The sequence below is a fragment of the Sciurus vulgaris genome (assembly GCF_902686455.1).
Source record: "Sciurus vulgaris genome assembly, chromosome: 16".
Classification (NCBI taxonomy): domain Eukaryota; kingdom Metazoa; phylum Chordata; class Mammalia; order Rodentia; family Sciuridae; genus Sciurus; species Sciurus vulgaris.
The window spans coordinates 240,185-308,546 of NC_136477.1; the positions used below are offsets into that span (position 1 = coordinate 240,185).

The 68,362-nt window shown below is 59.9% G+C and overlaps 5 protein-coding genes across 7 annotated transcripts in view; 3 read left to right on the forward strand and 2 right to left on the reverse strand.

The window, feature by feature from the left end:
* SHC2 (SHC adaptor protein 2) overlaps nucleotides 1–17,184 on the reverse strand; it is an 18,024-nt gene extending 840 nt beyond the window's left edge. Inside the window, exons 1-13 of one of the 3 annotated variants that reach the window (XM_079116521.1) lie at nucleotides 16,389–17,184; nucleotides 12,152–12,222; nucleotides 10,794–10,854; nucleotides 10,583–10,702; nucleotides 8,193–8,246; nucleotides 7,976–8,027; nucleotides 7,778–7,904; nucleotides 6,732–6,888; nucleotides 6,100–6,160; nucleotides 4,848–5,006; nucleotides 3,453–3,763; nucleotides 1,636–1,769; nucleotides 1–728 (exon numbers count right to left, since the gene is read on the reverse strand). The exon at nucleotides 1–728 is cut by the window's left edge and continues 840 nt beyond it. In XM_079116521.1, coding sequence (XP_078972647.1) covers nucleotides 1,641–1,769; nucleotides 3,453–3,763; nucleotides 4,848–5,006; nucleotides 6,100–6,160; nucleotides 6,732–6,888; nucleotides 7,778–7,904; nucleotides 7,976–8,027; nucleotides 8,193–8,246; nucleotides 10,583–10,702; nucleotides 10,794–10,854; nucleotides 12,152–12,222; nucleotides 16,389–17,081 — 1,995 coding nt within the window. In that variant the 5' untranslated portion in view covers nucleotides 17,082–17,184 and the 3' untranslated portion in view covers nucleotides 1–728; nucleotides 1,636–1,640. The other 2 variants (XM_079116523.1, XM_079116522.1) reach the window with 2 other exon arrangements.
* A 1,610-nt stretch (nucleotides 17,185–18,794) lies between these two features.
* CIMAP1D (CIMAP1 family member D) lies at nucleotides 18,795–21,609 on the reverse strand (the record flags this gene model as incomplete). Its single annotated transcript, XM_079115070.1, has 3 exons — nucleotides 18,795–19,279; nucleotides 20,169–20,282; nucleotides 21,438–21,609. 3 exons carry the CDS (start codon nucleotides 21,607–21,609, stop codon nucleotides 18,795–18,797), a joined length of 771 nt encoding a protein of 256 aa, XP_078971196.1.
* Nucleotides 21,610–34,969: 13,360 nt separating this feature from the next.
* MADCAM1 (mucosal vascular addressin cell adhesion molecule 1) lies at nucleotides 34,970–39,250 on the forward strand (the record flags this gene model as incomplete). The annotated part of the gene is given in 6 exon segments (XM_079116604.1): nucleotides 34,970–35,576; nucleotides 35,694–35,963; nucleotides 36,175–36,501; nucleotides 37,994–38,302; nucleotides 38,305–38,399; nucleotides 38,927–39,250. Coding segments are annotated over 6 exon segments (1,764 nt in total). The 3' UTR covers nucleotides 39,083–39,250.
* Nucleotides 39,251–40,093: 843 nt separating this feature from the next.
* TPGS1 (tubulin polyglutamylase complex subunit 1) lies at nucleotides 40,094–45,795 on the forward strand. The gene is made up of 2 exons (XM_079115926.1): nucleotides 40,094–40,498; nucleotides 44,759–45,795. The coding sequence occupies exons 1-2, from the start codon at nucleotides 40,125–40,127 to the stop codon at nucleotides 45,294–45,296; spliced, it is 912 nt and encodes a 303-aa protein (XP_078972052.1). The 5' UTR covers nucleotides 40,094–40,124; the 3' UTR covers nucleotides 45,297–45,795.
* A 2,906-nt stretch (nucleotides 45,796–48,701) lies between these two features.
* CDC34 (cell division cycle 34, ubiquitin conjugating enzyme) lies at nucleotides 48,702–55,170 on the forward strand. The gene is given in 7 exon segments (XM_079116606.1): nucleotides 48,702–49,089; nucleotides 51,096–51,182; nucleotides 51,296–51,393; nucleotides 51,770–51,857; nucleotides 51,863–51,900; nucleotide 51,902; nucleotides 54,541–55,170. Coding segments are annotated over 7 exon segments (726 nt in total). The 5' UTR covers nucleotides 48,702–48,912; the 3' UTR covers nucleotides 54,778–55,170.
* The last annotated feature ends 13,192 nt before the right edge of the window (nucleotides 55,171–68,362 follow it).

Consider the following 68,362-nt stretch of genomic DNA (forward strand, 5'->3'; position numbering starts at 1 on the left):
TCACTGTCCCCAGCCCCCAGCCCCAAAGCCAACCTGGGCACCAGGGCCTCTGCTTGGATGCCCAATGGGGATCCCTGGCCTGGTCTCTTGACCCCACCAGAACCCGCCCCCCGTGTGCAGGTGGGTCTGCACTCGAGGCTGTGGCCATTCCCAGGGTTTGTTACAAACAGATTCAAGGGTCCAGTCCGGGTCAACAGCTGAGGGGGAGGACAGGGCAGCTGCTAGGCACATCCTGGTGGGCAGCCACATCTCTCCTCCTGTCCCAGTGGGCAGGGGACTTCACAGGCACCACTGTCAACTGACTCAGAGCAGCCTGGACACCGCCATCACCCCAGGCTGCCCCCCTTCAATGTTGGGGTGTGCCCTGGCCTGAGACCCCAAGCACCTTAGTTCTCCCCTCAAATAGTCAACATGCACCCAGTTTCTCAGGTGGAAGAACAGCCCGGCCAGGACAGGAGTCCACCTCCACACGAGGGCCAGGAACCCTAACGCTCCAGGGACACGCCCTGAAGTCCAGCCCGGGAGAAGACGGGCGGGACTCTCTGCGCGGGGATGGAAGCCGGGCTTGGAAGGAGGACTGCGTTTCATGTGTCTCCTTGAAGGGCAAGAAAGGGTCTGTCTCTGGATTACGGCCCTCGCCGCAGGAGTCACTGGGGCTGGTGGGGCTCAGCAGGGAGGGACTCCAGAGGCTCACGCGCAGGAAGGAGAGAGTGGCGAGGTGTTCTGGCCTGAGGTCCAAGAGCCAGGCTGAGCACCAGAGGCGGGACAGGGCAGAGCCATCGCCTGCGGGCAGGAAGGGATGATGAGGGGTGCCGCCGGGGGTCCAAGGCTGCCAGGCTCTGCCTTCTTTGACCAGGAAGGGCCTCAGTAACAGCCTGTCTAGGAACCTCTTGGGCAGAGTGGCTTGAGGGAGACGGGGTGTCTGAGAGGGACCTGGAGAGGTCTCGAGGTATGGCAGGAGTGGCAGGTCACTGAGACCTCAGGCTGTGTGTAGGGCTGAGCCCCTCCGCCCTGCCATGTTCCTGCTGTGTGGCCCAGGGCAATGCCTTAACCTCTCTGTGCTTGTCTCAGAACTGTGATCCTGTGAGAGGCAGGGCAACCACAACTGCCACGGGTATCACTGCCCAGCTCCCAGGCCCCAGGGCAGAAGGGACATGGAATCTCTGCACACACAGAACACAGGTGACAGGCCACCCCTGAGCCCTGAAGCCCTTCCCCAGCCAGCAGGCTGGGCCTGCAGCCCTGGCCAGGCGGAGTCGGGGAGCCTGATGAGGGAAGGGGGATAGGAAGGAGACCGTCGTGGGGACAGGACAGCAACCTGACCTGATCAGCAGCCTGGCCAGGGAAACTCCACAGCCCCCTGCTGCCCCCGCCTGCTCCAGGTGGGCCCTCCGCTCCCCAAGTCCCCCCTCTTCCTCCTCCTGCCTCTCCCCAGCCCCTGCCTCTCCCCGGAGCCCCTCTCCTACCAGAGACCCCTCTCCCACATCAGACCCCACTGCAGGTCCCACGACACAAGCCCACAGCTCCGGGGCCCATGTGGTGCTGAGCCAGCTCCCCTGGCCTGCTCCTGCCCCTGTCCCAGCTGTCCTCTCCAGAAGGGAGGCCCAGCACTGGCAGAGGCAGCGGTGTGCACACCTGGCTCAGGGCTCTCGTGGGACCACGCCACGCAGGTGCAGCTCGCTCTCAGCAGCCACAATGGGCTGCCCGTTCTGCAGGTGGTAGGCGATGAGGTGGCTGATGCTCTCGAACAGCACGTCCTTCGTCCGCACCTGCGGGACCAGAGGCCTCGGCATCAGCGCTCCAGCAGCTGGTCTGAGAGGCCAGCCCCTGCCCTGTCCAGGTCTGCTGACTGGCCATGCTCCTCCAGGGGCCCACCTGCAGTCCTGTCAGAGCCTGGGTCAGAGGACTCCAGAATTCCAACCACAGAACAAGCCTCAGAGCCACAGGAAGATGTGGGCTCTGAGACCAGCAGGATCCAGGGACCGTGCATCCCACGGGGCGAAGGTGACCTCATGGAAGTGAGCACAGGTCCGAGCCTGGAACCTGCGAAGTGGCATTGTTGGCCAAGAGCACATGGACTACGGGCAGGCCCCAGACCCAATGGCTAGTGGGCTCATAGGAGGAACACTTAGAACCGGGAAGACAGAGGGCACGTGGGTGTGGACGCGAGGGCAGGCGGTGGATCCGCGAGGGCAGCCGACAGCTGCTAGGGGCTGGGAGGGGCCGGGACAGAAGCTCCCTCCTGGCCTCGGAGGACTCAGCCCTGCCAACACCCCAAATCCAAAGTTTGGATTTCTGGCCTCCAGAAGGTGGAAGAATAAATGTCTGTTGTTCGAAGTAATATAGTTTGTGGCCATTTGTCTAATAGCTCAAGAAAATGAACACACCCCTGAAATCTTGGAGATAGAGACCCAAAAGTCAGAATCACCAAATCCCAAAAGACTCCTGCCCTGAAGGAGGAAATAGTGTCACTAAGTTGGATAGTGAATGCAAAACAGAGACCTCCCCCGCTCCTCGGCCACCAGGCTTCCAGGGAGGAGGCTCACAAACACCCTGCCCCAGGGCCTGCATCTTGATACAGTATCTCCACAGAGCTAATGCAGGAATCCACCTGAAGGAAACGGATGGGCCCACATAGAGCTGACCCTCACAGTCCAGGCCGGAGCTGGTGCCAATGGTGGGACAGGAAGAAGGGGCACCTGGGCCAGGTGGCACCTCCCTGGGCCCCGTGCACCCCCTGCAGAGAGAGCCGTATGTAGGCCTCTGACTGGACAGGAAGGCCATGATACCTGCTCCCGCTCAGTGGGACCCTGCCTGAGGCCTGTGGCCACTGGACACTGAAAGAGGCCTAAAACCAGGACTCCCCATAAGTTGGAAAATGCTTTTTAAACCCTAAAGTGCTTCAGAACTGGAGGTAACAAGATCTCACTTACTTAAAGCAACTGTCAAATGCACCAGGAGGAGAGAGGGAGAAAATTCCCAGATAAACAATGCAGGTCAAAGACACAATTGGTGATTTAAAAATCCAGATTCCAGCTGGGCACAGTGGTGCATGTCTGTAATCCCAGCAGCTCAGGAGGCTGAGACAGGAGGAACATGAGTTCAAAGCCAGCCTCAGCAACTCAGTGAGACCATCTCTAAATGAATACAAAATAGGGCTGGGGATGTGGCTCAGTGGCTGAGTGCGCCGGAGTTCAAAAAATAAAAATCCAGATTCCAGAGATGTGGAGGTTGGGGTGGGGAGTGCCTGAAGCTGGCCAGAACCTGCCTGCCCACAAGGGCAGGACCTGAGGGAGCTGCACGCAGGTTCCTCTAGGGAAGGATGATGCCGGGCCCTCTGTAAACCCTCAGGGGCCTGAAACTGGACGCACTTTTACACACCCCAGCCCTCTCAACCGGAAGCAGCCTCTCAGCATCCACCTGCAGCCTGGCCACCCTGCCCAGCGCCTTACCACACCCTCGGGGTCCACCAGCAGCAGGTGCTTGGGCTGCCCGGCCTGCATGCCCGTGAGGACGTACTGCCCTGGGTTGGTGACGCTGTCGCGCACCAGGAAGTCCCCGTCTGCGCGGAGCAGCTTCTCCGCCGCCCGCCGGCTCATGCGGCCGTGGTACCAGGGCTCCTGCCGCAGCTGCTCCTCCGTGGGGGCGATGGGGGCCCGGCGGGTCGGGGGGCTGGGCCACTGGTCCTCCAAGGGAGGCGGTGCTGCCATCACACCCACCGCGGCCGAACACTCGTGCAGTTTCAGGGCGTCCTCGAAGGGTCCTGGGGGCAGGAAGGGCGTGCTGGGGCCTCCACCCAGCCCCCGCCCGCCTCCACCTGTCCCTGTCCACCCACCTGCCGCCTGGCTCTCCGCGCCTCCTAGACCCTTCCTGGCCCCTTTCCTCCCTGGTCTGCTACTCCTTTCTGTGGACTGCCTGCCCAATGTGCTGGCAGCATGCAGGCAGGTCCTGAGCGGGTGACAGCCGGGTCCCTTTCTCCTCCCAGCTCCGGGGGAAGTGGGCTCAGGGCTCTGGGCTTTCCACAGGCTCCCCACAGGTGCCTCTGTGACACTGGACAAGGCCCACCCTCCCTTGGAGCCTCAGCCCCTCACTGTGCAACCTGCCCTGGCTCACCCCAAGACTCCTGCCCCCCTGGGACCCTCCTTTTGACTACTGCACCACCAGACCTGCACGGACGGTCAGCACGTTTGCACCTCCTCTGGGTCAGGAGTTGGCTGCCCTGGGTTGCTTAAGGGGGGTCAGGCAGTCTCAGAGAGAGCTTGACCAGCCTCCCTGCCCACTGAAGGACACAGGCAGAGCCAGAGGGTTCCTATTCCAGCACCTGGTACACAGTAGGTACTCAATAGGTACCAGGGCACATGGTTATTGCAGCAGCAGGAAGAAACAGGTGGCAGAGGAAACGGGCTTGGAAACACCTGAGAGCAGAGTCTCCAGCCTCCTGCAGGTCCTGAGGCTGGCACTCCACGTGCAAGGGGGCTGCCTGGGAGGCCAGGAGAGAGTGCAGACCTCCAGGCTCCCTCAGGTCTCCTCAGGCTGAGCCTCCTCCCCAGGCTGAACCCCCACCAGGCTGCACCCCACAGGGTTCAGGACGGGCTCTAGCATCACCCTCGTCCCTTTTTGGACAAGGGATCCCCAGGGAGCAACAGTGCCTCTCCCCTGGGACTGGAGTCACCACGGGAAGGGGCTTGGTCCTCAGTGCCAATGGGGTCCTGAGGCCGGGAGCTGGGCTTCGCCAGGGAGGGGGCGAGGCAGCTCTCTGAGGATGGCCTCAGAGCAGCCCAGCAACAGACCCCACAGAGACCCCTGGCAAGTCCTCCCCCGTGGTCGGAGCAGGGGCGCCCACGTACGCATGTCAAACAGGTCCTTCTGAGGGCTGTCCTCGGCCGGCAGGGACTCGGGAGCCTCAGGTTCCACAGCGTCCAGGCCCTGGGTGTTGACATACAGGTGGTCCTCATAGTCCCGCGGTCCCCGGGCATCGGCCTGCACGTAGCCGTCCCCCGGCGGGGCTGGGTGGGTGGAGGGGGCAGGGGTCAGTGAGAGGGGCAGGGGTCAGTGAGAGGGAGGCAGCAGCAGGACTGGTCGGTTGCTAGCAGCACACAGAGTGCCTGGTAGCCACGCACAGGGCAGGAGGGGCCGGCGGGGGCTTCTGGTCTGCAGGACGTGGCTTCGGTCCCCACATCTGAAACCACAGCAGTGACCGTGCCCTCCCCGGGACAGCCGGCATCTGCCTGTCCACTTCAGTTGGCTTTCTTCTTCCCAGTTTCATTTCTGAATCTGTAGAGTGTCCACATGGCTCCAAAGCCACAGCTGTGCCTCAGGCACGCTCAGAGCACCCGCAGGGACCAGGCAGGCCCTGTTCTACCCCCACCTCACGGCCAGCCTCTGACCAGGCTGTTAGACTTGGGCTGATGGCAGACGGCTCCCTGGGTTAACTTGACTTTCACTTCTCCCATTTGAGTGAAGCTGAGCATCTTTCCCTGAGTCAGAGGGAACTCACGTCTTGTTTATTTACTTATTTAATTATCTCAAAACTGAATCCTGGGCAGGAAGTCGTGAGCTGATCACATACTGCGTGACCATGTCACTAACCCTGGGAACACATGGGCTCCCATCCAGTGCTCTCCCGCCGTGGGCACAGGCAGGTCAGCTGGCCTCTCTGCAGCTCCCTCTCCTCCTCTGTAAAATAGGGAGAGGGACACTTCCTCATTAAGAGGTGGGAGAGCTAAATGCCAGGCCATGTCCATCCAGGAGGACCTGGCCCTGTGGACAATGGTGAAGGAACGAGAAATCTCCCTGCTTGCCCAGAACAGGAGCCCCTGCCACCCCTGGCACCCTCGGAAAGTGCGGCGGCTCCAGCATGCACAGAAAGCTCCGGGGACCTAGAGAAGCCACTGGCTGCTAAGGAGGCTGCGGCTGGGGAGACGGGTTCCTCCCTCCCAGGCATTTTGGCACTTCAAACCATGTGACCAGAATCATTTCCAAGTTCAAGGAAACCCCTCTACAGGAGGAACAGGTGACAAATCTCAGAAGACGCCATGCAGCCTCCCTGTGGCCTGGGGCGACCCACAGGAGGTGGGGGGATGGCTGGGCAGGTCCTACCTGAACCTGAGGCACCCAGGTCCCACTGCTGGCCGCGGGCGTCTCTCCGTGCAGTTGAGCCCTGAGGAAGAGGCGCAGGGCCGTGGGTGCGGCCAGTCTCTTCCCAGCCACACCCGTCTCCTGCCCCCCAGACACGGGGCCGCCCGCAGGCCTTCCTGGCCCCCCGCTCTCCAGGCTCCTGTGTGCCGCCTCCTCCAGTACTACCTTGGCGGCCTCCTCTGCCCTGCAGAAGTGGTCACCCTCTTGGCCAGTGCTGGTGTGCTGCCAGACCCTCTGCTCTGCGCTCCGGACAGCTCCTAGTCCCCCAGGGCCCCACACCACGTTCCTCCCCAGGGGAGGCCCTGCCACCAGGGCCCTCAGCCCTGGCTGTCCTCGCAGTCCTCCTCTTGGCAGTGATGAGGTCACTGTCCCGGCTGGTCCACCAAGGGGGCTCCTGCCTACCACACTGCCGCAGCCCAAACCCAGAGGAGGCCCCCAGCAGGCCACAGGCCAGGGCCCCAGTTGTGGGTCTTTGTGAACCATGAATGACAAGAGGGGGAATGAGGGTGGGCACAGAGACCCTGGGACTGAGGCCCAGGAGGCTGCAGGGATCGGGCTTGAGGGTCTATCCCACCCCAAGGATCAAGGCTGACCTGGCTGAGGGCCCCGAGGGTGCAGGGCTGGGTGACCGGGAGCCTGGAGTCCACCAGCCCGCCCAGGGGCGGCTCCTTTCCTGGGATGCTGTTGTAGTAATCATGTCCCTCGGCCTCCTCCTCGTCCCCCCAGGCCGACTCCTCCTGGCCAGTCAGCCTGGGGACAGAGCAACAGCGAAGCTTGGGGGCAGAAAGGACAGCGGGCCCTTGCTGGCCAGGACACTGCCGTGGAGTAGCTCCACCGTCCTCCTCTGTGGCACAGAGATGGCACTGCCTCAGGGCCCGGGCTTCACACCACCTCTGCCCCTGGGCAGCGAGGGCCACACGTCCGGCAGCAACTGGGACCCGGGACGTCAGGGGGTCCGGGCAGCAGCGCCCGACTGCCTGGGGAGCTCGCCCCTTGAGTCAGGCACCTGAGTGGGGACCCGACGTGAGGCAGAGGCGGCCTGCGGCTCGCTGTGCAGAGCGTCCTGGTGAGGGACGCTCTCTGCGTGACTGACAACCCCAGGTTCTTTCTTCTTGATATTCTGTTGTTCTGTGGTCCTGGGGAATGAACCCAGGGCCCCTTACCACTGGGCCATATCCCCAGCCATAGATATAGTTGTTGATGGAACCTTATTTATTTACACGTGGTGCTGAGGATCGAACCCATGCCTCACATGTGCTAGGCAAGCACTCACCACTGAGCCCAGACCCTAAGTGCATGTCCTCCTGGCTCCCTGGCTGGCCGGCCCAGCCCGCACCTGTGTTCCCACAGCAGAGCTGGGAATGGTTCCCACACTCTCAGGCCAGGAAACTTAAATGACTGAGAAAACCACCCAAGGAGGATGCTCTCAGCATGCGGTGGCCATGGGAAATCCAGCCCTGTGCCGTGCAGGAGGGGCTGGGGGCTCCGCACGCTGCGGCAGGCAGAGCCGTCCAGCCCTGTGCAGGGCTCACACCTGGCCTCCCAGGGAGGGAAGGCACACGGTCCTCCCGTGGGGACCTTCCCAGGGCCTGGGGAGGGAGGGCAGAGCCAGGCTCAGCGTGTGGAGACGGCCTCTCACCTCTCAGGGGGCACCACTGCCAGCGGGGGGCCGTGCAGGTACTGCTTGAAGCGCAGCTCGAAGGCTTGGCCCACGGTGCCGATCACGCTCTGTGCCAGGCCCTCGCAGCACTCCAGGATGTGGCAGGCTGGGGACAGCAGCATCCCTGTGACCTGGCTCCCGACCACGCCCCAGGGCCAGCCTCCCACCGCACCTCACCTCTCTGGTTGATGGGGTCCTTGGCGACGTAGGCCACGTAATCCATCATGTCCTGGGGAGAGGGGCCAGTGGAGGGTCAGGTGGACCTGCCTGGCCACACCATCCGGGATCCTGCACCCCGGGCATGGTGAAGGGTGGAGCCGATGGGCACCTCGGGCGGGTCTGGGAAGGATGAGAGGGTCTCGAGGCCAGCCCACCCCTGCCTGTCGGGCCTTACCGTGTCGCCGCCCGACGCGAAGGAGATGGACTGCATGTGGTGGGCGGCCACGACCTGAGCGCAGGAGGCAAGGTCACTAGGCTGCTTCCAGGCAGGACCTGTCACACACCCTGTGCTGGGCCAGGGTCACAGGGGCAGGAGGGCGGGGCGGGTTCAGGTGCCCCCTCAATTGACACCCACCATGGTTGGACCCGGGCAGCCAAGACAATCAGGTCCCACCAGGACATGCGGCCCTGGGAGGAGGGGGCCCGGGGCCTACGGAGGGTGCAGTTAGGCCTGACCAGAAGGCTGCCTGCTCCTCACACTGCTCCCCGACACACAGCCACAGAGACGCAGGGTGACACACACCATGGTGACACACAGCCATGGTGAGAGACAGCCACAGTGACACACAGCCACGGTGATACACAGCCACAGTGACACACAGCCATGGTGACACACAGCCATGGTCACACACAGCTACGGTGACACACAGCCACAGTGACACACAGCCATGGTGAGAGACAGCCACAGTGACACACAGTCATGGTGACACACCCTGACACACACGCAGCCACAGTGACACATAGTCATGGTGACACACCCTGACACACACACAGCCACAGTGACAAGCCACAGTGAGACACAGTCACAGTGACACACAGTCATGGTGAGACACAGCTATGGTGAGACACACAGCCTCAGTGACACACGGCCACAGTGACACGTGGCCATGGTGACACACATGGCCATGGTGACACACCCCGACACAGCCACAGTGACACACCGTGACACACACAGCCACGCTGACACACCCCAGCAGCCCATCCCACACTGTCCACCACCGCTCATCTGCATTCATTTGCGTGGCCCCGCCTCATCTGCCACCTGTCACTCAGACCCCTTCAGGACCCAGTGATGACCAGGCAGGCTGTATCCACCCAACAAAGGTCCATTCCTCAGCCTCAAGGGATCCTGTGCCCTGCCAGGGAATCCCAGCAACACGGCTCCCTCCTGAAGCCTCAGCGTCCATCTGCAGGACCACAGGTCAGCTCCACACGACGGCAGACACCGTGAAGCCTGGGGCAGCCCCTCCTGGAGCACAGCCCTGGCCCTCTGGGCCCCCTCCTCCATGGGCCCTCACTGCCCTCTCCAGCAGGGTCCCCTGGGCCTGCCTCTGGACCTCCGTCAGGTTCCATCTCCTCAGTCCTCACTCGGAGCCTGCCCAGTTCCTGGTCTGCGGAAGTCCTGGAGGACCCCTCCTGGGTCCCCGCAGCCCTCACCGTCACAGAGGTGCTCCAGGCCCTCCCAAGGGGACCCCAGCCTCCATGTGTCCAGGGCCTGAGACCCCTCCCAGCTTCCCTACGCTTGCCAGCCGGGGTCTGGGTGCCTAACAAGCTGCTCCCCACAGGACCCCGAGGCCCCGAACTCCTCCGCCACAGGAAACCCCAGGAGCTAAGTGCTTTCCACCTCACTTCCCCAGCCCGGGCTTCAGGGCACCTCGCACTGGGGAGCCGGCACCTCCGCTATCGAGCACACTGGGCTCTGCAGCCCCTCGGCTCCGCGTGCCCTCCTGCACCTCAGCCTCTGCCGCCACAGTGCCCGTGCAGCCGTGGCAGGGCCCAGCCTCCAGCCAAGTCTCCCTGCCTGTGGCTCCCTCAGGGCCATCCAAAACAGCCCACGCCTTGCTGGCACACAAGTCCAGCCCGGACTGGTTTGACTCTCAGGCTGGAAAGCTTGAGAGGCCAGTGTCCACAGCACCTGAAGCCCAGACCTGCCTGGGGCCAGCAAGGGTCCTCCCCACAGTGGTCTCCCGAACACCCTGGCCCTCACAGCCAGTCTCTCGGCAGAGCCTGTCCATCTGCCCCTTAGGTTTGTCCCAGTGTGGCCCCTTTCCCTGTGGGATCCCAGCCCTGGCCCTGTCCTCCAGTAGCCTCACAGTCTGGGTGCCTGGACGACCCCTGCCCAGGTTCCTCACTGCCTCCCAGGGCCTCCCTGGGGGCCAGGCCCAGGAGCCCCATGTGTGCCTGCAGTGAGCTGCCGGGCTAGGGCTGCTCAGAGGCCCCACTGCCCCTGGTCCCGCACTCGTGGCTCTGCATCTGTTTCCACCCGGAGCCAGGCTCCCCCTCAGGAATGCAGGCTGGCCCTGACTCACCATCCTGCCTGCAGCTCCCTCCTGAGCTCTGACCACTGTGGACGCCCCACCCAGGCCCAGGGAGCAGCAGTGTTTTGGCTCCTGACTCCAGTGGACATGTCCACAGTGACATCCCGTGACACACCAGCCCCGCACCTCCGTCCCAACCCCCCCCCCACCCCGCTCAGCATGCATCTGAGGCTCCTAGACCCTCTGAGGGCCCTGGAGACCCCAGGAGGGGCCAAGGGGCCCAAGGGCTGGGGTGGGCGGCACCCACCTGGTGGGTGGCAGGAACCGAGAGGTTGAGCCCGTCCACAGAGATGTTGACAGAAACGCTCATGCCTGCAAAGCGGAGGTTGCTCCTGCCCAGGATGGAGGCCAGTGCCTTGTTGGGGGCCTGGGTGGGCAGAGTGAGCGTGGGCCTAACTGGCGGGACTCGTTCGTGGGCCATGCACCCCACAGCCCTGCCGCACCCATGCCTTACCCACCTTCTTCTTCCAGGAGCCCCGGATGCCAGGCACAGCCTCGTGTAGGCGGTTGATGGCCTCCCTGTGGTTGAAGAGGAGAAGGCTGGACAGAGGAAGGGGACTCTGCATGGCAGGGGCTGCCAAGGATGGGGGCTGAGAGGGAAGGGTCAGGGAGAGGATGCAGGGCTGAGATGGTGTGGGGGGTCCCAGGAAGGAGGAGCAGGCACCCGGAGGACAGGGCCAGCCATGACCTCAGCCACTGCCCAGCCCCTCAGCTCCACTGGGCCACACTCCCTTCCTCGGGGACCTGTGCCCCCCTGGGAGGAAGCAGTGTCCACTGCCTGAGGTCCCTGGGGGAGGGAACAGACCCTCACAGGGCAGGAGGAGGCACTGATCCTGAAGGTCCTGCACCGGATCCTGAGGGTCACAGGGACACAGGTCCTGGAGGATCTCAGTACCATGCAGGGAAATGGCCCCACATAGGGTGGGGACACAGGACGGGGCCATCGCTGAGAAGGCAGTCGGCACATCCTCAGAAGGTAAACTGTCACCACACAACCCAGGGCTGCCACCCCTAGGTGTCCCCAGAGAGACAGACACCACACCAAGGCTTGTGAACACTCCTAAGCACAGCAGAGGTGGGCAGCCCCGGCGTCCTAGGAGGCCAAGGGGACACACAGCATGGTCCACCCCCCTGGAGCGTCCTCTGCCACCAGCTGCAGTGTGGATGGACCTGAGGACCCCAAGCTTAGTGAGAGCCAGACACACAGGCCACAGTATGTGACCCAGTGACGGGAAGTTCCAGGACAGGGGAGTCCAGAGACGGAACATGGGCCTGTGGGCACAGGGCTGGGGAGAGGATGAGGGCTGCTTGTGGGGACAGGCTTCCTTCTGGGTGATGGAATGTTCTGGACCTTGACAGAGGTCAGGGTCACACATGGTACGGAGACACCAAGAAGTGCTGACTCGTGCACTCTGACCAGGTGGCAGTTCACACGTGGACTGTACTCGAGAGCACTCTCCAGTCGGTAGTGAGGGAACGGGTCCATTTCCACAGGAAGAGGGTGGCCCACACAAGCCCTGGTAGTGCCCCACCTGCACAGCTCTCCAGGACAGCTCAGAGCCCTGTGAAGTGGACCCCCCTTCCCTGCGCTGAGCCTAAAATGGTCCAGGGCCCCTCCTGGCCAGGCAGGCCTCGGGAGCAGCCAGGACCTGGAGTCTGCAGCACAGGCCTCCCCCCAGAGCCCCCAGAACAGGCAGGGCAGGCCAGCCCTGCTGCTGACCGAGGGTAACCAAGTCTGGAGAGCGAGACCCACACAGGAGACACAACTGGCCCCCAAATGGGAGCAGAGCGTCCCAGCCCTGGCCGTGAGGCTCACCTGGTCACCTGGGTGCGGGTGCTGAAGTCCAGGGAGCGCATGGAGCGGAGCACCTCAATGCAGCCCATGTACTGGGGAGAGAGAGGAGTTTTAGCAGTGGCCGCCAGGCCTTCTCCAGCAGGTCCGCCCTCCTGGGGTCCCAGGCACTGCCTCGAGTCTCGGTATTCTCCTGGCCCACCTACCTGCACCTGGCCCTCCCCACCAGAGGTGAGCTGCTGTGTGCCTGTCCACTTACCCATCTGCCCTGGCCACAGCCTCTCCACTGGAGTGTGAGCCCAGGATGGGACACCGGGGGTCCCTCCACCGCACCCTGCACCCGAGGGACACTGGGCTCCCTCCTCCGCACCCTGCACCCGAGGAACACTGGGCTCCCTCCTCCGCACCCTGCACCCGAGGGACACCGGGGCTCCCTCCACTGCACCCTGCACCCGAGGGACACCAGGGCTCCCTCCTCCGCACCCTGCACCCGAGGGACACTGGGCTCCCTCCCCCGCACCCTGCACCCGAGGGACACCGGGGCTCCCTCCACTGCACCCTGCACCCGAGGGACACCAGGGCTCCCTCCTCCGCACCCTGCACCCGAGGGACACTGGGCTCCCTCCTCCGCACCCTGCACCCGAGGGACACCGGGGCTCCCTCCTCCGCACCCTGCACCCGAGGGACACCGGGGCTCCCTCCTCCGCACCCTGCACCCGAGGGACACCGGGGCTCCCTCCTCCGCACCCTGCACCCGAGGGACACCGGGGCTCCCTCCTCCGCACCCTGCACCCGAGGGACACCAGGGGTCCCTCCACTGCACCCTGCACCCGAGGAACACCAGGGCTCCCTCCTCTGCACCCTGCACCCGAGGGACACTGGGCTCCCTCCTCCGCACCCTGCACCCGAGGGACACCAGGGCTCCCTCCTCCGCACCCTGCACCCGAGGGACACTGGGCTCCCTCCACTGCACCCTGCACCCGAGGGACACCAGGGCTCCCTCCTCCGCACCCTGCACCCGAGGTACACCAGGGCTCCCTCCTCCGCACCCTGTACCCGAGGGACACTGGGCTCCCTCCACTGTGTCCCCGCCAAGTCACACTGTGAGCTCTGCACAAAGATTCAGTCAGTTTTGCTTTGCAGTTTTTTGAGTTTGGGCCTTTATTTCTTTTTATTTTTATATGATTTTCTTTTGAAATGGAGTCTCACTGTGTTGCTCAGGCTGGTCCCGAAACTCCTGGGCTCAAGCGATCCTCCTGCCTCAGCTTCCCAAGTGCTGGGACAGCAGGTATGCCACTGTGCCCTGCTTGTTCCATGATGGTCTCAGTTTTTTTAAAAATGATAAAAATAAAACTAACAGACACAAACTTTGACCCTGCAGCCCCACTTTCAGGACTGTGTCCCTTGCAGAGGCCCTACCTCCACTTCCTCAGGTGCCCTGTGAGCCTGCCCCTGCCCTCTCAGGGGGACACAGCCTGGCCTACGTGGAGGTGCTGGAGACTCCCGCAGGGCACTGGGACGCACCTGTGCCTGAAGCCGTCTGCTAGACTCACACTTACTGGGTGACCTGCATGTGGGTCAAAGCTAAAGGAATCCTGGAATTGGAGAGGAGGGCTTGGCTGTAATCAGAATGGAGTAACTGCCACGTATGTTGTGAAATGACCTCAAGTTTCAGGCAACTGACTGCAGGACAAAGGGTGCAGAGAGGCACCTTGCATAGAGAGCGGCACGCAGGAACAGCATGCACACGCACACACACGGTGCCTGTGGGTCATGCGGCCTGGCAAGGTCCAAGAGGCTGATGCAGACAGTTGTGGAATGGCCACAAGCCACCCCTCCTTCCGCTGCTCTCGGACCAACTGTGCAGTGTGTTCCTTCTTGAATGTGACACAGAGCTGAGGAGCCTGCACCCTGGAGCTGTCCCCACGCTCTTCAGGGCCCTGCAGCCAGGCCAGACCCCACAGCAGGCACAGCAGCTACAGGAACAGGGCCAGGAAGATCACTCGGTCTCGCCAGCCAGTGTCCACAGCGCAGTCGCCCAGTTGTGGGCAGAGATGTGTTAGCCAGCAAGAGCCCACAGAGACAAGGATGGGGCAGGGGACAGTGAAGACAAGGCAAAGGCGGCCAGGGCCAGCCTGGGAGTGGGGACCCAGTGGAGAGTCCCTGGGCTCACTGACATGGCTGCAGCAGAGTGAACAGCCAGCAAGGGGACATGGGGGCTGCAGGCAAGGAGGAGGGGCCACAGGGATTGGAGGGACATTCTGAGAAGGTCAAGAGCTTCAGGGGGGGAGCCTTACTTGCTGGATGGGCAGAGGGGTGGGTGACAAATGATGGATGGGCAGATGAATGAGTGAAAGATGGTGGACAGACAGGTAATGGATGGACAAATATATGGTCAGACAAGCAAATGGATGGAAGGATGGAAGGATGTGTGCAGGTAGATGGACGAACAGATGGATGGGGCACAGGGGACAGATGGTGGGTGGATGGATGCATGGACATTGGCCGGGGGTATGGTGGGTGGGCAGAATGAGTGGATGGAGAGTTGGATGAATGGACAGAGAATGAACTGACAGATGAATGACTGGCATGGACTATATGACAAGCTGTTGTGAGACATGTAGCAACTCAAGGGAAGCGGGTCTCTGCCCCCAGGATGGAGTGGACAACTCTGAAGGATGCCAGCTCCTCAGTGGACACCCTCCCTCAGGCAGGGTGTCCATTCTCATGTCTGGCGTTTCAGGACCGTAGGGGAAGGGATGTTGCTGGTGTTGCTGGTCTTTACCACACTCTGCCCACAACAAACTTAAGCCAGTTTGGTAACTGTTTTACCTACCATGAGGTATGAGGTGGAGTCTTTAAAGAAGAAGAAAATACCCAAGGAAGATATGGTCTCCTCCTCTGGTGGAGAGCCTGGGCCCACACATGATGCCTGCTGCTGTGCCTGCCACTTCATGGTCATGAGGGTCACTGAGCCGGCATACTGCAGATGGCCATGTCAAAAGAACCTGGGTCTTTGGGGAACCACCCAGTAGCCACCCTACTCTTTGCCTTCAAGAAATAAGCTGTCTCTACTGCCCAAAAAGTCTCAGCCTGCAAACCCCTCAGTTCTCCTGCACAGAACCAGCATAAGAGAACCACACTGTGGGAGGAGAGCCCTGGACCTGCGCCCAGGTCTGCATCCTCCCCCAGTCGGGCAGGGCCTCCCACATGTGTCTCCCATGGGGATATTTTTCAGAGCCAGCACACACCAGCGCTCTGGTCAAGAAGGACTGAGGACGGCCTGGCACCTAGGGAAGCAGGAAGCTCTTACTGTGAACTTGGTCCAACATGTCAAAATGGTGCTGGGGGAGGGTCAAGCCCTAGCGCTCCTCCACTTTGACATTGCCAGAGCCCTGCCTCATCTTCTCTGGCCTCTTCCTGCCTCCAGACGAGGCCCGTTCACAGGTCCCTGATGGACATGAAACTTGGGGGGACACTGTGATGCTGGGGGACTGTTCTAGAGAAAGCAAAGAGGTAACCACCAAAGGCACAGGGTTCCATGACCCTGGTACGGGAGAAACTGCCCGATGTTCAGCAGCACTTTGGAATGGGCGATCCTTTTGTAAACTGGTGTGTTTTGGGAGGCTATCCCAGAGACCAGGCAGGAGGTGGGTGACCCTCACATACCTGCGGGTTGCTTTCAAGTGGCTTTATCAAAGCTCTACCCACACAGGGACAGGTGCACTGAGCAGTGGAGGTGAATGCCAGCGTCCCAGGTGGAGGTGCCGGGACCCCTCCCCCCACTTCCCATATATAGAGAAGGTCTTTACTATAAAGCACTCCCCGGGTCTAGGCGTCAGCGCTTTCCAAAGACCCCTTCCCACCCTGGCACCTCTGGCCAGGTATCCGCAGGCCCCAACTTCACTGGCACTGATGGAGGTTTCCATGGGCACCCGGGTGTCCGCAAGCCCCTATCCAGGTACTCAGTCCCTGCACTCTGGCACCAACAGCAAGGGGTGCTTGATCTGCGCATGCGTGGCCCCTTCCCACCCGCCGCCCCTCCCCACGTGACGCGGTGGGAACCCGGACCCTAGCGCCTCCCGGATGGAGACAGCCGCAGAGCGCCGGCAGGAGATAGGGATCTGGGGTGGTGGGGAGAAAAGGTGGAGAGGCCACAACTGACTCTTGTGTCCAGGGACCTCAGAGAGAAAATGGGGGAGAGTCCCAGAACCCGCGAATGGGAGGAGACCGGACCCGGAGTCCCGGCGGGCGCACTCACCCGAACGATGTAGGAGACCCCAGGCCCCAGGACTTTGGCGTCGGGGTGCAGCCAGCCGTGCGCCGGTTTGTGGATGAAGCTTCCCTTGCGGACCCACTCGTCCGCGGTGGCTTCTGGAGGGCCGGCCGCCCCCCGCGGGCCCCGAGGTCCGCGCACCCCCGCAGCTCGGCAGCGGCTGAGCGCCGGCAGAGGACAGGGCGCGGCGCACCGCGGCTCGCAGGCTCCCAGCACAGCAGCAGCCAGCGCGGGGACGCCCGCCGCGCCCGCGCCTTCGGCCTGGGGGTCGGCCGCCCGCGCCGCCGCTGGGCCGCGGCCCAGGAAGCCGGCGGGCGCCACAAACTTCCACTGAGGCATGCGCGGCAGCAGAGCGCAGAAGGTGGTGGGCGCCTCGGGCTCCGGGGCTGCGGGGGGCGCGGGGGATGCGCGCCCGCCTGGGCCCTGCGTCATGGCCGCAGCCGCCGGACCGAGCCGACCCGGACTGTGCCTGGCGCGATCGAGGCCCTGAGCTCCCGCGCGCTCCTCCCCTCCCCAGCCCGGTGATGTCACCGCCCGGCCCAGCGCGCAGCCGCGGGGGGCTGCGCCCCTGGGACCCCAGCCCTGCGCGTCCTGGCGCCTGGCTAGGGCCTGGGCAATGGAAACCCGCGGAGGCCAGGGAGGGGCGAGGTGTCGAATCCTAAGCCCAGCAGTGGCCATCCCCACCCCACCACCGACTCTGGCCCTACACCCGCCCCCGTGTTCCTAAGAGGGACAGTTGGGAGAGGCTTAGAAGTCATCTTTGGACTGATGGGGAAACTGAGACCCGGGGAGGGGCAGTGGCTTGATCAGAGACAGAAAGAACCCCTACTCTAAGGTCAACCCTCACTCTCTCCACTGTTCCAGGCAGACCATGTCCTGCTTTTATTTCTGAATGAAGAGACAGGTCTGGAAGAGAAGGGGCGTGCCCCAGGGCGCACCAGAGGCTCTGCCCGTTCGGAGACGGAGCCGAGTGCTTCCTCACAGTCTCTCCCTGGCCCAGTTTCCCAGGCTGTAAACCAAGAGCGAAATAGAGGAGGGTCACTCCTCTATTTCTGAGGAGCGCTGTGTCCCATCAGCGTATCCGAACTCTGGCCTTGGCCTCCCAGGCCCGCGGTCCGCCCTGGTAGCAGGGTCCGCGGGCGCTCAGACCCCAAGGGTTCGGCACCAGAACGGGGTGTCACGGTCGCTGCAGGGTACAGCCTCCAGACCTTGGTTCTATTCGGACCGCCAGCCTCCGCCCCTAGCAGGGTTGGCTGACGGGGAAACAAAGGGAGGGGGCCGAACAAGCAGGTGGAGAAGGAGGGGCATAGTCCAGAGCTGGATCGATAAACCCAAGCGATGAGGTCACAGCCTCAGCGACTTGCAGGAGTGACTGCTGGGTGTGTCGCTGCCAGGAGCTGGGCCTTGGGGGTGTGCTGCCCTGGCACTGGGAGGGGCACACCTGGGCTAGCCTGTCCCCTTTGGGATTGGGTGGTGCATACAGTGTGCAGGGGCTGGACAGGATGCACCTCCAAGTGCACGGCCTGAATTAGATTCTCTCTGGGTGGGAGGTTTGAATAGGCTGGGCCTGGCCTGTTGGACCACAATGTGGTGGTCAGATGACACCAACACTGTTAACTTTGTATGAGAGGCGCCCAGTGGTCAGGGTTCAAATCCTGTGTCAGATTGACATGGGGTCCACCCTGTGCCCCTGGATGAGTGCACAAGTGTCCAACAGGTGGTGGTTTATCAAGATGGGAGCAGTACACAGCTAGGGATGGCAGGTGTTGGGAGACACGCAGACCTTAAACCAGCTTCACAGTTCCCTCTCCAAGGAGCCCTGCCTACCTCCTCAGCTCAACCTCCACCTCTGGCCTCCCCTAGCCTGGGTCCCATCTGCCTCCATCCCTGGGGGCTGGAGAGTCATGAGACTGGCCCTGGAAAGAAGTGTCCTAAGCATGAATAGAAACCCGTGTGTGTGAGGCTGACATGATCGACAGCAGTTCTAAAGGGCACAGTGGCTCAGGGTCGCCCCAACCCATCTTCAGTGGCCACACAATTATGAGAAGCAGAAAAGAGCCCAGATTTGGCAGAAACCCGAGTTGTGTTTGGGATCCAGACGCTAGTGGGGCCGTACGCTGAGTTCTAGGGCACAGGACGCTCCATTTCCAGCCAAGGAAAGGAATGCTTTTCCCTGCCTGACCTGGCCCGACATGACCAGGACAGAAGAAACTGGGGCACTAGGAGGAGCCTGGCCCTGCACCCTGCTAGGAGCCAGGGACAGGGGGTCATGTAACCTAGAAGGACCTCAGCATGGAACAGGGTGAGGGAGAGACTCCTGCCTGCTCCCCTGGCTTCTCTGAGAGCTTTGCCTGCCCGCACCCTCTCAACCAGGTGGGGTGCTGTACCCCGTCAGGGTGTGGAGTCTACAGCCATAGTGGCAGCCTGCTTGGAGTGGCGGCCACCCATGGTGTACGCTGGGGCCCTGGCTTTGTTCACGGTGACCTGCTCTGGGCTGTGGGTGCCAGGGCCAGGTGCCTCCTCCAGGGGGTGCAGGGCACGGGGCCGCCCCAGCATTGTGAAAGCAGGCCAGCGGGGACGGTAGGTATTGGGGTCTGGGCTGTCATACTGGCCAGGGCCCGGTATCTCAGCAGGGTCCTGTGGGGGGCGGGCGGGGGGCGTACGGCCCACCATGCTGTAACTTGGGCTCCTGGGCTTGGTGAAGATCTGTGAGCCCCAGAGGGGTGGCAGGGTGTAGGCATTGGGAGCAGGAGCCGCTGTGTCCAGGGGTCTCCAGCAGAGGCGGGGGCCCAGGGTAAAAGCTGGGGCCTTCCGCTGGCGCAGAGGGGGCACCTTCTCTGGGCTGTAGGACCCAGGGCCTGGTGTCACCTCTAGACCTGTGAGAATAGAAACGGGGTTGGCCCAGGACAAACACCTGGCCACTGGACACTGCATGGCCCCCACCGCCCACGAGTATCCTGGGCTCCCACGCAATCCTGCAGCCCCAAACACCTGTTCCCCAAGCACAGGTCTTGACAGGCTCAGCCCATCAGGGCTTCTGTTTCCCCTCCTTCCTCCCAAGAGCACTTCCCGAGGAGTCCGACCTGCATCCCTCTCTGTTGCCCTCCCCGGACAGAACCCTCACACCCTTCCCGGGACCCCCTGGCTCTTCCTCTCTCTAGTCATGGCCACCCTGAGGCGGGGTGGCCCATCTGGGTCTCAGTCTACCAGCAGACGGGATCTGGTGAAGAGCATGTGTGATTTAGGGGTGGCTGTGATGGTGGGCTGGTCAGGGAGCAGGGCCTGGGTGGTGGGCTGTGAGTGTGAAGATGGGTTGAGGGAAGAGTGGCTGAGCGGAGGGAAGGAAGGCAGACTCATGGCTGGATGGACGGTGGGTGGGTGGGGCGGGTGGGTGGAAGGGTGGTGGGTGGGTGGGAGGCAGTGTGGGTGGAAGGGTGGTGGGTGGGTGGGAGGCAGTGTGGGTGGGTGTGTCTGTGGTGTGAGAGGGAAGGTAGCTGTGTGGAGAACAGGGCGGGGGTCCCGGGGTGTCGGTGTGAGCTGTCTGGTGGCCCTGCGGGGCCCAGAGCACCGCAGCGGTGGCCTCCTGGTGCCCTGCTGGAGGTGGCAGCCCCACCATGCACGTGTGCCCAGGCCATGTGACTGGCCCACTGAGCAGCCAGGTCCTCTCAGGCCTGGTGGGCACTGGGACGCAGCCCCTGTGTGGTCTCCTGGGTCTGGTCCTCAGGCCCTGGAGGCAGCCTCACGGGCAGCACCGGGCACACTCACCCCGAGGCCTGGGGCGGCTCTGCATGGAGTAGGCTGGGGTGCAGCTGCGGCCAAAGCGAGTGACTTTTGGGTCCAGAAAGTGGACGGGCCCCGGGCTGGCATGCTGAGGAGGAGCTGAGGAAAGAAGCCCAGAGTCCTGAGAGCCTCCGGAGCTGAGGCCAGCACCACGCCCATCCCCTGGCTGCCCAGAGCACAGCCCTGCCAGGGGAGCCCATGGCCCTGAGCTGCTGTGGCCACCTGGCTGCGCCCCGCTCACTCTGCCCACCCTCCGATCTGGCCGGTGGTAGGCGGGCAACCCGGTGGTGGAGCACACGAGCCAGCGCCCAGAGGGACACGCATGCCATCTCCAGAGTCGGGCCTTGTTCAGTCACAGCAGGGCTGGGGTCCTTGGGCCAGGGCTTGACTGGCCAGCACGTCCATGTTGATAGGATCCACGTGCAAAGCGGCCCCAGCGCCTGTTCCGTGCGTGGGACGACTCCCTCCATCGCCCCCACCCCCCCTGGGCGGCGGGGCAGCACACATGCTGCCTGTGCCCAGGTGGGTACACGCATGGGAACAAGCAGCAGCGGCACCCAGGTCTCAGCTGGCGTTGGAGAGTCCACGGGGCTGGGCACAGCCTCACGGGCAGCGGGCACACACAGCAGGGGCTCGGCCGCTCCAGAGGAGCCTACGCTCACTGGGTTCCTCACCCGCACTGAGGCCTGAGCCTCTGGAGTGAGCCTCCCTGCCCGCCCCAGGACAGGGTGAATAGGTGGCGCCCAGCCCAGGGGCTGTGGATCCAAGTTGGAGTCCCGCCTCCTCTGGGACCTGGCCCACATGCCCCGCCCACGAGTTGGTCCCCCTCCTGGCATCTCACTGTATCCCGGGAGGCACAGTATCACCTTCATCTGCCAGAAGTGGAAAGTGCCGGTCCCAGCGGTCTCCAGTGAGGCGGGCAAGGGGCACCAGGAGCTCAGCGGCCCTGCCCGGGACAGCAGGCCCGCGGCTCCTCCCCAGGCCCCGGACCCACCACACCCCACGCTCAGGACGCGGCCTATGCCGCACGCTCTGCCTGGAGTTCTCCTCCCCTCAGGGCTCCGGCCGCCCTGCAGAGCCCGGCTGTGTGTCCACCGCCCCGCACTCGCCTGGGCCTTCAGCAAAAGGTCCGCCGTCCCCTCTATCCAGGAGGCGCTCTGAGCCTGGGGTCAGCACCTGGGGACCAGGTCTGCCTGGGCCCTGGGCCACGTTCCCACCAGCCTGGCCTCACCCTTGGCCAGCTGCAGGGGATACCAGCTGATGCCTGCACTGTCCCCCGGGCCAGGCAGCTCCGGAGCCTGGTGTGGGACAACCGCTGGTCCCCAGGGCTGAAAGAGGTTTCGTGGCCCTTCCTCCAGTCAGCCCGGCGGCCTCCACCCCAGCGGTGGACCCTCCTGCTGGCTGGGGGCCTCGGCAGCCCGAGCATCGGGCAGTGGGCAGCATAAGGCTGGGTGGAGGCTCAAGTCTTCTGCTGTGGTGCTGGCTCCACAGATGAGCTGGGCAACTGTCCAGCCAGGCGCCTCTGCAGGACCTGCTGGGACCAGGCAGGAGGCGAGGTGCCCCTGAGCCCCACAGGTGTTCACTACCCTGGAAACAACCGTGCCCAGCACCCACAGGCGGAAGCCTGCTTTCCTGGAGCACCTCCTGGGTGCCAGGCACCTGGTGTCTTCTGGAGTGCCATTGCAGTGCTGGGGACGGAGCCCAGGCCTGCTGGACCAGCCATGTCCAGCTGCACTGTTAACATTTAACAGGAGAAAACGAAGGTACAGAGCTGTTAAGCAAGTTGCCCGAAGTCAAGCAGCAAGGAGCTGCAAAACCAAGAAGGCAAACACAGATCTTAACCAGCATATCCAATTCTCCTCCTTCCTTTCTCTACCAAGAAGGAACAGGACCAGAAAGGGCAGCAGCTTTCCTGAGGGCACACAGCAAGTGGGAGATGGACTACCTCTTCACTGGGGGACAGAATGTGTGGGGCGAAGAGGCCCAGAATGCTACTGGGGATAACTCTGGAGACTTGGCCAACCCCAGCACACCATGCCCACACCGCTAGCCTTACCTTTGCTGGGCCTCCGGGACAGGGAGTAGGCAGGACTGGCCACCCTGGTGCAGTCATGGTTGATGTAGCCAATTGTAGATGGCAGGATGTACAAGCCTGGCCCGGAGCCTGCAACCCGACCCACAGATCAAGCCCAGGTTGGGGAGAGACCCCAGGCCACCTCCTGAGCCCCACCAGGCTGGGGAGAGGGGAGCCAGGGACAGCCCCCGGGACAGGATGAGGCCACATTGTGAGTCAAACAGGAATCGGGGAGTGGGAGGACGGAGGACCCCAGCTCCTGTGCCTGCGCTCACAGGAGCTAGTGCCCGGCCGGAGGTGGGCGCAGGGGGCGCAGAGCCACGGAGTTGGCCGTGGAACCTGGTATGGATCCGTCTTGGCTGTTGGATCCCCATGGAAACCAAGGCACAGGTGCAGCCCCGGCCCAGAGCTGAGGCGGGCTCGCCAGGCCCCCACCCTGCGGTGCACCTCCCGGGGCCTCTGGTCACTGCCCTCATGGCTGCCCACTGCACGTAGCCCCCATGGTGGGTGATGGGAAGCAGAAGCCTCAGCTCAATCCATCCTGCCTGAAGCACCTACCTGCAGCTGGCTGCAGAACATTCCAGAAGCCCTGGCGGGGAGTGGGGCAGGAAAGGGGCCCCACCAGCGGCCACCCTCCCCAGGGCAGCACGCACTTGTCTCCAGGGTGGTCGTCCCACGGGTCCTCCTCAGGCCCATCTCTGGGACCTGGCCCCCAGCTGTCCGCTGGGTCACGGGGACGCAGTCATAGCCGAGGGTCCGCATGGTCAGCCGCAAGGGGCTGGGTGTCTTCTCTGGGCCTCTGCGCTGGCACCTCAGGCCAGCACTGTCCCCAGTCCCCACGGCGGGCTCACGCTGGCCGGCCCTGGCCTCGCCACACCCCCCGGCACACAGGGGCCCCTTGTCCCTCCGCCGGACGGACGCGGGACACTGGCCTGGAAGTGGGGCTGGGATCAGGTGTCGGCTGGAGGCTAGAGGATCAGGAAGGAACTCAGGGTCAGCAGAGCAGATCCCCGGGGAGGGCATCGCCTGGCCCCATTTCCATGCCTTGCTCCTGCATTCACACGAGTACTCATTGAGTGCCTGCTGTGTACCAGGCTGTCTGGGGAGGTGGGGACAGGACCGCTGGGACAGGCAAGGGGCTGACCTCCTCAGGAGGGGACAGAGAACACAAACACACCTGCCGGGCGCTTGACACTGGCGTGGTGCCCACGAGTGTCTGCTGCACAGCAGGGCTGGCAGGTGCCCCAGGAGAGGAACCCCAGGTGTCCCGGGCAGGGCTGCGGGGTGTCCTCCACCCCGACTGAGGCAGGCACTGTGCCAGGCCCCACAGAGGCTGGAGAGAGCAGGGGAAGCAGGCCCCAGGCTCCTTGCCCTGTCCTTGCTGGCTTCTGTACTGCCGGGCCCTCTTGAAATGGGATTTTAAGCCATTGGATTGAGATTTACCCCACAGTGGGTAAATTTTCAGGGGGTACCAAGAATCGGAATTGAACCCAGGGGCACTTAACTACTGAGACACATCCTCAGTCCTGTTTATTTTTTATTTTGAGACAGGGTCTTACTATACAGCTGAGCCTGGCCTTGAACTTGTGATCCTCCTGCCTCAGCCTCCCAAAACCCTGGAACTGCAGGTTTGCGCCACTGTGCCCAGACCCCAATGTAATTTGATGCCGGAGAGCGAGCTGTGCAGAGCAGGTACGTGTGTCCGGGTGCTGGAGGCACCTCTAACACCTGCAGAAAGAACAGACCCTGATCAGAGCCAGGAGACGTGGGGCGGGGGGCCTCTGCAGAAACCCAGACACAGACGGTGGGCAAGGATGCTGGGGAAGGAGGCTGGGAGGGAGGCTAGGAGGCTCACAGGCCCAACCTGGAGGGGAGGCAGATGCATGGGCAGTGGCACCTGCTCTGTTCGCAGCTTCTGCCTCCGATGCTTGCCAGCAGGTTTGATGGTGAGGGTGAGAGGGAGTCGGGGTTCTCTCCAGGACCACTGTCTGACAGCCCCACTGTTCATCTGTCAAACTCACAGACACTCGGTGCAAGGTGAACTCCAATGTCAACGGCGGCCTCCTCATGGACAGGGAGATGATGGCCAAGGCTCAAGAACGGTAAAAGTGGACTCTCTGGAAAGGCACACTATGTGGATCAAAGACGGAAGTTAAGATCACAAGTTCAAGGCCAGCCTCAGGAACTTAGCAAGATCCTGTCTCTAAAAATAAAATATAAACAATGGCTGGGAATGTGGCTCAGTGGCTAAGTGCCCCTGGGTTGAATCCCCAGGACCAAAAAAAAAAAAACCTACTTTGAGATTCCATGTCATGCTGGTCAGAATGGCACTTTTTAAGAACACAGATAATAACTAAAATAATAATAAATAATGGAGAGAATGTGGCAGAAAAGCTAGTCAGCTATTGTTAGTGGGACTGCAAATTAGTATAGCCACTCTGGAAAGCAATCTGGAGATTCCTCAAAAGAACTAGGAATGGACCACCATATGGCCCAGCTACCCCTCCTTTGTATTTATCCAAAAGAACCAAAATCAGCACACTATAGTCACATGGCCACATGGACGCCCACAGCAGCTCGACTCACAACAGCCAAGCTATGGAACCAGCCCAGGTGTCCGTCAACAGAGGGATGGATACAGACAGCGTGGCACAGACAGCTGGATCATGGCATCTGCCAGTACACGGATGGAACTGGAGAGCATGACACTAAGAGAAATAAGCCAGGCTCGGGAAGTGAGGGTTGAGTGCTCTCCCTCTCGTGGGGAGCTGCAGCAAGACAAGGGGCAGGTGGGGACTGGCTGCCACAGGCAGGAAGATGGGAGGAGGAGGAGGTGGGCTGGGCGGCATGTGGGGAGAGCTGGAAATGCAGAAATGCTTGCTGTCCAGCTGTGCGTGTGTAAATGCCTGTGTGCCTGCAAAGCATCAGTCACAACCAGCAAGTCAGTGAGCCCAGAGGCGAGGAAGTGGCTGCGGTGCTGGACCCTGAACAGCAAAGCAGCAAAGCGAGGCAGCGACCAAAGGACCTCTGCAGGTGTCAATCCCGAGCTCAGGGCCAAGAGGACAGGGTGTGTGGGAAGCCTGGTGTCTGGTGCTCGGCTTTGCTACAGCCTGGAAAGCGAATCTGGACAGGGTGCTGCGGTCCACCACACTTGCCTGCCCAGGACAGGGTCCTCGCAGACGGCTCTGGTGAAAACGGGTCCTATGGTGATCCCTTGACCGTGCTGAGTGTCTTTAGAGAAAAGGGAAGTTTGGGGCTGGAGACGCACTGAAGGCCACAAGACGCCAGAGGTAGAGACACAGTGGTGTGCTCACAAGCCACCAGAAATTGAAGGAGCTCCCCCGGGGCCTGGGGAGGGTGCACACCCAGACAGGATCACGTCCAGTTCGCCCCGAGGTCTGAGAAAACCAACGCAAGCGCCTTCCGGGTCGGGCGCTGGAGGGTTAACAGGAGTTTTCTGGCAGAGAACGGAAGTTAGGTGTTAGGAGAGGCAACAGCCATGCAGAGGGGAAGCCTGAGGGACAGGGGTGGTCGCAGAAGGACAGAGCAGTCTCTCAGGCTGTCGTTCAGGCCACGGTGGGACGAGAGGCCTGTGGGGAGCAGCTTTCCTTGCCAGACAGACCCCACCAGCCTCCCTCCTCACGTGGCCTGGCCCGGGCCACTCAGCCCTCGGGACCCAGAGTCGGCCTCTGCAGAGCAGACACCCTCGCACCTCAGCCTGTGGGTGAGGGAACCCACTGTGGGGACAATGTGGCCATCACCTCACCTGTGGCCACCACCCTGCCCCTGACCACCACCCTGCCCCTGACCACCACCCTGCCCTCTGACCACCACCCTGCCCCCTGACCACCACCCTCCCTCTGACCACCACCCTCCCCCTGACCACCACCCTGCCCCCTGACCACCACCCTGCCCCCTGACCACCACCCTCCCTCTGACCACCACCCTCCCCCTGATCACCACCCTGCCCCCTGACCACCACCCTGCCTCTGACCACCACCCTGCCCCCTGACCACCACCCTGCCCCCTGACCACCACCCTGCCCCCTGACCACCACCCTCCCCCTGACCACCACCCTGCCCCCTGACCACCACCCTGCCTCTGACCACCACCCTGCCCCTGACCACCACCCTGCCCCCTGACCACCACCCTGCCCCTGACCACCACCCTCCCTCTGACCACCACCCTCCCCCTGACCACCACCCTGCCCCTGACCACCACCCTGCCCCCTGACCACCACCCTCCCCCTGACCACCACCTTCCCCCTGACCACCACCCTCCCCCTGACCACCACCCTGCCCCTGACCACCACCCTGCCCCCTGACCACCACCCTCCCCCTGACCACCACCCTGCCCCCTGACCACCACCCTGCCCCCTGACCACCACCCTGCCCCCTGACCACCACCCTGCCCCTGACCACCACCCTGCCCCCTGACCACCACCCTCCCCCTGACCACCACCCTGCCCCCTGACCACCACCCTGCCCCTGACCACCACCCTGCCCCTGACCACCACCCTCCCCCTGACCACCACCCTGCCCCCTGACCACCACCCTGCCCCTGACCACCACCCTGCCCCCTGACCACCACCCTCCCTCTGACCACCACCCTCCCCCTGACCACCACCCTGCCCCCTGACCACCACCCTGCCCCCTGACCACCACCCTCCCTCTGACCACCACCCTCCCCCTGACCACCACCCTGCCCCTGACCACCACCTTGCCCCCTGACCACCACCCTGCCCCCTGACCACCACCCTGCCCCCTGACCACCACCCTCCCCCTGCCACCACCCTCCCTCTGACCACCACCCTGCCCCCTGACCACCACCCTGCCCCCTGACCACCACCCTCCCTCTGACCACCACCCTGCCCCTGACCACCACCCTGCCCCCTGACCACCACCCTGCCCCCTGACCACCACCCTACCCTCTGACCACCACCCTACCCCCTGACCACCACCCTACCCCTGACCACCACCCTGCCCCCTGACCACTACCCTACCCCCTGACCACCACCCTCCCCCTGACCACCACCCTGCCCCTGACCACCACCCTGCCCCCTGACCACCACCCTGCCCCTGACCACCACCCTGCCCCTGACCACCACCCTGCCCCCTGACCACCACCCTACCCTCTGACCACCACCCTCCCCCTGACCACCACCCTGCCCCTGACCACCACCCTGCCCCCTGACCACCACCCTGCCCCTGACCACCACCTTGCCCCCTGACCACCACCCTCCCTCTGACCACCACCCTGCCCCTGACCACCACCCTGCCCCCTGACCACCACCCTGCCCCCTGACCACCACCCTACCCTCTGACCACCACCCTCCCCCTGACCACCACCCTGCCCCTGACCACCACCCTGCCCCTGACCACCACCCTGCCCCCTGACCACCACCCTACCCTCTGACCACCACCCTCCCCCTGACCACCACCCTGCCCCTGACCACCACCCTGCCCCCTGACCACCACCCTGCCCCTGACCACCACCCTGCCCCTGACCACCACCCTGCCCCCTGACCACCACCCTGCCCCTGACCACCACCCTTCCCCCTGACCACCACCCTGCCCCTGACCACCACCCTGCCCCCTGACCACCACCCTCCCTCTGACCACCACCCTGCCCCCTGTAGGCCACTTGGCATGACACCGGACCAGCTCCTCTTGAGCACCACACAGGAGCACCAGCCCCTGCCCATCGTGCCCACCACAGAACTGTTCCCAGCCCACTGCTAACACCACCCCAGGCCCCTCAACCACTCTCCTGGCCACACCAGCCCATCCAGGCTTGCGGACAGTTCCGACCAGGGGTCCTCACTTGGGTCACACTGCCGAGGACCTGGGTGCGGTGCAGGCAGCAGGACACTCCTGTGGGGGTGAGGCCAGGGCTGCATGTGCGGGAGGTCAGGGGAGGACCCCACTGCCACTTGCTGGCCTCACACTGACCGACCACACCAGACCCAGCACAGGACACCTCCGGCCGGCAGCCCCTTGGGTCCTGGGGTCCCCCTCCTGCCCCCATAACCCACCTGCCTCCGGGGCAGGGCCTGGGACGGGGAAGAGGTCTGGCTCAGATGGCCCAGTGGGAGCCATGGCCACGCCCTGGCAGAAGGCGGGCAGGGTCGTGAAGTGGCCTGGCTCAAGGAGCACGCCACGCCTCGCCTCAGCTCAGGGCACCGCCCGCCCACTGCCCCCCGGGACCAGGGCTGCAGGTGGCAGGCTCCTGTGCCCAGCGCTGTGTCCTTCCTCCTCAGAGCCCCGCACTCCCTCCACCTGGGTCTCCTCAAGTTAACCCAGGAGCCGGCATGGTTCAGACACTGCCCAGGGCCCAGGCAGCCAGGCGAGAGGACAAGGTCTGCTGGGGCAGCAGGGTCACTTTCCCATGCGCCTGTGTGCGTGGGGACCAGTCTCACCGTGACTCGCATTTCTTGCTGCAGGACACAAACAGCTGGCCAAACCTGCTGGAGCCCAAGCCCTTGCTGCCCTGGAGTCCTCTGCCTGGAGAGTGTGCTGGACGCTGCAGCTACGGGAAGAGAGGCACAGGAGTGGCTTTAGAGACACCGATTTATTTGCTTGTGGTTCTGGGATCAGGAGCCAGACGCGGGCCTCCCTGGGCCAGATCCAGGTGGGGCTCCCAAGGCCCAGGGAGGCTCCGGCCCCTCTTCCACCCTGCAGAGGGCTGCAGCCCCTGCCTCCATCTTTGGAGCTGCCAGCACAGTGTCTTCCAGTCTCTCTCTGACACCACGTCAAGTAGGAGAAGTTTTGGCAAAGACCTGAAGGAAGTGAGGATCCCACTCAGGCTACCGGTGCAGCTGGGGAGGGAGCACCAGGCAGAGGGCAGAGCCAGTGCAAAGGCCAGGCAGCGAGGCGGCAGGGCAGCAGTCCTGTGGACAAGGGGGCACACTGGGTTTGCGTGGGCAGGACGGGGCAGAGGGGGACGATCTGAACAGGGTCTCGAAGGCTCCCGCTGGGCGCTGCCTGGGATGGCCAGGGTGGTGGTTTGGGGCCTGCTTTGGAAGCAAAAGTCACAGATATTCTCAGGGAGGGAGGTGGGGAAGGGTGTGAGACAAAAGGAGGGATGAGAGCCACCCTGAGGCATGAGCAGGCTCCCCAGGGGCGTGACCTCCATCCTGGCCCAGAGGACAACCTGACCCCACGGCAGGAGGCCTCAGCAGGAGGCTGGGTTCTCTGGTGACCTTTGCTTTGTGTCCCTGGCACAAGGCTGGGGACCAGGTGCTCCTGAGTGACACCACCTGCATCCAGTGCCAGGGCACCCTCTGCCCCCATCCGCCAGCCCCATCCAGCCAACAAGGGACTCTTGTCCTTCCTCTGAGGACACAGAGGCAAGGTGGTGCCTCCCACCACCCTGCCCCTTCTTGAGGACAAGAGGAACCGGTGCTCCCACTCTGCTGGGCACCGAGCCCCAGGCCTGCGGTCCCAGAGCCACGACCCTAACCCTAATCCCGGACACTGGGGTCCGGGGACAGAAGGCCTTGTGTGCCGAGACCCAGGGGCCCAGGGGGGCTGTGCCCAAGGCTTCCATGCTGGTCCTTCCTCCTGCCCAGGGCCTCCAGCAGCCCTGCTCTCTGGGGCCCTCCCCAGCCCTCCCCGCATGCTCACTGCACCCTCCACCTGCCCGGCCTTTCCCAGGCAATGCCGCGGGTTCCCTGCAAGTCCCACCCAAACCTGAATCGACTACGTCCTTGTCCCTCCATGAGCCCACAATCCACCCCACACCATAGCACAGGCCCTGCCCTGTCCTTCCCCCGCCCACAGCAGTCCTTGGCTGATCTTGTTCCCATGCCAGCTGCAGGGGGCTGGGGCTGTGTAGGCTGACCGTGGCCTCGGGGGTGCTGTGGCCAGGCTGCTGGGTGCTGACGGCCTGCGACCACCATGCACCCCAAGGACCTGGCTTTTGCTGCAGAGGACTGGCTGAGCCTTCTCGGCACACCACTGCCTGCTCGTGACACCTTGGGTTTGCTGTGGTCTGCATCCTGGCTGTCCCCAAAGGCCCAGTGCTATAGGGTTAGTCCCCAGCATTGCACTGTTGAGAGGCAACAGAACCTTTAAGAGATAGGCCCAGGGGAGGTCCTTGGGCCATGGGGGACCTGCCATCAGTGGGGATGTGGGACCTCAGTGTCCTCTCACTCTCTCGTTCCAGTCCTCAGGTGGGCAGCTTGTGCCCCCAGTCACTCCACCAGCATGTTCTGCCTTGCCACAGGGTCAGTTAGCATGGATGGAACCTCCAACACTGAGCCAAAATAGCCGGGCACAGTGGCACATGCCTGTAATTCCAGCAGCTTAGGAGGTTGAGGCAGGAGGACAGCGCGTTCAAAGCCAGTCTCAGCAATTTAGCAAAGCCCTAAGCAACTTAGCAAGACCCTATTTCAAAATTAAACATAAAAAGGTCTGGAGATGTGACTCAGTGGTTAGGCACCCCTGGGTTCAATCCCTGGTACAAAAAACCCCAGCAAGTGCCCTGAGACTCTGAGGCATCAGGGCTCTTGCCACAAAACCAAAAGTCAAACAGGACCCTCACCTCCGGCATCATTGTGCCAGTCCCCAGAAATAACATCCAAACCCTAAAAAAGCCTTCAAGTTCTTCAACACCTTCTACCCAGGACAGGTAGTAAGGCCAGCCCCAGCACATGACTCAACCCTGCAGCAAAGATCAACTCCAGCCCTTAGTAATAGGACCCAGCCATCATAATTCCAGCCCCTAGCAAGAAGACCAGCGCCCTAGCAACAGGACCCCAGATTTACCAACATTATCCCAGCCCCTAGCAACAGGACCCCCACCTTGGCAAAGCAATCCCAGCCCCTAACAAGCGAAGCCCAGTCTTGGTAACAGACCTCAGCCCTAGCAAGGGGATTCTGGCCTTGGCAACATAGTATCGGACCCTAGCAACAGGACTCCAGCTTTGGCAACAGACCCAATGCCTAGCGACAGGACCCAGCCCTGGCAATGTAATCCCAGTGCCTAGGACCACAATGCCAGCTCCCGACGCCCGATGCAAACACCAGGTGCCAAGAGACCATCAGCAGGTGATCCACTGGCGCATGCATTCAGCAAGCGGTTGTGGCCTCCAGTCCCGGGCAAGACCAGTGAGCACCGAGGCGAGGTCTCGGTCTCCAGCCCCCGCCCAGCGCGCAAAGACAGCCAAAGTTCTTCAAGATGAGACCCAGGGGTGACGGCGTGAACGCCGTGCTGCAGGCAGCCGGAACTCGGGATGGACCCTCCGGGGACCCGTCCTTCCCGCAGGCGAGCGCGGCGGACTGAGTGCTAAAGCGGCTCCCGAGGCGCGCGGCGTCTTGTGGGCTATGGAGCTGCGGGGCCCAGGGCCCGTGGCATGGCGGGAGTTGGAGTCCTGCCCCCGCGGCTGCGGCGCAGGGGTTGCCGAAGCTGTGGGCGGGACCGCGGATGGAGGGGCGGAGCCTGGACGCAGAAGGGCGAGGTGGAGGTCCCCGCTGCTCTCCAGCAGCGTTGGAAATTGCCTCCATCATCTCCTTGCAGTACAAAGAGCCGAGATTTCAGGAAGCATCGATTAACCTCTAGGGGGAGGAACCCAGCATGCAGCTCAGGGAGCCAAGGAGGATTGATGCTGCCTTAGGGCTCCAGGGCCGGGTGGGGAGAGGAGTGGTGTGTGCTCTCCAGACACGGTGCGGACCCCTGCCCTCCGGACGCTTTGGTCCAGAGGCACCAGCCAAGAGGTCAGGGGTGGGCACCTAAAAAGACAGGCTAGGCCAGCCACACGGGGCAGTGAAAATACGGACACATTTAGGATGAGCCCTCGGGAAGTGTGTTGCCAGGAAGAGGAAGCATGGTGGGAGGCCTGAGAGTGGGCATCAGACTGAGTCTCCTGCTTCGTCCAGTGGCAGAGGGAAGAAATTGGCTTCAAGCTGAGGCAACAGGGAAGGAGAGGTGGTGCTCCCCACTCTGTGCCTGTTTCCTTGGGGAGGGAGTTGGCTAAAGGGAGGGTCCCCTCCTCCTCTGGGGCCAGGGCTGAGCAGCGGAACTGGGACCCAGGATTCCACATCTCCCCAGCTGAGCGTGTCCAGGTAACTTGCTCTTTCAACTCTGATGTCCTGTTAGGTGCTGCTCAGGTGGCCATATATGTGTTCCACAAATATTTACTGAGCACCTACCTGCCAGGCCCCACCTCAGACAGTGTGGGACCAGGGTGGGCAGAAGTCCCAGCTGCCTGGGCTTCTCACTCATGTCCAGAGAGGATGGGCCAAGGTGTGCTGGGAGACCCCTAACACTGGCCAGGGTCACTCAGGCTTGGTGGCAGTAGTGCACAGTGCTGAGGTATCCACCGGCCCTACAGTAATGGAGGGTCAGAGCAGAACTGGGGTACTCACATGCTGGGGCCCGTCCCTCTGGGGCACCACATGGGGCACCCCCCCAGCAGTGAACACAGCCACATGTGTGTTGCATTCACAGAATGTTCTGTGGGGTTCTGGTCCACATTGAACAAACCCACTTAGGAGAGAGGCACATCGCCAAGAGTGGAGCCTTCAAGAGTGGTCAGCTCATCCAAGGACTCATCCAGGGTGGCCTGCCCGGGACCAAGGACGCCTCAAAGGGCCAGAACCAGCCGTGCAGATCTTCCTTTATGAACCCAGTCCAGCACCCACAGAGGCCGCAGCAGGCCCACACCAAGTCAAGGCTGGCGCTCCAGCCTCATTCAGACGTGGCTTGGAATGTCCTTACGGCCTCCTCCTCTCACTGTCCCTCATCCCCAGTGTAGAGACCCCTGGCTCTGACAGGCCCTGAGGCTCCACATCCACCCCATTTTGCCAACACAAGTCAGCTTCCCAGAGAAGGAAAAACGTGGAATCAACCCCTGTGGTCACCCCCTCAGCCTGCGTCACCCTCTGCCCAGGCCCCCTGGCGTCAATCAGCCACAGTGGTTCCAGGCACAGGAAGGGCTATGTGCCCTAAGGTGCAGGGTGGGGCCAGGACCCCAGCCCTTCCTGCAGAATGGCCTGCAGGTGGAGGCCTGGGGTGGCCTGGACACTGCCCAGGGGGCCTTTACTAAATGAGGTCCTCTCACAGCTACCCTGACATGGATTCCCACCCTCCCTGAGGCCCACAGGGTGGGGCCTCTGTCCCAGACTTGGGGCTCCCACCAGAACTGCTCAGAGGTGAGAGGGAGTGGAGTGTCTGCATGTGTTCAGGTCCTGGCCCCAGGACACATCAGCTGCCTCTGCCTTTCCCTGTTGAGCAAGGCTGTCTTCTGGAACATTCCTCCCAGGCCATGGACCAGGAAGCCAGGACGCCCATTCTCTGAGGAGGGCTGGAACCTCTGTGGAGGGAGGCTTCCTGTCAGGCTGTGAGCACTTCCTCCCACAGGATGATGCCAGGAAGTGGGCAGAAAGGGGGTCAGGGCCTGGGACTTGCAGGAAGCAACCCCCAGGGCCCAGGTGCCCAGGTGTGGCAGGAAACATGGCACTGCCCATGCCAGACTCACCATGCGACAAGAACTTGGGACCAGGACTCTGGGCTGCTCACACCTCCCAGGTCTCAGAACCCAGCCCAGAACCCTCTCACTGTCTGCTCTCTGTCTCTGCCTGTCTCTCTCTTTCTCTGCCTCTGCCTCTGTGTGTCTATCATTGTGTCTCTGTCTCTCTCTGCTTCTCTCTCCCTGTCTCTGCCTCTCTGTGTGTTCCTCCGTCTTTGTCCTTCTCTATGTCCATATCTGTCTCTCTCTCTGGCTCTGCCTCTCTATGTCAGTCTCTCCCACCTCCCACCTCTGGCCTCCTGCTCGGCGCCTCCCCTGGACACAGCTCCCCTGTCCTGGCCACCGTATACCGGAAAAGCTCAGGTCCACAGGTAGTCTAGTCTGCGCGCCATGGGCGTCCAGCAAGGGCTGGGATGGGGTTCAGCTGGGGACTTGGGGCCTCAGCCTGCCTGGCGCCCTGACCCCTCCCCACTGTAGTGTGCTGGAGGGCAGGAGGAAGCCAGGTCAGGGCCATGCCGGTGGCCCTCCAACGGGGTTAAGAGCCCAGCTTCCCGGGAAGGGCCAGCTCCTTGGAGTCCAGCTTCCTGCAAGACTCCTTCCGCACTGTAGGCAGGGTGAGGGGCTCGGGTCCTGAGCGCCAGACGGGGCTGCCAGGGCGCCTCTCTCTGGGCCTGTCTCCCTCACTCCTCCCAGTGCCCCTCTGGGACATGGGTGCCGAGAAGACAGGTGGTCTCCACTCCAGTGCCCACATTCTCCTGCTCCGCAGTTGGGAGCCTCAGGCAGAAGGGCACACCCTGTGGTCAGTGAGGCCAGGCCAGGATGCTGTTCTGTCCTCCTGCAGGGCATAGAAGGGGTCATGGTGGGGCATGGCAACAAGGTCCCTGAGGGCCTCTCTGGAAGGCAACTGAGGAAGGGGTAGGACCCCGCAGTCTTTGGGCAGAACTTGAAGGAGTGGGGACAGCCCTACAGGGCAGCCTGGGGATGTGGGCATGCCTGAGGGACTTCTAAGTCCATGTGGGGGCTGGGTGGGCCAGAGGAGAACAGGCCTTGAAGGGAAAGCAGGAAAGCAGGGACCGTGTCTGGGGCTTAGCAGAAAGCGGGATAAAAGCCAGCAGGCTGAGAGGCGAATCAGGACTCGTGGCAGCTGTGAGGCCAGGGTCCATCCCAGACAGAAGGCGGCCCCACCTGGCGCCCAAGCTCCCATCAGGCTTGCCAGGTGGGCAGCCCTTGCCACTGTGAGGGATGGAGCTGGGGACCCTTCCCAGGAGCTGTTGGCCTCACAGTTCTGGGACAGCCAGGGACCCCAGCCCAGGAGCCCCAGGCACCGAGCCCCACGCCCCTAGGAGATCCCACCCTGGAGTTCCCATCACCCCAGGGAGGCCCAGCCCAGGACTCACCAACCCACAAGACCCTGCCCAGGCAGAACTGGAGGGCCAACCTTGCACCACTGGGCAGCTGGGAGCAGAAGTGAGGTGCAGATCCGCCAGTGGGACGCCGGGAGGGGCTGTCCTGCTCCCACACCTTGCGATTTCCATGCACTTGACCTCCACCGGGCTCCATCCTCAGCCTTCCCGTCCACAAGACAGGTCTGGAACAGGCCCAGACCTTGTGGCCCCGTGCGTCCCAACCTCAGCCCCTAGCCTCAGCCTCTCAGCCGCCTCCAGGGTCGGGGTCAGGCCAGGAAAGCCCCTCGGGAAAGGGGCGGAGAAGCAGGTCGCAGGCGGAGGGAAGCAGCGGGGAGGTCGCTGTTTAAACCATTTCCCGCGGGCAGCGGAACAGGGGACAAGCATGGAGCAGGGCCTCGCCCTCCTGCTGGCCCTCTCCCTGGGGCTCCTCCAGCCAGGACGCAGTAAGCAGGAGGGGAAGGGGAGGGGGCTGGGGCCGTCCTCTGACCCCACAATCCTGGGGCCTGGGTGGAAGCCCGCACTAGGCGGGACTTGCGCAGGGCTGAGCTGCGTCTCCGCAGGTCAGCCCCTACGCGTGGAGCCCCCGGAGCCCGTGGTGGCCCTAGCCATAGGCGCGTCGCAGCAGTTCACCTGCAGCCTGGCCTGCGCGCGCGGGACGGCCGCGGTGCGGTGGAGCGGCCTGGACACCAACCTGGGCGCCGTGCGGTCCGAGGCAGGGGGCAGCGTGCTCTCCGTGCGCAACGCCTCGCTGTCGGCCGCGGGCACGCGCGTGTGCGTCGGCTCCTGCGGGGACCGTACCTTCCAGCACACCGTGCGACTCCTGGTGTACGGTATGGTGAGAGCCTGCTCTCCTTGGCTAGGTCCGTCTTTAAGTCACCTGCCCTGACCCTCACCTGGTTCCTCCCGAAGCCCCTCCCACCCTAGCCAGCCAGGGTGTGCTCTGTGCCTGGTTATGGCCTTACCCCAACCGCAGCCCCCCACCATTAGGTCCAGCCCTGACCTATGGGCTCAGGCCTGAGCAGGCACACCCTCCACCCACAGCCTTCCCGGACCAGCTGACTGTGTCCCCGGCGACCCTGGTATCTGGAAGGGACCAGGAGGTGGCTTGCACTGCCCATGGCATCTCCCCAGCTGGCCCTGACACCCTGTTCTTCTCCCTGCTCCTGGGAAACAGAGAGTTGGAGGGTGTCCAGGCCCTAGGCAGAGAGGAGGAGGAGGAGGACCCCCAGGAGACAGAGGACCTGCTGTTCCGGGTGACAAAGCGCTGGCTGTTACCTCCACTGGGGACTCCTACCCCAACCACCCTCCACTGCCAGGCCACCATGCGGCTCCCTGGCTTGGAGCTGAGCCACCGCCGGGCCCTTCCAGGTGAGCACACTGGGTTCTGTCATCCCCAAGGCCACCACTCTCCAGCCTGGACAACAGCATCCACTCCACCTGTGCATCCTGTTCAGGGGCTGTTCACATGGTCTGTCCTGGGATCCGTCTTTAATCTGTTACCCTGTGGCCACCAGAGAGAATCATTAATGCAACAGACACAGCACCTGTCCTGTGCCAGCCCCAGAATCCACCCCTGCTCTGCCCACATCCCTCCACGTTCCTCAGGGTCAAAGCTCAGGTCCATCCTGAGCCACAACTCCCTTGCTTCTCTGCTCCAGCCACTTGGCCTCCTCATATTCCTGCAACACAACAATGAAGCTCACTGCAGCCTCAGGGCCTTTGCACAGACTGGACCTCCATCTGGAGCACCTTTCATCCAGTCTAGATCCTCCTCACCTCCCTCAGATCTCTGCTCAAATGTGACACAGAGAGGCTCCCCATCACCCAACCTCACAGGGGCCTGGGACACACGCAAATGCACACACATGCACATGTCTGCTCCTTCTCCTGTGCCTTGTATTTCTCTACCACTTTTTCAACACCCTATGTCCTAGCTCTGCTTTTTTTCATTATCTGTCCCCCACCATTGGCACTGTCAAGGGACATCTGTCTCACCCACAGTGATGTCCTCAGCAGCCAGGACAGGCACAGAGCAGGAGTGCAGGCAATGCCATGTGGCTAGGGTGGATCCTACACACATCTCCTAGCCCCAGAAACATCCCTGAGGGGAGCTCAGCACATCCTCCACCCGGCACCCCTGACTCCCCGTGCCCTTGGCCCTGGTTTCTAACAGAGTTCTGAAATTGAGTGGAAGCCAGAGGCTGTGATTTTGTTTGTTTGTTTTGTTTTTTTGGTAGCAGGGACTGAAACCCAGAGGTGCTTAACCACTGAGCCACATCCCCAGCCCTTCTTATTTTTTTTTTAATTCTGAGACAGGGTCTCCCTAAGTTGCTGAGGCTGGATTTGAACTTGCAGTCCTCCTGCCTCAGCTCCCGAGATGCTGGCATTACTGGTGTGAGCCACCACGCCCAGCTGCAGAGGTGTTTTCTAGATCCCACAGTGCTCCTCTGGGCCTCAGTCCACACCTGTCCCTGTTCACATTCCATGGTAAAAGGTGTCCTGGGCACACATGCCCTCGCTAGCTCTGCCGCAGCCCAAGGAGGTGGGGTGACCCTCACCCCTTTTCCTGTTGAGGAAACCACAGCACGTGGAGAAGCAGCATCCTAGGGTGATCTGCCAGGAGTGGAGCCCCCACAGTCCAGCTCCAACCCTGCTCACCCTTCCATGCTCAGAAGGGTTCAAGGGGGTCCAGATGAGGAGACGAGGTGGCCTTGGGGCAGTGAGAAGTAACAGTCACTCTATTTCCAGTCTTTTTTCTTTTTTTTTTTTTTTTTGCGTGCTGGGGATTGAACCCAGGGCCTTGTGCTTGCAAGGCAGGCGCTCTACCAACTGAGCTACATCCCCAACCCTCTGTTTCCAGTCTTGCACAGCCAGACCTCATTGGAGCCCACAGACCCGACCTCATCAGATCCCCCCACCGCCACCTCCCCACAGGCCAGCCCCCAACAGGGCTCCACAGGCACCCCCAGGATTAACAGCTCCACTGAGACCTGCCGCCCTGAGATCCACCAGTCTCTGGAGCCTGCACTGGACGGAGAGGGCAGCTGGGAGCTGCTGTGTGAGACAGTCTGTGGCCCTGGCATGGCCGTACGCTGGACCCTGGCTCCTGGGGGCTTGGCAGCCTACCAGAGGAGAGAGGCAGGGGCCCGTGCGTGGCTGAGCGTGCCTCCGGGGGCTCCAGCACTGAAGGCTTGTTCCAGTGTCGCCTGGACCCAGGTGGTCAAGTGGCCAGCCTCTATGTGCCCGGTCAGAAAGTGACCCCAAAACCTGTGAGTCGGGGGGGGGGGGGTGCTCTGGGAGGGGTGGACTCGGGATCAGAACTTTGAGGTGAGACATCGCAGTGCCAGGCCGTCTGTCTAGGGGTCGTCCCTGACCACAGCTTGCAGGCGGCAGGAGTGGCACCTGTGCTCCGGGCCCTGGATCCCACCCCTGTGGGAATTAAAAAGCAAAAACGAGCATAATCAGTATATTTTAAGGAGTCCAAGATATTCTGAACGTTATCATCTCATAAAACGTCAGCACAAAAGAGCCTGATTCTAATATTTCGCATGCTCTCCTTTTTAACATATTCTGAATTTTTCACCCTAGTCTTGGAAAACAGCGTGGTAGTCAGGTCAGCGCGCGGGTCAGCCGCAGTTCACGTGCAGACGGCACGGCAGCTATGCGGCTGCAGAAGGGCTCGCTGTGAGGACCTGGGGGCGCCAGGCCTGTGCAGGCTGCGGGCGGGCGGGCGCGGCCAGTGCTCCTGACCGCCCCTCCCGCTCTTCCAGCGCCCGGCCCCCGCCCGGAGGAGCGGCCGCCGCCCGCCGCCCTGTGGACCGGCAGCCTGGTGCTGGGGCTGCTCCTCATGCCGCCCCTCGCCTACCGCCTATGGAGACGCTGCCGACCCGCGCCTGCGACCCCCGCCCGCCCGCCCGCCTCCCTGTGGCTCCTGCCGGTGCGCGACTAAGGGGCAGCGCCGCCTCTCCCCGCACCCAGCTGCAGGGCTCCGGGAAGGAGAAAGCCGACCTGGCCCCGCTACTGGTGGTCAATTCACAGGCAGCCCCCTCCCCAGCCGCCTGGGCGTCCCGCCCTGGGCCCGCCGCCCGCTCCGGAAGCTGGGCAATAAAGTCCACTTGGTCCCACCATTGTGATTCCTGTCGTGTGGGGAGGCGGGGGCCGCACACTGGCCCCGCACGCCGGGGCGCCCCAGAGGGGCCGCGCCTGGTGCTCGTTTCTGGGCGAGGCCCCAGAGGACCGGGAAAGCACTCGGTGGGCGGCGACACGGGCAGCAGGGACCGAGGCTTATCGACGAAACTGCACGGCTTTAGTGCAGGGCGGCCGGGAGAGCGACTGGAAAGAGGTCAGCCCAGCCAGAGGACGGGGACCCTGGCCAGAGGGCGCTGGGAGCCACGGAAGGGACGCGGCGATAGACGCCCCTCTGGTGGCCAGGAAGGGTAACGGTCTGGTCCGCGCCCTGCGAGCCGGCTGCTAGGCCGAGTAGGAGAGCGTGGGGCCGCAGAGGACCTCCAGCGCAGCTGGAGGACGGCCAGGACGGGGTCCCCGCAGGGCGTGCTCTGCTCTCAGACGGAGAGAGGCCAAAGGCTCCGACGAACATCAGAAGGGTGTCTGGGGACGACGCCAAGTCCTGGAGTCAGGGCGGGTCAACCCTGGCGCACGCTAGATTGGGCTTTTCTGGTACCCAAGGAGAACGGTTGCTAGGAGACCGTGCGAATGAAGTACTCGCCCACTAGCAAGATGGCAAGCAATGTGGCTTCATGACAGAAAACAAGCCTTTCCTAGGCAACCATTTTAGAATCTGGCACAATTCGGTTTCCGGGCAGAAACCAGATCAACTCGGTACACGCAATGAGAAGCAAAGGGAGAACGCCAACTAGGACCCAGGGAAAAGGGTGCCTGCCCCTGTTTTTTTCCCGGAGTTTCGCAGAGGGTTCCGGCACCCTCTGCCCCTAACCAAGATGGCCGTCCAGGAAACTCGGGACACGTGGGATATGGCGGCGCTTCCGGCTCCACTGCCCTCACTGAAGATGGCGGCAGTGGAGAAACGGCGGCCGGCGGTGGCACCGGCGGCCAGTTTCACGGACAACGGCCGGCCGTCGGTGTCCCGGGCGGCAGCGGCGGCCGAGAACGAGGAGGACTTCCTGCGGCAGGTCGGCGTGACCGAGATGCTGCGCGCGGCCCTGCTGAAGGTTCTGGAGGCGCGGCCCGAGGAGCCCATCGCCTTTCTCGCGCACTACTTCGAGAACATGGGTCTGCGCTCTCCGGCAAGCGGCGGCGCCGGGGAGCCCCCGGGACAGCTCCTGCTGCAGCAGCAGCGCCTGGGCCGCGCGCTGTGGCACCTTCGCCTGGCTCACCACTCACAGAGGTGCGGGCGGGCGGCGGGAGGGGCAGCGGACAAACTACAGTTCCCGGCATATTGCGGGACGGGGGGGCGGGGGAAACGGCTCGCGCGGGGCACGCTGGGAGGTGTGGTCCGCATGCTCCGACCCGCGCCGCGTGGAGCGTGCTGGGAGTTGTAGTCCGCGTCTTCTGGGAGGGGCGGAGCCAGTGCCTTGCGGTCAGTGCTGGCTGCGTGAGGTGCTGGTTTCCACTGCAGCTGGGGACTCTTCAGGTCGCAGGGCACCCGCGTCCCTGCGGCCAAAAATGAATAACGAACTGGAGACTGACTAAAGCCGAGCGCGACCCGCTGGAGGAAAGCCTGGAGTGGGCCGAGTTCCTGTCGGGCGCGCGAGGGTTGCCGCAGACCAGGAAGCGGACTGACGCGCAGCATCAGCCCTGGGCGACTGTCTGGGGCGGGTGGTCTGGTGTCTTTGGGGTCCCCAGAAGCAGAGGCTGAGGCGCGCATTTGCGTGGTGGCTTAGGAGGGATGCGTGAGGACGCGGTGCGCCTCAGTCCATCCCCAGGGTCTAAACTCCTGGTGATTCCGGGGATCCCCCAGGGCAGCCCTGCCTGAGTCGGAGAAGCTGCTCAGGGGTTCCCAAGATGACAGCCAGGGAGGGGACCTCGGGGCCTGGGAAGAAGAGCAGGTGGCAGGAGGCGGAGCTGATGGGGGTGGAGAGGAGCGGCCAGCGGAGCCCACAGTGGGAAGGTAACTGGGTTTTGCCTGAGACACTGGGCAGGATGGAGCGGTTGTGAACTTGAGGAGTTGAGGAGGCCTCAAGAGAGAAGAGCAGAGCCCGCAGAAAAGGGTAGGAAGGCAAAACCAGAGAGGAAGAAAGGAGCCAGGAGGAAGTGACGTGGGGAGGAAGATGGATCGTGGCAGGGCTGCCGCATGTGGTTGCTCAGGTCAAGCGTTGCAGAAGAACTCGTCCCGTAGATGTCACAGATGAAGATACTCGTGTTGATTTCCTAGGGCTGGTGGGGATGGTGGCGCACATCTGTGTTCCCAGCAGCTGGGGAGGCTGAGGCAGGAAGATCGCAGGTTCAAAGCCAGCCTGAGCAACTTAGTGAGGCTCTGAACAATTTAGCAAGACCCAGACTCAAAATTTAGAAATGGGCTGGGATGTGGCTCAGGGTTAAGTGACCCTGGGTTCAATTCCTGGTACCAAAAAAAAAAAAAAAAAAAAAAAAAAGAAAGAAAGAAAAGACTTAAGGCTGCTGTAAAAAAATTATCATAAATTTAGTGACTTAAGCTGGGGAGACAGCTCAGCTGGTAGAGTGCTTGCCTCCAAAGCACAAGGCCCTGGGTTCAATCCCCAGCACCCAAAAAAAAAAAAAAAAAAAAAAAAAAAAAAACAGAAACTAATTTTGTCAGAGTCGAGGAGGCCTAAAGTCTGAAATCAGGGTGTCACCAGGGCCATGTTCTCTCCAGAGGGTCAAGAGGAGGGTCCTTCCTGCCTCTTCCAGTTTGGTGGTTGCTCCAGGCCTTGGAGTCCCATGGTTTGTGACTGAATAGCTGCAGCCCTGTGTCCCCCCAAGTTGGCCTTGTGTCTCCCTGTCCCAAATGTACTAGGTGTTGGATTTATAGCTGATCCTGCTCCAGCTTGACCTCATCTTAGTAATTACACCTGCAAAGGCCCTGTTCGCAATGAAGACCCCTGCCTGAGGTTCTGGATGACATGATCATTGGGTCATGGAGGAGTCAGGACCAGAGGGTCACAGCTGTTGGCTGGAGGTCATTCAGAGTGGCAGGGGCACAGGAGGCAGATGGTGCCTGTGGCAGATGTGCAGGCCTGTCCAGGGACCAGCCAGGAGTGAATACATAAGACAGGCTCCCCCACGTCCATGGCATCTGATGTGCTCATGGGACTAGGCCTGCTCCTGTCCTCCCTGGGACACCCCAGGCCCACTGCCCGCCCTCCTTGGCCAGTCAGGAGCTGGTGGAACAGGAGTAGAAGCCACAGGCTGGGTGGTTCTCTGCTGTTCCCCTGGACCTGGGGCTGAGCTAGAGATGTCAGGTGTGGGAGAAGTCACCCAACCCCCTCTGTGCTGGCCAGCGAGGCCACCTGGGGCAGAGCCAGGAGTCAGACAGCCTAGCCCATGAGGCCTCCTTTGCCACCTCATCACTGATGAGAGGGACCCTTGCACACTGTCCCCAAGCTCACTGGGGGACTCATATAGGACTAGCCAGTCTTGACCAGGGCCCAGCCTCAGCCCTGTCTGGTGGGCATCCTGGGCACTGCAGGATGCAGAGCAGTGTCCCTGGCCTCCACCTACCTCTGCTAGGCACTCTCCAATTGTGACACCACACATCCCTGACACAGCTCAGGGTCCCCCACCAAGAGCCACTGGTGGAAGGCAGAAATGGCCTTGCTGCTGCTCCTTGAGACCGTGGACACCTTCTCGTCCTAGCAAGTACTGGCAAGCTTCGCGTGCTGCCCTGGCTGAGTGCCCTGACCTGATCTGCACGGCCGAGCTCACTGGCACCAAGGCCGGCCAGCCCTGCCGTGGCTGTGTGCACCTGTGACCTCTGGGTGGTGAGGCAGCCTGGAAGGTGGTGCCCCTTCCTGCCTTCCTTGCCCTTCCTGGGTGTCACCCTGAGGTCACTGGTTGCAGTCACCCCTTTGTGTGTCTCCTAGTCATGGAGCTGGAGCTGGGCTGTGGTCACTGCTGTGTGCTTCCTGGACATGGGGCCAGGATACTGCTCAAACTGCACCTGGGCCACAGGCAGGTGGGACCCCCACACACTGGGCGGGACCTCACGTCCGGGGCACGACCCTGGGTCTGTGGCACAAAGTCTGTTCTGTCCTCAAGGATCGGAGCTGCACAGTTCAGGCTGAACCCTCCTGGTGAGGAAGGCAAGGCTCAGCCAGCAGGGATGTGCCCAGACCACACAGCAGAGGCAGCAGGCCACCCTGAAAGGAAGTGTGGACAGCTCAGAGCCCTGCACACCCAGAGTGCCCAGCGGGTGTCCCTGGAGCCACACGGGCCCGATTCCTGCCCCCTCGATGCCACCTGCAGGGAATGGAGTCAGTGTAGGAGAGTGGATGGGCGGGCGGAGGGCAAGCATTCTGTGCCCGAGACTGCAGAGGGAAACCGGGCACAGGCTGGGCATGGGGTCAGGAGGCCTCTCACCTGCAGGACCAAACACCACAACACCTGGTGACCCCAGCTCTGTCAGAGGCTCTGCCTGTCCATCATGAGCTCCTGTCCCAGCAGGGGAGGTGTGGCTCTTGAGTATTTGGCCCAGAGTGGGCCCTGAGCGTGGAAGTGGGGCACAGGGCTGGCAGGGGCCTCCCTTGGATTGTGCCACTGCCCAGCCACCACCACCCTCAACCCGCTTGCTCACTGGGCCCTGTTGCGGGGACACTTGGGTCATTGTGCCATCCCCGGGAGGTGGGCCAAGGGCCCAGTGCCTCCAGGGCTGCTGGGCAGGAGCAGTGAGCGTTTATGAGCCTGCACACCCCTGACCAGTGCTTCACAGCACCAACGCAGGCCCACAGATGGTAGCCAGCAAGGAGAAGGGAGTTGACTGCCAGGAGCCAGGAGCCCACCCCTGGGAGGCTTGGTCTGGTCCTGGACTCTGCCTCAGGGCTGTCTCCCACAAGCATTCTGCACAGCATGCCCATCCTCAACCTGACCTGGGTGGCAGCCATGGCCCCCATGGCCAGTACTTGCTGAGCACCTGCTACGCTGGCTGCTGGGAGGTGGGATGATGTACTCCATGGCATGAGGCCTGTGCCCAGCCACTTCCTGGGGTCCTTATCCTACTCACAGCCTCAGCGTCCCCACGCCACGCACAGGATGGCTGCCTGAGGGCTTGGCTTTTGCAGGCTCGCAGGCCTCAGGCTACTTGTGGGGCCTGGAGCTCTTGGTCCACCCTGTTCCCATAAACAGGCACAGGCAATCGGACCCACAGTTTGCCTGTGAGGTTGTGGGGATAGGGAGTCCAACCCATCAGAGCCTGCCCATGAGGGCAGCAGAGGGTCCCTGGGCAGAGGCCCATGGCTTGCCTGCCCGTCATCCAGCAGAGGGCTACTGAGTGCCAGTTGTATGCAGCTGTGCTCTGGGTGCCTGGGCTTTGATGGTGGCATGCACCTGCCCCGCTGGGAAATGGAAGACCAAGGAGGACCTCACAGGGTGAGATGGCAGCCACCCCAGGAGAGAGGGGACCTAGGAGAGGTGGGGTCTGGGCAGGACAGCATCTGCCCGGTGGCTGTGGTCCCCAACCCTGTCCCGCCCACAGGACAGCCTTCAACAACAACGTCAGCGTGGCCTACGAGTGCCTGAGTGCTGGTGGCCGCAGGAAGAGACCAGGGCTGGATGGCCGCACCTACAGCGAGCTGCTGAAACGCATCTGCAGGGACGGCGAGGCCCCAGAGGAGGTGGTGGCCCCGCTGCTGCGCAAGATCCAGTGCCGCGACCATGAGGCCGTGCCACGGGGTGTCTTCCGCGCGGGCATGCTCACCTGCTTTGTGCTGCTGGACTTTGTGGCCCGGGCCGGAGCCCTCTTCCGGCTTCTGGAGGCCCCAGGCCTGGCGGTAGCTGACCGCCACGTGGGCCAGGCTGTGCTGGACACCCTTGAGGGGGCCCTGGGGGCTGGGGACCACACTGCTGCACCTGCATGCTATCTGGAGGCCGGTTCGCGTCTGGGACCCGACAGCCTGGCGCTGGCCCTGGACCGTGCGGCAGCAGGCCGCCGGCCCAGCTCGCCCATGCCCCGGGAGGAGTTCCTGGAGAAGGCGGCCGCCCTCTTCATTGCCAAGGTCAAGCCAGTGGGCTGAGCCCGCCCCACAGATGCCCCTCCGCCTGAGACAGGCGTGGAATCGGCCCAGGACAAGACATCCCCACCCCTGCACTGGGACAGGCACCCTGCCAGGACACTGCACCCACACTCATGGGCCCGCTAGGCAGAAATAAAGTCTGTGGAGGTCCGTCTGTGTGTGTGTGGCCAGCCCCACTGGCCAGCTCCTCTGGAGTTCTAGGCCTCTTTCCACAGCCCTGCCCACTCGAGTGGCTTCCCTTGGGCCTCAGTTTCTCCAGCTGTCAAGCAAAGAGGGCAGCTGGCAACAACACTGAGGTGCAACAATGTAATCTGCCCCTCCTCTTCCCTCACCGCCTGGAGGAAGGCAGCTTCCAGGTCCAACAGGCTGGGGCCCCTCCAGAACCACCATGTGCACACCCCCCGTCCCTCTGGCTCGAATCCTGGTGGGTAGCTGTGCTCCCCTGGCCCCAGTCTGCCTCGTGCCTGGTACTGATGACAGCCGCGTTCTGCCTGAGAGAGACACCGGAGGAAGATCTTAAATCCGTGTCCTCTCAATCTGGGGGGGTGGCCCCAGCTGTTCCCCAGTGCCAAGCTTGGCATAGGGTGGCTGGCAGATGAGGCAGTGTGTCGTGAGTGGTGGCAGATCCTTGTCTGCCAAAAACGGCAGGCACAGGGTCCCTTCCCACATGGGCTTGAGAGGCTGGTGGACTGTGGAGCCTGTGCTCCCCAACAAGCTTCCTCGCAGGAGGCTGGTGCTCAGGACGCTGACCACCATCTGTTCTCCCAGGAGGTGTTGGGGCGACCTGTGCCCCCATGTTAGGGACAGAGCCACTTGGGCACCGGTGAGGGCAGCCAAGTGTGAGCTGTCTGAGGACCGGGATGCCCAGAGGCAAGCAGTGGACAGTGCTTGCCAGCCCAGGAGACATGGGCACTGGGCCCTTTCCCTGTGGTCAGGCCAACCTCCTGAGGCCAGCTGCCCTGTCATCCAGCCACCTCTGAGGCATTCTGGTGGCCAGCTGGGGACCTTTCCTGTCCTCAGGAATCCCCAACCTGGGCTCACAGGCCCCTGGAGCTGACCTCTTCCAGCCCCAGAGCCAGACACCTCCCAGGTGTCTGCGTGGGGACAACCTGGGGTCGCCCCAGGCCCACCACATTCTGACAGAACTCCTGGCCAACCCTCTCACCCCAGGATCTGGGGCACGAGCTGGGGCTTGATGCCTCCCCCACCACCCCAGCCCCACTGCTCAAGCCAGTGCCCCTGACCTCAGGGGCCTGTGACTGGCTTTGGGGCAGGTGTGTGACACAGCGTGATGTGAGTGTGGTCCTCTGGGAACACCTGGTGGGACTCTTCAACCACCATGTTACTAGGAAGTTTCGCTGAGAGTCACCTCAGCCTGTGCAATGCAGGCTTCCAGACCCTCAGGCTCTTCCTCACCACATGCCAGTTCACTCCAGGGCTACCTCAGGAGGCGCCTCCCTCAGTCCCAGCCGCCCTCCCACTGCTGCCCCTGTGTGTGTGGTGTTAACCCTGTGTCTTAGGAAAAGTGCCCCTGGTGTCAGTGCCCACTGGCTAGGGATGGACTGCCTGGGCCAGGTGCGGGCAGCATCCAGGCAGTGTGAGTGCTGCCTCTGAGCCATGTCCCCAGGCTGGCCTGGAGCTTGCACCCTCCTCAGGGCCAAAGGTGACGTGTGGCCGCTGTGCCAGCCCTGCTTCTATGCCTGCTCACACCCTTTCCAGGTCCCCGAGGCCGCGGTCCTGCTGGCTTCATTCGCTGCTCTATCACCAGCATGCAGGTTTCCACATAGAAGCAAAGGGAGGGGGCAGGAAGCCAGTCAGATGACCAGACTCAGCAGGCGGCCCAGCAGCTCCGACTCCAGCCCTCCTGCCTCCTCTCCTGAGAGCCCTGTGGTGACAAGCCCTCCAGTCAGCCACCTCAGCTCTGTGCTCCAAGGTAAGTCCCGAAACAGCGCCTCATCAGATGCCGAGCCAGTCCCTGCAGCTGGAGCTTGGGGTCAGCTCAAGCCTTCCAGTGGGGGACCCCAAAGGAAAACTGCTGTGACGGAAAACATGCCAGCAAAACCCCAGACCCCCCACCACTCCAGGGTGTTCCAGGGCTGGCAGCAGGCTTTCTAGGGGTCCCTTGCCCACCCGCGGCTTCCTGGGGATGAGGGGTGCAGGGAGACTTGGACAACTCAGAAGAGCCAGCGCCAACTCCAACGGTCATTTTCTGATGAGCTGCCTCACGTCCACTCTGACAGCAAGGACAGCCCACCACGGAGAAGAGGTTCCATGAACACTCCAAACCCGAGATGGGCACACCAGGAGACACCCCACCCCAGTCTCCAGGGCCTGAGAGGAGGGCCACGGGCAGCACGTGGAGTGGCCACTGGCCCAGGGCTTTCTTAGACTTCTCTGCCTACCCCACCTCTGATGTTTTTCTTTCCCCAGAGACGTCCTCACACCTGTCCCCAGCTAGGATGCCAGCCTCAGAGGTCAGGGGCTGGACGTGAGCGAACCGCCCCCTACCCAGGCTGAGGCAGTGCCACAGCTGCCTGATGCCCAGCACTTCTGCCAGCCAGGTCACGACAAGCCTCAGGCAGCAGCCCAGGGTCAGGGGTCAGCTGGCCTCTCGAGCCCGTTTGCCCCACCTCAGGGTCTTTGCAAGACTGTCTGTCCTCCCTCATGCCCACTTCCTCCAGGCACCTCCTCACTGCCTCCGTCTGCTCACACGAGGCTCAGGTGGACTCAAAGAGGGCCCAGCAAGTCATGGTCCAAGCTCCACCAGCTTGGGTGGACGCAGGCGCTGTCAAGGTGGGGGTGTCAGGGGGAGCCCTGGCTCCATGGGGGTTTTAAGAGAGACCCTCGAAGTTGGGGATCAGGGTGGGGAGCTCAGACTCCACTGAGACGGTGCGAGGAGGCCAGGCTCCATCACGGTGGGGGACCCGGGTCCACCAGGTGGGGCCCAGGCCTGAATCGAGCGCGGAACCAAAGCTGCCAAAAGGATGCCGAATGGGAAGGGGGGCCAGCATTCTCGGCCGGCTCGGCAGGAAGCTCGCGGACCGCCCGCCCTCCCCGCGCACCCCGCCTCCTCCAGCCCCGAAAAGCAGGGGGAGCGCCCCCGCCCACGGCCCCACCCCCGCCAGGACGTCACAAAAAAGGACCCCAGAGCCGCGGCGGCAGCACCGGATGGCGCAGCCCAGCGCGGCCCGCCTCCCGCGCACAGGCGTCCGCGGAGCTCGGAGGTGGCGCGGCTCTGCTCTGGGCGGCAGCGCGAGCGCCTGCGCGGCGGGCGGCGGACTGCGCTTCCCGGCGTGCCCCGCGGGCCGGCGGCGGACTGCGCTTCCCAGCGTGCCCCGCGGGCGGGCGCGCAGGCGCAGTCGGGGCCCGGCAGCGGCGCGCAGGCGCGGCGGGCGGGGCGCGCGGGTCGGGCCGAGGCGGGCGGCGGCGGCGGCGGCGGCGCTGGTGGAGCGCTCGGGGGCCACGGGCGGCGGGCGGCGGCGGCGGCGGCGGCGTAGCGGAGGAAGGCGGCGGCTCCCCCCCGGCCGGCGCGCGGCCCGGCCCGTCCCGTGAACTCGCGGCGGCCCCGCGGCCCGGCGCGCCCCCGGCCCCGGGACCCTCCGCCGCCGCCGCCGCCATGGCCCGGCCGCTAGTGCCCAGCTCGCAGAAGGCGCTGCTGCTGGAGCTCAAGGGGCTGCAGGAGGAGCCGGTGGAGGGCTTCCGGGTGACGCTGGTGGACGAGGGCGACCTGTACAACTGGGAGGTGGCCATCTTCGGGCCGCCCAACACCTACTACGAGGGCGGCTACTTCAAGGTGAGCGGGCGCCCGGCCCGCGGCGCCCGCCTGCTTTATGTAACCGGGTCTCCGGGGAAGCCGCGGGCGGTCGGCCAGCGGGCGCTTCTGGGTCCCAGTTCTGCTTTCCGGGCATTTTTTTTGCCCGCTGGTGGTTTACGGGTGAGCGGGTCCTTGGTGGCTTTGCTGTCGGGAGCAGGGAGCCGAGGACTGTCCCCCGGACTGGCCAAAGTCAGGGCAGTTTTCTCGACCTAACTGATCTGAGCCTAGTCGGCTCGGCGTCCTGTCAGGGTCACAGGATCTCGTTCTGGAGCCAGAGGAGCCAGACTGGGGTCCCCTACCCATGGTGGGGGGACAGATGGGAGCAGAAACCCGGAGTGGTGGTGCACGCCTGTCATCCCAGCAACTCGGGATGGAGGCTGAGGCGGGAGGATGGCAAGCTGAAGACCAGCCCAGGAAGCTTAGCAAGACCCTGTTTCAGAATAAAATGCCATAAGAGCTGGGGAGGTAGTTCGTAGTGGAGTGGCTGCCCTCGTGTTCTCAGGGTCCCGGTCGCTGACTGAAGCCAAGACAGGTCTGTTTCTACTGTGGGCTGATGTTTTATATTCACGCCTGCCCAGTGACTGTGAAGGCAGCAGCCTCATCTCCTGGGGGCAGTTCCTAAGTCGGGGTTCCAGGTCAGAGCAGACAGGTTGGGAGACAGGTGTGGATGTTCCTACGTCCCCACCCAGGGACCGGTCTAGTCTGAGACTTCTCCAAGGGTACCTCATACTACTGACAGCATCCCCAGCTCTTTTTATCTGCTAGAAGAAACAGCTGACTGGGAGGCTGGGGTAAGGCTGCAGCAGTCAGGAAGGAGAGATCTTGAGTCTAGTCCTGCCCACCAGCTGCTGCAGGGCATTGTGGATAGAACCTCCTAGGCTGGCATTGGTAGGATAATCGTGTTTGCCACAGGCTTACCTTCAGGTTGGCTCTGCCACCCACCAGGACTCCCCCATCTTGGGCGTGGTTGCCTGGGATGTGGGCAAAGACTTGTAAAGGGCATGTGGAAGTAGGGGATTTGTGAGGTGCCCAAGGCCACCATTGCCTCCCCGTCACTTGCTGTGGGGCTTTCCTCTCAGGCAGCCCACCTCACCCTGTTCTCTGGGTTATGCAATCTTGCCACAGTCAGTACTCTAGCAAGGGGGAGCCCTGAGACGCTCCTGACTCACTCACTGTGCGCCCTCAGGCGAGGTACTTTCCTGTGAGCCTTGTTTGCCTAGTGGTAAAAGGTTCTAGAGATGCTCAAAACAAGAAGTGCAGGGAATTAGTAGGGTGAGGCTCAGAATCCAGGCTTAGAAACACAGCACGAGGCTGGGGTACCTGGAAGTCTTGAGGAACTGCAAGGCAGTTCTCAGACCCAGGTTCCAAGGCACTTGGTCTCAGCATGTTCCCCCTGGACATGGAGGCTTCCCTCTCCACAGACTGGAGGCCTGGCCTCCACCCCTTGGAGCTCAGAGCACCTCCAGGACCTGACCCAGATGCTGGGCGCTCCAAGCAAACAGCAGGGATTCCTTCGTTACCTGCCAAGAGCCCAGAGGCAGGAGCAGTGTCAGGGCCTTGGCCACAGGTGAACAGCTCTGGCACTGGGGCTGGTGGCTCAGATCCACCCCTTGTGGCCAGCCTTGGCCTGGGTAGCCCTCAGAGAGGCACTGAGGTCCCAGTTCTGCTCTCTAAGGACAGAGTTGCCATGCTGGGCTTGGGCCACGTGTCTCCAGGTATCTGGCGCCACTGCCAGCCTTTGTGGGGTTGGCATCAGACCAGGCAACTCCAGAAAGGCTCAAGGCAGACTGTTGTGAACATGGCCTTTGACTTGACCCCTGACCAGCAGGGAGAATGGGCAGCAGGCCCTGTTCCTTCTTGGCCCAGATAGTCCCTTGTCCTTCGTGGGACACACTCCCCTGACACCCAGAGAGTGCCTATAAGGTGGAACTCTGCCAGGGGTCCAGGCCCCCACTGAACCACCCCTGCTGTTCCCACCCCCACAGGCACGCCTCAAGTTCCCCATCGACTACCCTTACTCTCCACCAGCTTTCCGGTTCCTGACCAAGATGTGGCACCCAAACATCTACGAGGTGAGCCTCACACACCTCGCATAGCCCTCTACCTCCCCGTGGCCTCACGCCTCCTGTGGAAGAGGCAGTGGGAGCCCTGGCCAGGGTTGACCCACTCTCCCCTCCTTGCTCAGACAGGGGACGTGTGCATCTCCATTCTTCACCCACCTGTTGATGACCCCCAGAGTGGGGAGCTACCCTCGGAGCGGTGGAACCCCACACAGAACGTCAGGTGAGGCTAGGCCTGCCGTGCAGGTCTGGTGGCACCTGTGCCCTGGTCTGACCCTGAGGACACATGGGAAGAGGCGTCTGTGGCACTGTTCTGCCCACCCAAACACCAGACCATGGGGAGATCCCCAGGCGTCCTGCTACTCACCCTGAGAGCCCCAGCTTGAGGGTGGCCTCCTGGTGCTCCGTGTCCCTGAGGGCAACCCTCAGTCTAGAAGCAGCCCCTGTCCACTCCAGCCCCTGCTGCCCTACGTGTGCGCAGTTCAGACAGCACCACAGGGGATGCTGGGACTTCTGGGTTGAGGCCTCAGGTACTTTGGACCTGAGGGAGATGGAAGTCTGAGTTCTGCAGCCATCATTCCAGCCCACTTGTCCCCCAGGACCATCCTCCTGAGTGTGATCTCCCTGCTCAACGAGCCCAACACCTTCTCACCAGCCAATGTGGACGCCTCAGTGATGTACAGGAAGTGGAAGAGAGTAAGGGGAAGGACCGGGAGTACACAGACATCATCCGTGAGCACGGGCTCTGGCCTCAGAGTAGGGCCACCCCACTCCTGCTAATGGGCTGACAGGTGCCTCCTGCCTGCTGGAGGCCACCCAAGCCCACTCGGAAGTGTCCAACCACTTCGACCCAACTTCTGGCCTCCTCTTCGTTTTCAGAAACATGGTGGGTTTTCTTCCTTCTGTGTGCCACAGAAAAGCGTGGCATGTGAACACATGTACACTTGTCCCACAGGAGCCGTGGATATGCGTGTCTTGTGCACCGTGGCATGGGCCATCTCACTTGGAACTCGGCCCTGACATGCCTGGTCCTCCCTGGAGTGGCCTTTGCTGCTGTGGTCCTCATGGGGGTCCACCAGGCGAGCCTGGGGTCACATCCTTGCTGAAGGCCATGCAGGCCCACGGCCCTGCCTGCGCATCCTGTGCCTGTGATTCTAAGGCCTGGAGCCGCGGCAGGAAGAAAGCCTGCCGCACGTGGGCACACGGGGGTGGTACCCAGTGGCTCTGCTTGCTCCGTTTCCTCCAGGCCAAGAGGTGGGTGCTGCAGAGAGTAAATTCCTGGGGAGTCGAGGGAGCCGTCCATGAGTGAGCTCTGGGACCTCCTCTCCTCTGCTTGCGTTCTTGCTGTGCATTGTCACACTCCAGCAGGGTCTCGGTCCTGGGCAGGTGTCCCCAGCTGCCCCCAGCCCGACTGACTCATTTTTGATGGACTTGACCTTTACTGTGTTTTTTCCAAATCCCTTGTTTTTTTTTTTTTTTTTTTTTTCCCCAAAAACCTGGAGTGCTTCAGGAGTTTGTGTGTCATCCTTGCGCAGGCTGTGCCAACCTCCTGTTCCAGTTTTCGTGTGTGTGCTGCCAAGTGAGCACTCCAAATGCTACCTTAACTTGTTTTTTTTAAATAATTGTTTTATTTGTTTTTATGCTGTGCTAAGGATCGAACCCAGGGCCTCCCACATGCTAGGCAAGCGCTCTGCCACTCAACTGTGGCCCCAGCCTGCAACTCTTTATTTACCTTTGTGTTTTGTGGAGCTGGAGATTGAACTGGGGTCCTCATTTTTGCTGGGAAAACATGTTATTTGTTTTTCGATAAAAAAAATTATAGCTTGGGCTTGGGTCACAGCTCAGTGGTAGAGTACATGTCTGGCACTTGTGAGGTACTGGGTGCCATCCTCAGCACCACGTAAAAGTAAATAAATAAAATAAAGGTACTGTGTCCATGTGCAACTGAAAATAGGAATAATACAGCTCAGTGCTGCAGCCACGCCTGTAATCCCAGAGGCTCCTGAGGCCGAGGCAGGAGGCTCAAGTTCCAGGCCACTCTGGGCAACTTAGTAAAGCCCTAAGCATTACTAAGGAGAGCCTGCCCCAGAGTGAAATAGAAAAGGCTGGGGGTGCAGCCCATGGCGGAGCACCCCTGGCTTCTGTCCCCAGTGCCACCAGAACAGAAAACAAGCTGGCGTCTTACGGGACAGGCTCCGTGGTTGGTGTGATTGTGAGGCCCCACTTAGGTGGGGAGACTCCTTGGAGTGGCGTACACCTCCTGTCCCCGCTGCTCGAGTCTGGGTCAGTGACGCACCATCTCAAACACACTGAGCTGTGGTGGACTGGCCTTTGCACCCACTCCTCTGCAGCGGCCTGCTGCCCTTGGCCAGGTGGACCAGCTCATCCACACTGCAGTTGCGGCTGGTCCCGGGTGGTGTCTCGCACACGTGGAGACAGCGAGGGCTCCTCCTCCCTGTCCCCTTCCTCACATGGTGTGGCCTGTCCTCTTGGCTGCTGTGGCGCTGTGTGTCTGCTCCTTGACCCTAGTGTGCTAGACAGTCATCCTGGGCACCCATCCCCAAGCCGGGAGGCCGCTGACCTGTGCTGGCAGCCCTGAGAGGCTCCGCCCTTGGAGGGGCACGTGCCCTTGGCCAGCTCTCACCTGACTTTCCCCCCCACGTCCCACACAGTCCCAAAGCGGTGATGAAAGCCACACGGTCTTTGTCCCTCAGAACTCCATGGGTCACTAACACGCCCAAGTGGGGCAGCCGTTAGCACCCTGCTTCTGGCTGCACGCTGTATCCTTTGACCCCAGAGAAGCCTGTGTCCTGCTGGGCTCTGCAGGGCCAGCAGGGGAGCCCTGGCTAGGGTGGGGAAGGCCCAGAGCAGCTGGCACAGTGCCCTCCCGCCCCACTTTGTGCTGCCTGAGGGCTGCGGGGGTTGTGAACGGAGCTCTGGTGCCACGGGAGAGGCCTGGAGCCAGGTGAGCCTCTGCCCTGACGTGTGGGCCCAGGTGGCGGGCTGGGCTGAGCTCCTCCCCCATGGCCCCTGCTTCTCCGTGATAACCCGCACCCAGGAGCTGGCCAGGTGCCAGGCCCCACTGCTGGCACTGTGGCAGTGCGCCTGCCTGGCTCCCACCTTGGGGTTGGGTGGGTCGGTGGTGTGCCGTGCAGGGTGTGGCCTGGCAGGGACATCGCACAGAGCCGAGGCTGGCCATCAAGCTGACCCACGCGTGTGGCTCCGGGCGGCCCCTGACTCCAGCTCCTGCAGGCTGGGGCTACGTGCTGCACCCTGGCATCCCTGGCATTGCCTCCTGCTGGCTTCCTCCGATGGGCTCTGGAGGGTGGGCTGGGTTCAGAGCAGCCCCTTATCTGTCCTGTACCCCCAGAAGCAGGTCCTGGGGACCAAGGTGGACGCGGAGCGCGATGGCGTGAAGGTGCCCACCACTCTGGCCGAGTACTGCGTGAAGACCAAGGCGCCGGTGCCCGAGGAGGGCGCGGACCTGTTCTACGAGGACTACTACGAGGACGGGGAGGTGGAAGGGGCTGACAGCTGCTTCGGGGACGACGAGGACGACTCGTGCCGCCGAGGAGTCCTGGACAACCTCGTCCTGCGAATAAACTGAGATTTTACCCTCACGGGACGACCGCTGGCTCTCTCGACGCAGGCTACCTCACGGCACGTCGCTCCCTCCTCGGTCCTTGCGTTTAGGGTCCTTCCTTCCCTGTGTGGTTCTGGGTTCTCCTTGCTTCAGAGAAGAGCAGCCCGGCTTCGGCTTGCAGGCCCTGGCCCTGGGACGGTGGAGCCCAGCAGAGCCTGGCCGCCAGGGACCTGTGGGCGGGCCCCATCCAGCAGCTGCAAGGCAGGAGCACAGACCTGGGGTCCCAGCTCCAGAGTGGATAGACTGCTTCAAGGCCACCTCCTCTCTGCTGTGGCTTGTTTGAAATCTAAATAAAACTGCCAATGAGAAGGCAAGACCACCCCACCTGTGGGGAGGGCAGCAGGGCCAAGGTCATCACATGCTGGTCCCTTGTCCCTTCACGGTGGCCGGGGTGGGGGTTGGGCAGAGTTGCGTTCCTGGGCTTGATGGTCACCTCTCCACCCTAGAGAATGGGGTGGTCAGGAGACCCCCTGGTTGCATCTGGGGAAGAGGCCACATCCACCCAAAGCCGGTTTCCTATGCATTTGTGAAGCAGCCCTTCCCAGATGCTGAGGGCCCCAGGTGGATTTCTGGTGCTTCCCAGGGCCCTTGCCCCAGCGGTGCCTCTCATCCTGGTGGCAGGACACTGCTGGCCTGTTTCTGTGCAGCTGAGAGCCCCAGAATGGCTGGATTCAGCAGTTAACTTGCTGGCTGTGGAAACTCCTTGGATGCCCAAGGTCAAGGGCATATACCTAGACCTGAGTGGGCTGTGCTGGTTCCTCCCCAGGAGGGGCCAACCGAAGAGGTGGGCTGGCATCAGATCACACTGCTGGTGGGCCCAGCTTTGCCAGTTGACCCCACAGCTCTTGTTTGGACAGGTTTTATCTGGAGCAGTGCTGGGAGTGACCAGGGCCTTGTGTCTGCCTGGAGTGCTCTTTCCTGGGTTCAGTCTCCGCCCAGAAGGTGGGGGGCGGGAGCGGTCTCACTGAGGTGGCCCAGGCTGGCCTCAAACTTAAAATCCTCCCACCTCAGCCTCCTGAGTCTCTGGGATGATGATTGGCCACATGCCCAGGGAGTTTCCTACCATCTAAAACTTGCTGTTTTTGTCTTTGTTTCTCTTTGTCTGGTGCTGAGCCTTGAATTGGGGCACTTTGCCACAAAGCTAAATCCCCAGCACTGTTGTTTAAATAGGGTCTCACCACGTTGCCTGGGCTGGTCTTGAACTTGCAGTCCTCAAGCCTCCAAGTTGCTGGAACGACAGGCATGCACCAGGCCCTGCTGTTGGCTTAAACCTGGTGGGGCTCTGGCTTTCCTTAGCCCTGGAAGGCTAGCCTCCCAAGCAGCCAGGCACAGCCCCCACTGCCTCCCCCTCGCCTGCTGCCCCCACCACTGAGCCAGTCACATAAAGATGAATCAAACAGGAAGGAGCAGAGTGGCAATGGGACAGGAGGACGGCTAGGGTTTGGGAGGTGAGAAACCCTGGGGGCAGGGGGGCAGCAGGCTGTGGACAGTGCTTTGCCACCGGGCTTTCCTTGTCAAAGCTGAGAGGAGAGGGAGAGGCCTCCAGGTGTGGCCCAGGCCGTCCCCAGCACAGATTAAGGAGACAGCCACTGAAGCCTAACAGCGCGTGAGGCGGCACTGAGCATGGTGTATTAAATGATGATAAGGAACTTGGCTAGTTTTTCGAGCATGATTGTAGTTACGTGGTTTGTCCTGAGTCCTGTGTGAGCAAGCCAGCTGAGTGCTGCGTGCAAGGGTTCCCGCAGGAGGGGCCTGGGCAAGAGAGGGGTGCTCCTGGGGCCATGGGAGTCCCAGCAGGAGGCCTGCTGTCCCCACTGCTGCCTGCTAGTGTCATGGGTGAGATGGGGAGACGCCCAGCACACTGGCACCCTGGGGGTGCAGGAGATGGAAAGAGTTGTTTCCAGATGGGAAGCCAAGGCATCGTGCGTTCAAGGTCGGTGGGGCAGCTCGGCAACTTGGTGGCCCTGTCTCAGAACGGGCCCGGTGTGGCTTGTGGTGGAGCTCTCACCTAGTGTTCTTGAGGCCCGGGTAACATCCCCTGCACTAAAGGTAAAAGGAGAAAGAAACATGGTGCCTTAAAAAGACAGGCAGCAGCACATCCTGACTTGGAAGAGTAAATCTGGGGGAGCCAAAAGCAGAGCCGACAGGGAAGCCGTTGTTTGGGAGCTCCTTCTCCGACAATATGTAAAATGTTGCACTCCCTGCAAGGGGCTCCCAAAGGGGGGTGGGAGGTCTCGCTTTTGGTGGGGCAGCAGAGCTCCAGTGGTGTGAGAGGGCTGGCCCCCAGGTGGGCAGGCTGCAGCCCGCAGAGCTGCTGCAGAGAGGCTTGGGCAGCTTGGTGGCCTTCCCCCGGGCCTGCTGCAGGGGGGCCCAGAGCTCCCCAGGGGTGCACTGCCCCCGCGGTGCGCCCAAACCTGGGCTGTAGACAGCACCCTCCACCTCTCGCTGCTGCTCCAGTGTGTTTTGTAGACCTCCAGGACAGCTGGTCTCAGCATCAGCTGTGTAGCTGATCAGCTCTTGCTCCGGGCTTGCCGGCTGCCCCAGTGTGTCCTTCACAGCAGAGGAGTTCAGGGCCTCTTGCCTCCCCTGGATCTGGGTGACCTGCACACTGTCCCTGCAGTCCCTCCACAGGGGCCCTGCTTCCTCCTGGCTCAGGCTGTGTGGGGCAGAAGTGCACCAAGCCCTGCGTTCTCGCCATGCAGGTGGCAAGGGTTGTGTTTCTGCTTGGCCATTTGGTGATGAGCACCCACTAGCTTTCTCCATGGTGAGGACCACGTCTTCACTGTCCCGAGGAGGCTGAGCCCTGAGTGCTGCAGGCCACCTGTCACGGGAGATGCAGGCTATCCCCTCCCAGCAGGCCAGGAGGCAGGAGCTGCTGACAGACCCATCTCTGCAGTGCAAGAGGCAGGCTCAGGATGAAGCAGCCACCCAGGACTGCTCATCAGTAGGGCACAGCTGCTGCAATCCAGTTTCCACACCAAAGGCTGGGCCAGCACCTGGTGCCTCCAGGGTGTGGTGGAGTGGGATGGGTGGTACATGTTTCAAAATCCTGGATGGCTGGATGAGAGTGGCTCTTGGATGAACTGGGGACTTACCAGATGGGTAGACACAGGGATCCATTCATCCAGCACCCATCCTTCCTTCTATCAATCATCTGTCCTCATACATCTGTTCATCCACCATCCACCCATCCATCCACTATCCACCATCCATCCACCCATCCATCATTCCTCTGTCCACCATCCATCCACACCATTATCCATCCACTATTCACCCTTCCATCCATCCATCCTTTATCCATCTATCATCCATCATCCATCCATCCATCATCTCTCCATTCACCATACATCCATCCACCATCCATCCACCACCCGTCATCCATCCACCATCCATCCACCCACCCACCCCACCTCCCTGCATGTTTGTTGAGTGTGTACTGCTCTAGGCCTGTTGGAAACAGGATGGACCTGGACCTACTCTCGTGTTGCTGGGACAAGGGGGCTATTATGACCTTTCCTGTGTGACACAGTGTCTGGGAAGAACCAGTCCTGGGAAGGAGAAGAACTGATATGGGGTGGAGGGTGGTACTTGGTGGTCGGGGACCCCCATGAGAAGGTTGAGAGGTAAGGAAATGCAGGGAGCCCACCACAGGAACAAGGTCCTGGTGGGAGAAGGAGGCCCCGGGAGCAGCTGGACCTCAGTGGCCCCTGGGATGGGGCCACATGGGTCTCATGGGTCACGAGAAGGTTGAATTTGTAGAGCATAAAAGAGAAACAAGTTTTTTTTTTGTTTTTCTTTTTCTCTCCAAAGTACTGGGATTGGGTCCAGGGGGTGCTCTAGAACTGAGCATTTTTTGTTTTGAGATAGGGTCTTGCTCAGCTGCTGAGGCTAGCCTCAAACTAACCATCCTCCAACCTCAGCCTCTGGAGTTACTGGTGTTGAGAACAGGGTGATATCTGTGCAGCTAGCTGTCTTAATTACCAGGATGCAGGCAGTTGCGACTGCTCCCTCAAAAGCCAATACAGCGCAAACAGGACTGCTGGGCCCCCATGCGTATCGAGGTTGTTAAGAAATATTTGCCTGAGAAATGTGCAGCTGCCTAGAAACCTTATCTATCAAGGACAGGGGGGCCTAACTGCAACTCATCTCCTGCACAGTTTCACCCCTTCCCTCCTCCCTTCTTCCTCTAGGGCCGTTCAGTTCTGGTGGGACCAATGAGAATCAAATAGATTGGCAGGACCCACCAGAGGAGGACTAATGTTTAGCTGTTCAAATGTTAACCAATTAAAAAGAACACTGTAAAACGGTTGCCTTTCATGATAAAAGCCTGCTGAACAAAGGCTCAGGGCCTCTTAGCATCACGGGTTACAGTGTGCGCAGAGGACAGGCTCGAGCTTGCCAATAAAGACTCTTTGTTGCTTGCATGATCGTGGTCTCTGGTGGTCTTTGTGGGGTCGAGCCGCTGGGCACAACATATGGGGGCTCGTCCGGGATACCCCAAGCCCACCCAGACACCTGATCATAGAGTCATAAGTAACATCATTGGCCGTGAGTAAGGCATTGCCGTATTTCTGTCTGATTGCCTGCAGGTTCTGGTTCTGGGCTGGCAAAGTCCTGGCGGACGTGCTATAGACCCCAGCAGGGTCTCGGGGAGACGTCCCCTCGACCCATCGGGCAGCCTTTGCTGCTTGGCCATCTGGCGACTCTGTCGCAGTCTGGCAGCCTTGGTGCTGCATCTGGGCGACTCTGTCGCATCTGGGCCTTTGTTTGTGTCGACAAAAAATACCAACTAGCCAACTTGATCTAGCGCGCTATATGTCTGTCTGTTTGTGTATTGTATGGTATGGTCTTTACTCTGCCTCCTATTGAATTCTTCATTGTGTCAGTTTGCTACTATTCTCACTGTTTCTCATTCTTAATTTCTCATCTCCAATCTGGAGGAAAACGGGTCTATGAATCTCCTGATAGACAGGAGAATACTAATCAATGGTCAAATTCATTTTATCCTTTTGGAATTATACAGGGAAACAGGCTCAGGTGACTCCTAAGACTTTCCTCCTGAGTCACTTCTCAGAGGTCTGTGCCAGAGGAGAGAACTTCAGTGTGAACACCTAAAGGAGGGTAAGTTTGCTGCCACTCTGCTCCATGGAGTAGCCAATCTTCACCAAGATCTACTTCGAGTGAGATAAATAAGCTTCTCTCTCCATGCACCCCACATCTGTTTGAGGTGCTGGTTTCTGTCTCTTCATTTTTGGAGGGTAAAATGGGCTACACAATACTCCTGCACATCCACTCCCTCATGGATGCTCCCCTTCCCTTGCTGGTCAGATATAGGAATCCAAACTGTAGGAATAAGACCTGGGACAATTAGTATGGAAATGCCCAGGTTCCCTTTGTTTGCATAGTTTGCCCTTCACTAGTCTGTCCTAAGCACCTCTTTGTTTGTCGGAGGATGGGCTCCCTTTGTCCTCCCTCAGGTCCCCTATTCTTAGCTTAGGGATACTCATTGCAGGGATACTTTTACAGTCCTTCCTCCTTGTTCCTAAGAGATTTGTTTACTCCAATCCCCCTAGGCGGAGAGCTCAGCAGCTCTATTCTCCAAAAGTAGTGGGAAATAATGTTTTGTGATTTTCTGCATTCAAACCTAACCCGATTTCTCAACCAGGAAAAAAGGGGTTAAAAAGTCCTGGGCAATCCCTCCCTTCCCCCTGCCTGGCCTTGCTGAAGTCTGCATTGGAATGTGAACTGTAGCAGTTTCAGTGGGAGAGGGGGGAGTAACCTGAAAAAAAAAAAAAAAAAAAAAAGAGGCGCGTTTTAAACTCCTGGGCTGCTACACAGATCTAACTCATTCTCTAGGATTCTTGTTTTGTTTTGTTTTTCTTTAATGCTGTATTTCTGAGCTCATAATTTTGATCCTACATACCTAGGTTAATGATTTTTTTTGTTATCAGTTCTATTTTTATCCAACTCTAGAGTTATTTTTAAACATCTGTGATTGTTCTCCAGTAAGTAAAGTTACAAGGCCTTTGATTTTATGTTATTTGTTTTGTGTCTGATGTCATGTTTTGTCTGTAATCAAAACTGAGCGCTCCTAAAATTAAATTTAAAAATGGATCCAAATACTTTTATTCACGTGATTTAAAAGGGTTCAATTTAAGTTGGGTAAACTAATAAAAGTGAAATGTCTTCAGAAATAATTCGCAAGTCTCTAAGTAGTCAAACTAAGCAATGTTGATGTTAAACATGTCTAATATCAATTGTGTCTAGGACTTTCTTCAACAGGAAAGAGACAGCACAATACTGTTCAGAGACACTTGTCTGATATCTTGGTTTTTGCAGAATAAGTAAATTAAAATTTACATGTATAGGACTACTCAATGTGTTTGTAAAGACATCTGATTAATTGGCAAGGTTAAAATGCTAATTGTTAAATAACATTAAGTACTCTTAAGTCCTTAAATTCCATGGGGTATCATACCTAAACATTATTGGTGTTTTCATAGGTTGGTAAACTAAAACGTGTTTAAAATTGCTTAGTGTCAGTTACTAAAAACAAGGTTATTAAGAGTTATGTCCTAACAGGTAAAAGCCCAACCCAGGAGGGTGAGCGTTCCATCTGATTCCTTACCACTTCCCCTGCTCCCCCTCCAGTTCTGCAAAGCTCCAAGGCTCTCTTAGGTTTTGGATTTAGATTACCATCTCCCCTCTCACTGTGTTTCAGTTAGAGTACTATAAACAAACAAGGTATTTTATCTTGTTAAAATGGAGTAATTTATCTAAATTCAGAAATTTCATGAGAGTTGTTTCAGAATGTGAACAAAAAAAAAGTGTCGACAGAAAGGAAAGAAAAAATAAAAGGCTCTGGGTATGAAAATATATTTAGTAAAAGGAAAAATGTTTCTCTGGGTAAAAAAGTGTTTATGTGATAAAATACATGAAGGTCTAAGTAAGTGCTAAGAAAGTCTGTGTGTAAGTAAGAAACCATGTCAACAAGTTTGCATGAAACTAAGTTGGTTACAAGTATGTGAGACAATCGGTTTAAAGCTATTTAAGGTTTTTCCTAAGGAAAAATACTAATGTTCTGATATAAACTGAAGTCTAATCTATATGGTAAAATGACATGGTAAAATAACAAGGATTTGAAACACTAATTTTTCTCTAACTTTGTGTCTATTAAGTTTTATTCTTTAGAACAATTAGTCTTAAAAATTGGGGTATACACAATTATGGTTACACAACTGTTAAGAGTATTGTACTATGTTACAGAGTCTACATTTTTCTTTAAAAACTAAATTTGGTAAGACAAAAAAAAGTGTCAAGGTAATTGTGAAAGTCATTAGTTGCATATTAAATGTGTTCATATTTTCCAGGTATACAGTTTTTAAAGCAGGGAATTTATCAAGTGTTGCTATTCTCCAGAATAAACTTGTCTGTAATGGTAATCTTAAACTTAAGGAGTACATTTTATTGGGGATTTATTTTTATCACTTAATATTCTATTATGGGACCTATTATCAATAAGATATAAATAAAATTGGTTACTTATTTCACTGAGATAAAATTTAAAGTAAATGTATTTCTAAGAGGTAGTGACAGCCTGATTGTTTAAAGGTTCATATAGTAGAAGGTGAAAGCATTTTGCTACTACAAAAGAAAACTTAAAAGCTCTCTCAGCCGTTCTTTGATTGATTCCTGTTTTGGATATAATGTTAGTCTGTGTTAACTAATGTTCATATAGACTCAGGAATCAATATATGTAAAACTTCTTAAAATGACATTTAATAAAGAGTATATGCGCAATAGCAAAAATGAGACAACAATGACTGAGATTGGGGTCTCTGACCACATGACTGTAGCATGCCTGGTGCCTGGAAGTGTTCCTGTGTAGGGCACAAAAATGCCTAACTGATGTGGCAGTGCCACTCCCTGGGGAGGCTCTGTACAGGAAGTCCTTTCAGCTCTTACATTGATCTCAGGCACACAGCTCTTGGGCAGAGAAAAAAAAATTGTTTTGCTAGATAATCAGTGTTTCATCAGCTCCCTTCTCTAGTTCCTGCCCACCTTACAGTAACTTTGGACAGTGGACTTCTTTGAGAGCTACACAGAGTTCCTAAACATTGCACTTTGCAGTTGTGGAAAAAGTTACGTAGATGTTCTAGTCTCTGTAACTCTCCTGAAAACAAAGAATAATGCTTACATAGTCTTCAACCTAATAATAAGACATGTATAAAGATTGCTAACTAACTCTTTGGATCTGCATCTCCATCAGAGAACAGAGCTCCATCTGATCTCAGCTTAATCTTCAAAATCGTGTTTATAAACCTTTATTTTCTAATATTCCCTTTGCCCCTCACTGAACTTGAAATTTGGTCATGCTGGTTATGGCAAAAGGGGAAAAAAATTAGCTTCAGGATTAGAACATTTTACTTAAGATTTGTGAAGAGCCCTGCCTTACCTAAGATAAGGCTCTGCCACACCCTGCTGCATATTAGAGTGACTCCAAAATAAGCCAGACTTCAGCTTATTTAAAGTTATAGTCAAAAGATGGTTTTTGTTATAAAATTACTATGATCTCAAATAGGGGATATAATGTGGTTCTCAGTCCCAAATTCAAGATAGCTATTAACAAGCTGAATATGTTTTTACTCTTGCTAATTCTCATTTTGTAAAACTGTTGCTTGTTACTGTTTTGCAGAAGTAGCTGCTTCCAGAACATACAACCTAGGTAACTTGTGATAATAAGCCATCACCTATAGAACAGATAGTGGTAACTTCCAGTACTAATACAGACTCCAGTTAGATAAAAGGGTAAATAACTGTAAAGTTATGGACATTAAAGTTAAGCCCAGTACTCTTACTTAATGACTGGTGAGACTGGCTTGCTGGATGATTAAGATCAAACTTAGAAATTGGAATTAAATACAGAGGCCAAGAACAAAAAACAGTATCTTGCCCTCAAAGTCAGCCTGAACCCAGGGAATAAGGGGACTTCTCTAAGGAGCGCTGCAACTCTGGGTCACACAACCTCCTGATCAAGGAGATTGTTGAGACTAGAGGATGAAAAATCACTCAGTGCATCTGCTGCAGAGGAAAGATCATGGAAAAAGGGGAGACATCCCTGATGCTTTCAAGGAAATCCACGTCATCAGAAGACCCTACCTAACCAATGGCCCTGGTGGAGCTAAGAAGGTGCTCTTAAGTTCTCTACGAGTGACCCCTGTGGGAACTCAGCTGACTCTTTAACAAGACAGGAACCGGGTCAATTTGACCAGCTTGATCTTAGACACCCAGCAAAACAGTTAAACCCAAAATACAGTCATTCTTGGGCATTTAAAAGAAATAATAGTTAAATGTAACTTAAGATGTACACTTGTATTAGCCCACTAGAATAAAAACTGGAAGCTACAAATGAGAAAAAGATTCTTCAGCAAATGTGCCTGATAACTATCAAAGAAACTGCCAGAGTCAGAAGTTTTTAGTCAGTTTAAGACCTTCCTAAGCTATACACAGGTAAGACTTAATCTATGTTTGCTAGTATGATTACCTAGCCCTAGTAACAGAAGTATAGAGATCTCTACTAAACACAGTTATATCAATAAAAGGATATTTTACAAAAATCAGATGACATTAAGTAGCTTAACTATATTTTCTGGGAACATCTATGACATTAAGAGTTAAATGTTGTGTTTACATTCCTGATAACCTGGACAATGTTAAAGTCCCCAAATGAAGGCCTTGTCCTCTCCAGCCTTTGCTAGGCCTAGTTATGGGAACAATTTCTCAGTTCTTCCACCTCCTGGTGAAAAATTGACTTCCGTCATTTTCATGATACTCAGTGGCATGTTTCAGATGCTGCAACATTTACTTTGTACTAGTCTCCTTTCAGTACTCATGTCTTTTTGTTCTTCTCTCATAGAAGCACCCACCCCAGATGACTTTACAACCTGCTCTTCCACAGCCAGACTTCTACCTTGGACTCCTCGATTGACCCGATTTAAAAAAAATAATAATAAAAAGGAACTCCAAGCTGCTTGCCCCACGCCACCCACTTCCAGCTCGAAGAAGTCAGAAAGGTCATCGACCCCCCTTCCCCCAGCAGCATGGAGTTCCTAAGATTAGAGGGAGAAATAAAGCCAGAATTAAGAACAGGTAGTTAGTGTAGAAATAGGGGATCGGGTCAAATCGAGGAAATGAAGGCCATGAAACCCATCTGCCTCTGGAAGTTGAGACTGCCCCTGGGAGAATAAAATGTTAAGGGTCTCCAAAGCTCATTGATTACCAATTTACCTGCCTTTAAAGACTGTAAGCAAGGAGGTCTATGTGCAGCCCTAGGAGAAAAATGTTGTTTTTTATATAGATCACTGTAGGATAATCAAGGATAATATGACAAAAGTCAGAGAATGACTAGCAAACAGAAAGAAAAAACGGGAAGCTAGTCAGAGCTGGTTTTAATTCTGGTTCAATTTTTCCCCTTGGTTAACTACTCTGGTGTCCACTATAGTGAGACCCCTAGTATTGTTGCTACTAGCTGTAACTATAGAGACCCAAGATTGGCTCTCTAAATGTTCTTGGGAAAGGGGGGAATGTTGAGAACAGGGTGATATCTGTGCAGCTAGCTGTCTTAATTACCAGGATGCAGGCAGTTGCGACTGCTCCCTCAAAAGCCAATACAGCGCAAACAGGACTGCTGGGGCCCCCATGCTTATCGAGGTTGTTAAGAAATATTTGCCTGAGAAATGTGCCAGCTGCCTAGAAACCTTATCTATCAAGGACAGGGGGGCCTAACTGCAACTCATCTCCTGCCACAGTTCACACCCCTTCCCTCCTCCCTTCTTCCTCTAGGGCCGTTCAGTTCTGGTGGGACCCAATGAGAATCAAATAGATTGGCAGGACCCAACCAGAGGAGGACTAATGTTTAGCTGTTCAAATGTAAACCAATTAAAAAGAACACTGTAAAACTGTTTGCCTTTCCTTATAAAAGCCTGCTGAACAAAGGCTCAGGGCCTCTTAGCATCACCGGGTTACCGTGTGCGCAGAGGACCAGGCTCGAGCTTGCCAATAAATGACTCTTTGTTGCTTGCATTGATCGTGGTCTCTGGTGGTCTTTGTGGGGTCTCGAGCCGCTGGGCACAAACACTGGGATTACAGGTGTGCTCCACCACACCTGGCAGAGGGTCACAAAGCCTCTCTGGCTGCTGATGGGGTCTGGGCAATGGAGCCTGGGATGGGGAATGGTGGATCAGGGCAACCCCTGTGTGTTCTACTGGGAGTTTCAAGGGACACGGGGACTTTATTAGATGGTAAATTGGGGGTCTGAGGCCTCCAAGCTTGGGGTGGAGCGGGGCACACTAACCTTAACCTGACCCTATCTGTTCTCTCCACATAAGAATGTGATTGCCACCTGGGCCACAAGGATAGAGCTGGACGTGCCTGCCTGGTGGCAAAACACAGGAAGCTGATCCCTGATGCCATCGAGAGGCCACGGGTGCTGCCCTGCCTCTGGGTCGATCAGTATAAACCCCCAAACCCAAACTGAAGCACAAAAGGGGATATGGTGGCTCAAGTAACTGAAGTTCTGTGAGGAGGTTGGCTTCAGGTGTGGCTTGGCCCAGGTGCAGCCTGATCCAGCTGCTCACAGGAGGCCCTGGTTGGTCTCTACGCTGCGCTTTCCCACTGGCTGCATTCTTAAATGCAGCAGCAAGGATGCACCAAGTCCTGCAGAAAGAGCTTCTCTATAGTTCGGCAGAGCTATGAGGGTTGGCACATATGGACCTTGGAACAAATAACTGTAGAGATGCAGCTGGGCGAGGGAGTCCCAGGGTGGCCTGCGGGCCGGAGGCTGGCGCTCTCTGGATGCACAGGCCTGGAAGTGGGGGAAGGCTTCCTGCGTGCTGTGAAGACAGGAAGGACCCATGCAGGACCAGCTGGGAATGGATCAGGCAGGCCTACTGCCCACCCCCTGGTGCTGCTGGCAGGAGGAAACCACGGAGGCTGGTGCTGGGGCTGCAGGATCCCGTGGCCCACACCTCGCCTTCCACTCAAGTACTGCCATCCAGCACCTGCCTGAGTGCTGCTCCCCGGCTGGAGAATGACCTCAGGCTGCCCAAGCTGCTTGGGGTAGAGGGCCTGACACCCACAGCTACCTCCTCTGCCTGCGACCCCTCTCACCTGCTCCTTTCCCCACAACTGGACAGGAAGGTGAGGCCCAGCAGGATGGTCTAGCCCCTGACCTTGCCCAGAGGGCTCCAGGCAGTGAGGGAAGGAGCCAACTGGGGGCTGACCCACCAGGGCAGGCACCTGACCCACAGGCTGGACACCCAGATGGGCAACAACAGCTGCTTCTGGCATGGCAGCACCACCCCCCACATGCTCTGCCTGTCGGCTAGCTCTCATAACCAATCCCCTGCAAGGTGACCGTGCAGTGGGCCGGGACAGCCCAGCCTGCACGCCAGGCCCCTGCAGGCTCTGACTGCACCCACTTCCGCCTCTGGCCAGGGCAGCAGCACAGCTGGCCCTGGCACATTCTTTGGGACCCTGGATGTGGGACCAGCATTGATCCTGTTTCTCAGATGCAGAAACTGAGACCCAGCCGGGCACGGTAGCACATGCCTGTAATCCCAATGGCTCAGGAGACTGATGCAGGAGGATTTCGAGTTCAAAGCCAGCCTCAGCAACTTAGCAAGGCCCCAAGCAACTCACTGAGACCCTGTCTCTAAATAAAATACAAAAACACCTGGGGATGTGGCTCAGTGATTGAGTGCCCCTGGGTTCAATCCCCAGTACCAAAAAAAGAAAAAGAAACTGAGACCCAGAGGGGTTAAATGAGCTGCCTGAAGAAGGTCACACAATGGGGAGCCACAGAGTTGTGGTTGGAACTTGTACCCGAGGGGACCAGGGCACGAACCAGGGCATGTGCAAGGTCCTGGGCAGGAAGGAAGGGGAGAAGATGCTCCTGGCTTGGCTCAAGCCCCACTGGACCCCTGCTCCCCATGAGGGGTGCCCAGAGCTGACCCAGGCTCTGTCACCTCCGGCAGGGTGACCACAGTGACCCCTGGTATGCAGTCAAGGCTGGGTGGATGGACTCCTGTCCTGTAGCTCCAAAGACCTGCACAGACATCTTCAAGTCTCCTGTGGCCACTGCTGTGGCCCCCTGTGTCCTGGATCAGGAGGACCATCGACTACTGGCCATCCTGGCCTCCTGTCTGGCACTCCAGCTGACCAGACCCCTCCCTGGCAGGCCCTTCTCTTAGGGTTCAGGGAGGGACATGGGTAGTGGAGACTGGCATGTCTGAGGGACCTATTAATCGTGGCAAAGAGCCCAATTGAACAGGGTATAGCCAAGTGCAGGAACCACGCCTGCCACCCAGCAACTCTGGAGAGGTTGAGGTGGTAGGATGGGAATTCAAGGCCAGCGCAGGGGTGCAGCTCGATGGTCGAGCCCCTCCCTGCATGTGAGCCCTGGGCGCACCCCCAGCAGCAGGCAGTGGGCAGATGAGTGGACTGAGCTGCCTGGAGCGGCCCCCCTGGGCCATGGCTGGTGGCCCGGGGA

What these genes read in the sequence shown, in the direction of transcription:
- TPGS1 (XM_079115926.1), top strand. Translation starts at nt 40,125, where the DNA reads ATGGCGGCGCTTCCGGCTCCACTGCCCTCACTGAAGATGGCGGCAGTG. An exon ending in CTGGCTCACCACTCACAGAG is followed by an intron (nt 40,499 to 44,758) that starts GTGCGGGCGGGC and finishes TCCCGCCCACAG; the next exon opens with GACAGCCTTCAACAACAACG.